The sequence below is a fragment of the Gossypium hirsutum genome, chromosome D10 (genome assembly GCF_007990345.1).
Source record: "Gossypium hirsutum isolate 1008001.06 chromosome D10, Gossypium_hirsutum_v2.1, whole genome shotgun sequence".
Classification (NCBI taxonomy): Eukaryota; Viridiplantae; Streptophyta; class Magnoliopsida; order Malvales; family Malvaceae; genus Gossypium; species Gossypium hirsutum.
The window spans coordinates 18,770,108-18,842,196 of record NC_053446.1 but is presented as its reverse complement, the minus strand read 5'-3'; the positions used below and the strand labels follow the sequence as shown (position 1 = coordinate 18,842,196).

At 32.3% G+C, this 72,089-nt stretch overlaps 2 protein-coding genes across 7 annotated transcripts; both read left to right on the top strand.

Annotated features, from left to right (window-relative positions):
* Positions 1-20,361: 20,361 nt before the first annotated feature.
* Positions 20,362-24,163, top strand: LOC107914523 (serine/threonine-protein phosphatase 5). Of its 6 annotated transcripts, none has more exons than XM_016843467.2 (6): positions 20,362-20,549; positions 20,858-21,004; positions 21,644-21,827; positions 21,910-21,989; positions 23,015-23,377; positions 23,941-24,163. In XM_016843467.2, exons 2-5 carry the CDS (start codon positions 20,961-20,963, stop codon positions 23,040-23,042), a joined length of 336 nt encoding a protein of 111 aa, XP_016698956.1. In that variant the 5' UTR covers positions 20,362-20,549; positions 20,858-20,960; the 3' UTR covers positions 23,043-23,377; positions 23,941-24,163. The 6 variants fall into 6 exon arrangements, 2 of the variants coding, with proteins under 2 accessions (XP_016698956.1, XP_040958097.1); XM_041102163.1 differs by having other exon boundaries at positions 20,364-20,549; positions 21,910-21,981; XR_001688898.2 differs by lacking the exon at positions 21,644-21,827 and adding an exon at positions 23,762-23,814 and having other exon boundaries at positions 20,368-20,549; positions 21,910-21,981.
* A 15,337-nt stretch (positions 24,164-39,500) lies between these two features.
* Positions 39,501-40,962, top strand: LOC107915897 (uncharacterized). The gene is made up of 2 exons (XM_016845087.2): positions 39,501-39,709; positions 40,382-40,962. Exons 1-2 carry the CDS (start codon positions 39,545-39,547, stop codon positions 40,880-40,882), a joined length of 666 nt encoding a protein of 221 aa, XP_016700576.1. The 5' UTR covers positions 39,501-39,544; the 3' UTR covers positions 40,883-40,962.
* Positions 40,963-72,089: the final 31,127 nt, after the last annotated feature.

Here is a 72,089-nt window from a genome sequence, read left to right as displayed (position 1 = left end):
CCTTCTAAAACCGAGATAGTCGAATATCTATTTCAAAATAAAAAAATAAGATTTTAGCGTTTGTTCTTGTTTACGATGATTTAAGGCATTGTGTCCTAACTTATGGGATATGATCCTTTATTCTCGATTAACTTGAAATAAGCCCATTTTTGCGAAAATTAATTTAGTTAAGTAATGTCTTAATAAAAGATCATATTTTAAAATCTCTTCAAATTTTTACTTTCGACACTAAAGACGTCAAGTAATCAATTAGGTAGCAATTTTGGGCATAACGAGGGTGCTAATCCTTCCTCGTGCATAACCGACTCCCGAACCCATTTTTTGGATTTTTGTAGACCAAAAAACATTATTTTAATAAATCAAACCTCTTACTAAAACGATCAAATTACAAGGTGACTCGATCATGCCTCTTAAAAGTGATTGGTGGCAACTCCATTTTTGTTTTCTTTTAAATAAAAAGTTGATTTCAAAAAAAAAGTCTCGACATATGGGATTTCTAGTATTCTTTAACATTTTGCTTCTTTACTTTAGTTTTTTTTTTAGGTTCAATTTTAGGTTTTTTAATTAATTATTATTTTATTGCATATGAGTACTTTGGGTTGGGTAATTTTAGACAATTGACTTTGGGTTTATATATTAAGTTGGGTTGAGCATTTAGATATTGGGTTGGGTATAGATAGGTTTAGGTTTATTTATTATAAAAAAATTAATCGATTTGAAAATCTAAAAGACTAAAATTGAAAAGCGATCGAATAAATTGATGAAACTAAATTAATTGATTAATCAAATAAATCGACTTAATTCAGTTAAATCTATTCAGTTTGTTTGGTTAATTCAGTTTAGCTGATTATTTACTCACTCCTAATCATATCCAAGTTGCTTTTGTAATAGACTAATATATCTACAATTGAATTCACATATTTTATATAATTTGAAGTTAAAATTGAACACTAAATTAACAAAAGGACCTAATTAATATAATACTAAAAATTTAATTAAAATATTTTAAAATTTTCAAACTAATTTAAAATCTAAAGGGGCATTTGAAATGAATCCAAAATCAAAATATAAAAAAAGGATATCGTGTTACCACAATATACACACATAGAACGTTAAAATATAGTCAATTCGTGTCTATTGGTCGGACGTTCATTTACTCAAAATAACAACATGAATTCAAATCATTATTATAAAAAAGAATGCAAACACAACTTATTTATGATCAGATAATTATGGTTCAAAATAAAAATCTCTTACAGATTCTATATTATTTGAATAGGTTGATGAAAATTTAATAAAGTTAAATTTAATTCATATTTGATGAAGTATAGAAAACCTTTATTGAAAAAAATTAAATTTTATTTTCAATTTTTTTTATAATTATATTATTTTTATTTCATATAAAAATTCCAATCAACAGTATTGTGCTTATAAATAATTATTTATCACAATGTTAAATTGATTTTAATCTTAAAATATAATTGAAATAATTAAAAACAAAATATTCAAATTATTATATTTAAACTCTGTCAAAAACTATCTAAAATATTACAAATAATATATTAATAAAAATAAATTTATAAAATAAACGATTTAACAAAATAGAATAAGACCAATTTGATTAGGTAACACCTCTGATAAAAAAAATATAACATTTTATTTCCAATAGTAGCAACTCATTTATCAATCGTTTTGGACGACCGATAGGACTTTGAGACATCATACGTGTACCATATTAGATTGTTTTAATAAATAGACGTAATAATTTATTTGACTTTTTAATTTAATTTTTCGCCTTCTTAGCCATTAAATTTTATATTTTTTTTGTTAAATCACCCTAAAATGGATAGAAAGTTAACTTTTTAACTTTTCGATACCACATACACGTTGTTTGTCATGTGGATGACACGTTAACATTTAATTAATTTTTAAAATTTTAAAAAATTCTACAAAATTATTTTTAAAAATCATTAAATTATTTTAAATTATAAAAATATTTTTTAAAATTTTTAAATTTTAAAAAATTAATTAAATTTGGCATGTCATTCACGTCTATGCCATGTCAGTAAAGTTAAAAAACTTTAACTTTGCTATCCATTTTGGGGTGATTTGACAAAAAATGCAAGTTCAATGGCAAAAAGAGGTAAAAAATTAAATGGAGGGCTAAAATGACATTTTTTGTGAAGTTGGAGGGCCAAATAAGTCATTATACCTTGGCATCCCTCCAACTTCACAAAAAATGTCATTTTATCCCTCAATTTAATTTTTCGCCTCTTTTAGCCCTTGAATTTGCATTGTTTGTCAAACCACCCTAAAATGGATGAAAAATTTAATGTTTGTTAGCTTCATTGATATGACATCCATATAGTGGTCTACATGAATGTTACGTTGGTAATTAATTAAATTTTTAAAAATGTAAAATATAATATTTTTAATATATTTTTAAAAATTTTAAAATAGTTATATATATTTTAAAATTTTTTAAATTAAAAAAATAATTCATTGTTGACGTGGCATCCATGTGTATGCCACATCAGCAAGTTAAAAAACGTCAACTTTTCCATCAATTTTGGGGTGATTTGACAAATAACGCAAGTTTAAGGGCTAAATGAAGCAAAAATTAAATAGAGGGCTAAAATGACTTTTTTTTTTCCTTTGTGAAGTTAGAGGGTAGAATAAGCCACTATGCCAATCCAAAAAAATAATGTAAGGCTAAGCGGTGAATTTCTATTTTCTTAGATGGGTTAATATGTAGTTTACCCTTTGAATTTGTCCAAAAGTACCCATTTGGTACCTGAACTTGTATATCGTCACACACATTGCCCCAATTTGTTAACATTAATTTTTTAAGGATTAACATGTAATTAGCCCCCTGAACTTATCCAAAAGTATCTAGTTGTACCTAAATTAGTCCAAAAAATTATACTTTTATAAATTAATTTATATATTTTTAAAAATTTTTAAAATTTTAAATTTATGTTTGCCACATATCATATTGAGAGGCTACCATGTATCGTTATAGAATTGACCATCAGTGCCACATCAGCACATACTAACAGTGTTAGTGTGGAGATACCAATCTAGGTAATGGAATACAAGTTTAGGAGCCAACTAAATACAAAAAATTGTTCAAGTACCAACTAATCACTTTTAAACATGTTTAAGGAACAAACTATATATTAATCATTCTTCTAAGAATCATCATAAACTTATTTTATAAAAAGAGAAAAGAACAACTATAGCAACGTGAGAAATTTAAAAAATATAAAGGGTGTTTTGGTTCTAAGGCTCTTATTTCATTGAAAATGACTTCCAGAAAATATTTCTAGAAAATGACTTACTTTTCTAGAAAAACTAATATTTTCTGGTGTTTGGATGAATCTGTGTAAAATATTTTTTTGTTTGGCAGATTTCTTAAAAATATTCCATAAAAGCTGTTTTCAATAAAACAAACATACATTTGAGATTTTATTATCTTTTCATTATTTAATTGAGTTTATTTTATATCTATAAATTTATATTTTACATTGTTCTTGCATATATTGCAATGATTTATTTATAAATAAATACATAAAATTAAATATATAATATTACTCAATTATTATGTTAGAATATTAACAGTCATAAATTGAAAGCAACCAAAGCGAATAGATTATTCCTGATTGTGTTATAAAAAACAATTAATAATATTATCCAAATGCATAATTAGTAGTACACCATGATGACTACAATATTGTCCAAGTGCATTACTAGTACTATATCACATAATTAGTACTACACCACATCAAAACATCGATATCTTTAACCTTGGGAAAATTTTTGAAGCCAAACTTTTCTATGCTTCATACTTTTAGCTAAAAATGCTTTGGCCTTGGATTCATGACTTGCAAGATAATCAAACACACTACAAAAGAAGTCATCATCAAATCCTTCCACCTCCATTGACATCACTTCTCCGTAAAGATGTGTTGTCTTATCCTCAGTAAATTGTTCCAATGCATGAGTAATCTTACCAAGTTGCTCACCCACAAATATCAATGACACTTTTTTGAGTATTTTTCCTTTTTTTACGTTTAGACGTGCTAGATGAAGATGTTTTTGTTCTTACCTCCTAAAAATTTTCACTGTTGCAATTTAAAGGCACTGAATCCTCGTTACCATCATCCAAGCCTATGTCAGCAAATGTTCTGGAAAAGCTCTATGTTGCCATATCTTTGCCAACAACCAAAGCCATTTCATTATTATGATTAATGCTTTTGTCCGACAATGGTTCATATTTCTTGTGTGCTTGTTGGATATTATACACAATTAAAATAACAAGTAAAAAGCAACTAAAATATATTTAACATATATATATCCATCATTGTTGCATCATATGTTGCTCTATCACATGTAATAATTTTCATGTTATCATCCCATCCAAAATCACTTTTGGCTCAAATTGTGCATATAATTTGCCATGTGTTTTTTTTTCCAATCATCAGATGATTTTTCACATGCTTAGCATCACATTGAACTTGGAATCTTTTAGAAATAACTGCAACAACTCACTTAATAGAAATTGATCTGCAAGTGTTAGAAGGCTTATTTCCGTTTTGGGCCTCCTCTGTAAGAATTTTGAGAAAAATATGTTTCATTGGTTTTGTCCACCTGAATTGCTTTATTGTCCCTTCTTTGTTATCCTTACCCATTCTAAATTAATAATTTACATTATCAATAATTTCAATATCCAACAAGCTAATTTCAATATCAATATCAATATCCAATCAACATTAAAAAAAACAACAATTTTAATATTAAAACATACATAACATAGAAACCTTTTTTTCTAAGCCCTAAACCTAACTAATGTTTCTAGCCATGTAATCAGTCCACGTGATTTGTGTAATTTCCTCTCTCTTAGTAGACCATTCTCTTGCTTTTTCTCTTTCTTCTCGCTCCGTAAGAGTTGGTATTATCAAATCAGACTCAGACTCATCATATAATCCTTGATTAAGTAAATCATTAGGATCAACTCTCATTATATGATTATGAATGATACAACAAGCCAACACTATATCTACTCGGGTTTGGAAATTCCAAAATGGTTCAGCATCTAACACACGAAACCATTTCTTCAAAATTCCAAAAACACGTTCAACAGTGATTTGGTCGCTAATCACTAAACTCTTTTAAATGATATTGGATACCACGATATGGAGAAATATTTCCATTTCGGATGCCATATTCAACATCAACTAGATAATATTTACCTACAATTTTACAAAACATAATTATTACTAATAAATTATGAGCTTAACTGAACAATTTTGTATAATTAATGTTAATTCTTACCTTCCGGAATTCTAAATCCTCTTGGGCATGTGAGTGCATCACTTAAAATATGAGAATCATGTGCACTACCTTCCCAACCAGCTAGAATATAGGAAAATTTCAAATCAAATGTAATGGTAGTCAATACATTTTGTGTCGTCCCCCCTTTACGACTACGAAATCTTCCTTGAATGCTAAGTGGAACGGATGCACGAACACAAGTTCCATCTAATGCTCCAATGCAATCTTTAAAATAAGGATAAAACCTTGGATTATTTCTGATTTCATTAGGAGTTGACTCATCAGTTAATCTAATGACTAGTTTATACAATTTCAAAATAGCTCTTAATACAACCCTAAAGTAACGATGAATTGCCTCAATTGATCTATAATATCTTGATCCAATCACTTGAAACCTTACATTATGACCAATTATATGTAAAAATACAATCACTTGCTCCCTAACATTCACCAACCTAGTTGATTGTAACAAATTGTTCCTAGTAAGAATGTTACACAAATTAAAAGAAACAATAGGTCTCATTCTTATCACATCAATACAATGCTAGTCACCTCTATATAAAATACTATCAATATAATTTTCTCTTTCATAATCTCGATTCACACGAAGGTGACACGCAATTTGCTCTCTAGTTTTAAATCTTTTAATCCAAAGAGCCCCAAAAGCTAAAGCTAAAACTAAAACCACAACACCAACAATTGCATTATGATCTTTATTACTGTCCATCTACAAAAAATAATGTCACACAAATATTTGATTATTACAAAAAGTAATTGTCTTTTGACATTTTATAATAAATAAAAATATGTCTAATTGTCTTATTTTACAAAACATGGAAGATGTGGCTTACTAGTTGAGTGGTAATAACTGTGATAATTGTATTATTGGGGGGTGTTTGAATGAGTATCTTTTAAGACAATATTATGATAATAAAAAATAATAATTGTTGGTTACTCATTTGCAAATAAAATATCCTATTCAATGGCTTGATTGAAATAATGAAATTGATGTGGCATTAGAACTATTTCATGCAATGCAAAACAGTGAATTAAAACCTTATATTGTTCACTATAATATCCTACTTGATGCCTTGATTGAAACCAAACATTTTGAATTTGTGACAAAACTATTTTCGCATGTCTTTGCTATTGGTTTAAAGCCTAATCATGTTAATGAAATTATTGTCAGTGAATGAAGAAGATCAACTAATTTATGAGATAAGGCAAGCTTTGTGAAGATTGTTAAACAATAAAGAGGAAGTTCTACAATAATTACAAACGTTTGCTAGGTATGCAACATCCCTTTCATGTTTCTATTACATTCATTCTTTTCAAAGCTGCGTTTTATTTTTATTTTACAAGAGCTTTTTGTAGGAGTTGTATCATTGAAATGCTTTGGCACTTAAGCTAATATACCTTCCCAAAACTTGATTTTTATTGTTATCTCTTGCTAAATTTAGATCATTCTACACACAATCAAAGTCATTTCCAGAAAATTTTCCTAACCCCTATAAATTGAATTGGAAATAATAATGGTAATAAGAACATGATTAAAAAGTCTTTAAACAAGTTGATGAAGAAAGCCATAAACAAAAGCAGAAGAAGGTCAATCATAACAAAGGTTTTTTTTCTAATATGGTAAAGATTATCTTTTATCAAAAGACCAAAAGTGATTAAAAAAATATGAAAAGAAAAAAAAAACAAGAAAGGCATTGTGCCTAAATCCCCCAGACCTCCATTATATCAAAACTTAGAAAAAAAATTCTCACTAAACCCAAAACAAATAAACCCATGGAAAATATATTTATGTTAGCTTTCATACTAGAAAGAAAAGTAAAATATTTGGCTTCCCAAAAACTCATGCCAAAAGAAAAATCAAGATGAAACAAACAACAAAAAGAAAATGACAGTGAAATAAGAAGAAACATTCAACAGTTTCATACCAGGATGCGGCAACGAAAAACATATTATAAAAAGAAGAAGAAAATAGATCAAATTTATGAAAAACATACCTAATTTCAGAAATGAAAGATGAAAAACTCATATTTGGAATAACTTTTCATATTGCAAACCAAGCAAGCTCAATTTTGGAGAGTGAAAAACTATGAAGTTTTTTTAGATTTTCATAAGAAAAAATCCCAAAAACTATGAGGTTGAGCACTAGCGGCACTTTTTGAAAAACGCCGCTAAAAATAAGAATTAGCGGCATTTTTTAAAAAGCGCCGCAAAAAGCCTAAGCCCAACGACACCGTTTTCTGAGTTTTTAGGGCATTTAGCGGCGTTTTTAAAAAAACGCCGCTAATGCTCGGGCCTTTAGCGGCGTTTTTGAGAAAGCGCTGCTAATGCTCGGGACTTTCACGGTTTTTTTAAAAAAGCGCTGCTAATGCTCGGGCCTTTAGCGGTGTTTTTGAAAAAGCGCCGCTAATGCTCGGACCTTTAGCGGCGTTTTTGAAAAAGCGCCGCTAATAATAATAAAATCTAAAACCATTTCAATTATCTCATTCTTTGATATATTCTCAAGTAATGTTTCAATTATATTTTTTTATTATAAGTTGAAAAAATTGATATTTCGTTGTATTTATTATATATTGGTCAAATTTACATTTAAATGATAACAAATAATATTGTTTAATACGAAATGTTTTTATTAACACTACACCAAAACAGGCTTTTAGCGGCGCTTTTTTAGGCCTTTAGCGGCGTTTTTTAGCGCCGCAAATACTTTTAGCGGCGCTTTGAAAAGCGCCGCAACAGAAGCCGCTAATGACAGCGCCGCTAAAGATCAGGGTCTTTAGCGGCATTTTTTCGAGAGTCGCCGCTGAAGATCAGGGTCTTTAGCGGCGTTTTTGCGACAAGTGTTGCTAAAGTTTAGGGTCTTTAGCGGCGCTTTTCCCACAAACGCCGCAAAAGACCCTGATCTATAGCGGCGCCTCGACCACAAACACCACAAAAGATCCTAATCTTTAGCGGCGCTTTCCCCACAAACGCCGCTAAAGACCATGATCTTTAGTGGCGCTTTTTTCCACAAACGCCGCTAAAGACCCTTATCTTTAGCGGCGCTTTTACCAAAAAACGCCACTAAAGGCCAACACCTTTAGTGGCGTTTTCTTTGAAAAACGCCACTAAATTTGGCAGATTTGTAAAATAAATTTTTTTATATTTTCAGCCCTCCTGTAAAAACAAATCAGAAGAAATCATATCTAAACCAGCCAAAAGTAATAAATCTATATATTAAACAAATATTATAATAAATAGTAATAAATAAAATAAAATTCGTATTATTCTTACAAAAATGTTAAAAGTTAAAATGATAATTAAAAGTCAAAATTGAAGTATATTTACACGATAGTCTAAGACGGCGACTATTGCGACTGTTAAAACATCTTCATCATACTCTGAAGCTACTGCTGGAGTTCATCGAACTTTTCACGCTGCTCTGCTTCCCTCGCTGCAGCCTCTACTTCCCTTGCTATAGCCTCTGCTTCCCTCGTTACAGCCTGTACTTCTCTCGCTGCCGCCTCTGCTTCTCTTGCTGCCGCATCTGTTTTAAGCTACTGCTGAAGTTCTTCATACTTTCGTTGAACCTCAGCTTCACTCGCTGCTGCATCTGCTTTAAGTTGTAGCTGGAGTTCTTCATATCTTTTTTGAACCTCAGCTTCTCTCGATGTTGCCTCCGCTTTAAGTTGTGTAATTTGCTCAGTTGTTGTCGCTTGCATCTGAGCCATCTGGTCTCTTAACCTCTGAACTTCAGCTTCAGCTCGACTCCTCGAAGGCATATATTGTTGCGAGCTAGATCCAAAATATTGGGATGGGTTAACAAAAGATCCTTGAAATCGAACCCGACCATACCTTTCAGGACCCAAAACTTCAGTGATAATCCGGTTATCAATGTCGTCAATATGAACAGAACTATCACTGGAAGCAATCGCTTCGTACTCCGCCTTTTTATCCTTTAATTTTTCCTAAAGAATAAATCACATAGTTAGGAACGCAATATATATTAAAAACCCAATGCAACATAACTTAAAAATATTTGCATTACAATAAATGAAATAAATCATTAGAAAATAAACACTATAAATAATTATTAGTTAATTGTATTAAGCAAACGTACCATAATTTCTGCTGCTTCAGGAGTCATAGGGTTTCCATTTCTTCCTATATGTAATGTCAAAAAGTTGAACGCGTCCAACTTTTTGACCGGACGATAGTTCCTACAATACAATAGTAAAAATATTAATTGATAGAAAGTAATAAATATCTGCCAATATTAAAAAATTCAAAATACCTCTGCATGAGCTACACACGCAAAACTTTTCGACCCAGCTGTGTGAGTGAATTTTTGTTGCTTCCTACTATTTTTTCCAACTCGTTCACGATCCTACATTATGAAATTATTAGTACATTAATTAGGAAATACTATACACTAAAATAATTACAAAATTTTATAAGTTACACATACCTCTTCTTTCTTCGAAGTCCAAAATCTAATGACCTCTTCCCACTAGTACTTCAGCATTCCCGGCGGGACATTTTGTAATCTCTCGTCGAGTGTTGTTTTTGTCTTAAAATAGTCTTTCTTTAAAGTGCTCTTATGGTCTCTCCATCTTTTTCCCAATGCCTTCTTTACATAACATCGGAGACCTCTAGAGCAAATCTCGCCTACAAAAAACACAACTTAAGAAAGTAAATGTAAACGAAACTTAAACCCAAGTATTATAAATGACATACACGTTTTGTTACCTTAATGTTATCGAGAGCTTGGTTCTTGTTACTCTCGGGCACTTTATGCCATGACTCGAAGTTAATTGGCAACATATTTGCATTCCGTGCTAGAATGCCCATGTATCCTGCTAAAAGGCGAGCTTCTAATCCAACAGGCTGACCAAAGCTATTACTGGATACTTGGACACGCTCGACTGGATTTAGCTCGTATAAATCGCTCAGTACCGTACGTCCGTGAACTCTCCGCGTCCCACCAGTTTCATCTGAAAAATAAAAGTATTGTAATATACGAAATTTAAAAAAAATAAACAAGAAGTCAACACACATGTAAATTAAATGTTAAATTACTTTGAACTTCTATAGGTTCCTCAGGTGTAACCGGAACAGTCGAACATCCAATAGCAGTCTGTTGTTCAGTGATGTTTGTTTCCGCCGAGTTTGGAGTACCTTGAACAATGCGGTGCGATCGCACTTTTTTCTAGGCATTTTATCTGCAATACAAATAAATTAGTTGAAAACATAGTATACAATTACAACAATAATATCACATATAAAATAGTTGAAATATCATCATTCGTAAATATAATTAGATAATTGTAAAAGCTTACTACATTATAATTCGTAAATATCTTCATCCGTATCCTGGCGGACCCATTGAAATTGCGTACTAGTACTAGGGATGTTTTCGTTTAAGTTCTGTTCTGGAAATGGCAAAGTTTGTGTTCTGTCGTCAATGTCATCTCTACTTCCACTGCCCATGTCAAACAAGTCTCTAGGGATGTTATGGAGTACAACGTACCAACCCTCATCAGTTGGATCTTTTGAGTAAAAAACTTGTTTGACTTGAGAAGAAAATACATACGGCTCGTCAATCAATTGTTGTCCTGTGTGAATCAATCGAGCGAAGTTTACTATTGTGAAACTAAATTGATCTTGCTTTATTCCACGTGCAGTATTAACATCGGCCCAATCACCTCGAAATAAGACAACTTTCCATTTGCCGTAGTAATCCAACTCAATTATGTCAGTAAGAAGTCCAAAATATTCCACATTTCCCTCCACAGGATTATTGTCCCTAGCACTAGCATAACTTGTAATTGAGGAATTAACAACTATTCCACAATTTTGCGTTCTCCTCAATCTCTCGCGATATTTTGTATGAAATCTGAATCCGTTTATGAGGAACGCACTACATCTTTTAACCACTCGATTTGGACCTTGGGAAAGCCATTTAACTTCGTCGGTGACGTTCTTCCCACTCCAAACCTATTGAATGGAAAGTAAACTGAGTAATTAAAAATGTTTTGAGTAAATATTATTATTTGTCGGTGAAAGCTCCAATTACATACCGTTTGGCTTAACCATTCATGAAAAGATTCTGTAAACAACTTATTGATATCTCGATGTTGTGTTCTTCGGGAGCGCGAACGAGATCTCAATATTTGTTTGTACTCGCTATGTTAAAAATATGTTCAGGTTGTTAGACTATAAACAATTTTTAAATGATGAATATTTATCAAATTTCTAGAACTTACTTGCGTAAAGGTTCCATTGATTCGTGGTGAAATAGAACATATCGATGTGCTTGTACCCACGACAAATCATCTAATTCTGCAATTTCAACTTTACCGATTGGTTCTCCAAAACTTTGGAACAAATAATTATCGGCAAAGTTATGATCCGTGAGTCCAGCATTTCTACTTGGTCTGTTCAACCTTGTTTCAACATCTTCCAAATATCTTGAACAAAAGGTCATACATTCCTCTGCCAAGTAGCCTTCAGCAATCGATCCTTCTGGATAACGCTTGTTGCGGCAATAAGACTTTAATTTGGATAGGAACCTAAACACAGTATACAATATTCTCAAAAGTTGTAACTAAAGGCATATAGGTGAATGAAGGAAATTTTTAAAAATTGTAATTAACACCTTTCTATGGGATACATCCATCGATAGAAAACGGGTCCGCCAAGAATTGCTTCATGCGGGAGATGGATTATCAAGTGAACCATAATAGTGAAAAAGGAAAGTGGGAAGATTTTCTCCATGTTGCATAAAGTTAAAGCGGCTCGATCCTGTACCTTCTAAAGTTCTTGAACATCCAAAACCTTGCCACAAATGGCTTTCATTATATTGGATAGTTCAATTATACAAAACGTCACCTTCTTCGAAATACAACATCGTAGAACAACTGGCAGTAAATCTTGCATCAAGATGTGATAGTCATGTGATTTTAGCGAATATAGTCTTCGATCTTTAACACTTAGTGAATATAGTCTTCGATCAACACTAACACATCGAAATATATTAGATGCATACGCATCTGGAACCTTTATATCCTTCAACACCATGCAGAACACTTCTTTCTCTGTCTTTGACATTGAGAAAATAGAAGGCGGCAACCGATATTTACCATTCGAAAGTGGATTCGGATGAAGATCAGGTCGAATTCCCATCTGAACTAAACCAAGTCGACTCTGAAGATTATCTTTTGATTTTCTGTCTACATTCAAAATTGTACAGACAATGTTCTCGCAGACATTTTTCTCAATATGCATAACATCAAGATTGTGTCGTAAAAGGTGGTGCTCCCAATAAGGCAACTCAAAAAAAATACTTCTTTTTTTCCACAAGTCTGCCTCATTAGGATCATCCTCTTCATCGGAGTTATCATCAGCTTCATCATTTGATCTTCTATTTCTTTGCGTGTTTGCCGGTTGATTCATCTTTCCATAACTGAAATTCATATCTTCCAACATTAACAAGATTTCAGATCCACTTGTCTGCAAAGGAGCTTCTCTGAACTCTTCAGTACCGTCAAATGCCGAACTCTGATATCTAAATCTATGATTTTTTGGTAACCACCGACGATGCCCCATGTAAGAGAACTTCTTCCCATTGTTTAACCATTGCGAACATGTTTGTGCAGCACAACAAGGGCACGCATAACGACCCTTGGTACTCCAACCGGATAAATTGGCATAAGCGGGGAAGTCATTAATGGTCCACATCAAAGCTGCACGTAAATTAAAGTTCTCCTTCCTCAGCACATCGTATGTCTTGACATCAGCCCATAATTGTTTTAACTCTTCAATAAGTGGCTGTAAATAAATGTCGATATCATTCCCGGGCCCTTTCTCTCCAAGGATAATCATAGATAAATAAGGGAAGATTGCTTCATGCAAATCCACGGAGGCAGATTGTAAAGAACAAGCACTACTGGCCAAGTACTGTATGCAGTACTCATGATCTTGTAAGGATTAAATCCATCAGATGCTAGGCCAAGCCTCACACTCTTGGGATCGCTTGCAAAGCTTGAAAATTTATTTTCAAATGATTTCCAAGCTAAAGAATCTGCCGGATGCCTTAATAGTCCATCATCGGTTCGTCCTTCATGGTGCCACGTCATTGACTCTGCTGTCTTCGACGACATGAAAAGCCTTTGAAGCCTTGGTATCAACGGAAAATACCGCAAAATCTTGACCGGCTTCTTTCTTGGCTGTGCATCATTTTCATCGTCGTTCACATCTTCTGTGTTTCTATTCATCCAACGGGATTCGCCGTATACATGACAGCACTGTTGGTTTCTCTGATCGCCCTAGTACAACATGCAATCATTCGGGCAACTATGGATTTTGTTGTACCCAAGACCTAAGTCTTTTATCATTTTCTTCATATCTTTGCATGACTGAGGGATTTTTGCAAACGGAAACATTTCTCTCAAAAACTCTAACAGCATTGTCAATGAGTTCCCGGTCCACCCTCCCAAACATTTTAACTAGAAAAGACGAATGTAGAAAGACATTTTTGAAAATTTTGATCCCTCATATAGTTCTTCGTTCATCTCATTAAGTAGCGCGTAGAACTTTGCCGCTTCTCCATTCGGCTCTTCATGATGTACACTTCTTCCGGGTTCGGTAAAAGCATTTTCACCGAGATTACAATCATCAGATGGCACAAAGTCGGGTGGGAATGACTGTAAACCATGACTGTGAATATTAAATGCTTCTCGCAATATCCCTTCCATGTCATCCCCTCTAACAGACTGATGGTAAGCAGTACTATCATAAGATACATCCATCCTTGAAGAGGAAGTACTAGGCGGGCATTCTCCATGAAAAAACCATTGTTTATAACCACGAACAAACCCATCAACAATTAGATGCTCGTATACAACTTCACGATAATGCCAGTTTATGTTGACACACTTCTTACACGGGCAAAGAATCATGTTCTCTTGGCTTGCATATTGAAATGCAAAATTTAGAAAAGTTTGTACTCCATTTCGATAACCGTCGCTTACCCTTGACAAATTCATCCAAGACCGGTCCATTTCTTATTTCTTGAAGCCTAATCTTGACAATAAATTGCACGGGTTTAGGATTTAGGAATAAGTATAGTTAAGCTATGTAAGTTATGTATTATGTAAGTTATTTATTACCCAAATTATGTAAGTTGTGTATTATGAAAATTATGCTATGTAAGTTATGTAAGTCATATAAGTTATGTAAGTTATTTATTATGAAATTAAGTAAGTTATGTAATTTACGAATAATTAAAAAAATGTAAGTTAGGTAAGTTGTAAGTTATGTAAGTTATGTATAATATTAATTAACTAACTTATGTAATTTAAGTATAATATTAATGTAAGTTATGTAAGTTATTTATTATGAAAATTAAGTAAGTTATGTAATTTACGAATAATTAAAAAAATGTAAGTTATGTAAGTTGTAAGTTATGTATAATATTAATTAACTAACTTATGTAATTTAAGTATAATATTAATGTAAGTTATGTATAATATTAATTAACAAAGTTATGTAATTTATGTATAATATTAATGTAATTAGTTATGTAATTTATGTATATTAATTAATTAAGTTATGTAATTTATGTATAATATTAATGTAAGTTATGTAATTTAAGAATAATTATAAAAATGTAAGTTATGTAAGTTGTAAGTTATGTAAGTTATGTATAATATTAATTAATTAAGTTATGTAATTTATGTATAATATTACTGTAAGCAATGTAATTTATGTGTAATAATTAATTAAGTTATGTAATTTATGTATAATACTAATGTAAGTTATGTATAATATTAATTAATTAAGTTATGTAATTTATGTATAATATTAATGCAAGTTATGTATAATATTAATTAATTAAGTTATGTAATTTATGTATAATATTAATGTAACTTATGTAATTTATGTATATTAATTAATTAAATGATATGTACAAGCTTATGGAAGCTAAGAAAAAGTAGAATTATCCTTTTCACTTTTGTGTCTCCTCTTCTCTCTTATTCTTACTATAGTTCTTTTAGTTTTATAATGTCTTGATATATAAAATTAGTCAAATTTTAATTTTGGTCCTTATACTATTCTTAAATTTGAGATTTTATATTTATATTTTAATTTTTGACATAATTTGGTATCTCAATGTTTATAATGCCATTAGTTAAATGAAATATCTTATTTTAATTAAAATGCTTATGAGAATTTTAAAATTTCTGGACTCTCCTAAACTAAACCAAATTTCTTGTTAAATTGTATCATTTAACAAGTCTCAAATTATAAATTAACCTTCAACCACATATGAATCCACAAACATCATATTAACAGAAGAATTTAACAAGTCCCGAAATTTTGCTTTCTCCTCTCAAAATCTTCTAACACCACATGCAAGATTAAATTGGAAACAGAACCATCGTATTCCAACGTGCAAAAATGGTTCAACTAAAGCTCAATTTGTCAAGGAAAAGCATTTATACCAACATGGTTCTATTGCAGTAAAACTCGATAAAACCATAAACTCCAGATACAACCCAACACCTAAACAACCATAGACCAAGTTGCAGGGATGCCATAATTTTCATAATTTATACCAACACTCATTATGGTGATAACTACAGAAAATAATTTAACAATAAATGCCTTTAGAAGTATAACCTGTACATTGCTAAAGCCGAAAACCCCGAATGATTTTTGAGAAAAAGAGGAAAACCTTACCGATTTCTTCGACGGCAGAGGAGTGCGATGGTAGAGGATTGCGACGGTCGACGAATGCGACGGTAGACGATCGACGGCAGAAGGGACGGTTATTTTCAAAGCAACAGATTTGGGGAAGGTTCGGGTCCTGGAGCGCAGCAAATTTGGGGAAGGTTTAGGGTTCTTGCCTTGGGGATATTTTGGGGAAAATTTAGAGGGAATGAAGATTTTGGGTATGGGAAAAATGAACTGGGGAATAAAATGGGAGGGGAATAAAATGACAGCGTCTTTTTTGAACCAGAATGAAACGTTGCGGCGTTTTTAACACAGCGCCACTAATACCGTAAAGGCAAAACGACACCGTTTTGTTTAAAAAACCCGAAACTTTGCGGCGTTTTCACCATAGCGCCACTAATGTCATTAATGTGCCAGGGAAAACGACACCGTTTGGTTTAAAAACCCCGAAAACTTTGCGGCGCTTTTACCATGGAGCCACTAATGCCCTTAATGTAAACGACACCGTTTCATTAAAAAAACCCGACAATTTGCGGCGTTTTCGGCGTAATGCCACTATTGCCGTTAATATGCCAGGTAAAACGACACCGTTTTGTTTACAAAAATGATAAAATTTTGCGGCGTTTCCATAATATCGCCGCTAATGCACATTTAGTGGCGTTTTTCCTAGCGCCGCTAAATCCATTAAATTCACAGCCAAATACTTCACTGTAATTTCGTCTATATTATTAGCAATTTTGCGGCATTTTTGTCCTAAACGCCGCTAATGTTAAATAAAATTCTTTATTCAAACGGCGCCGTTATGGGATATTTGAATACATAGTTTTTTTAAGTTATATTTATAAAATTAAAAAATTTTGTTTTTTAAGTAATATCTATAAAAAAATAGATAAAATTAAAAATTTTAGAGTTTTTATATTTCATTTTTATTTTTGTATTTTAAATTTAAATTTAATTTTATTTCTTAAGTAATATCTAAATTATTCATAGCAAGCTATTACTTTTTTTAACTTATTTATTATTTCTATTTAAGGTTATATTTAAATATATCAAATGGTTTAGATTCAATTTTTTTAAAATATAAAAGCATTAATTAATTAATTGTATAAAATTTCAAATCTCAAGTGAACCTTAACCTTAACCATTGAAATGATATAAATATTTAAGTCTATATATCTCTCTCAAGGCATAATTTAAACCCTAAATTATACATCTTTTACAATTAATGCATAAGAACATATATTTAAAATATAAATAAATAATAATAATCTAAACCCAAAACTCTAACCCGACCCTCTTAAAACCCTAAACCTCTTAAATCCCTAACTCTTAACCACAAACGTGCAACCCCTTATTAAACCACTAACACCTAAACCATAAATCCCGACCAACCCTTAATCCCTAATCCATAATCCCTAAATCCATATATATAGTACTCCCTAAACCTTAATTTAAATATGAACTCCTAAACCGGCCTTAAATTTTAAATTTATCCTATACCCTAAACTAATTAAAAACTCTAAACAATTTTATTATATATTATCTTTTACAACTACATAATAACGTATTTAAAATATAAATAAATAATAATCTAAACACAAAATCCTAACTCGACCCCTGGAACCTTAAACCCTAAATCCCTAACTCTTAACCCTAACATCTACCCCCTACACCCCTAACCCCTAACCCTTAAACCTTAAATCCCAACCCTTAATTAAACCATAATATACCTAATCCATAATACCTAAATCCACATATATATTCCCTACCTAAATTAAAACCTTAAAATATGAACTATTAAACCGACCTTAAATCTTAAATTTATCATATACCCTAAATTGAAAACCCTAAACTATATATAGTGATAATTAATTCAATATTTTAAAATTATTAATATCTCTTTTACGATTATATAAGAAATTTTTTAATATATAAATTAAAAAGCAATAGTAATCAAGTTTACATATAACTTTAAAATTATTTTAAATAATAGTCTTTCAATTTTTCCATGTCTTTTATTTCAAATTATTTCTATGTGTTATTTTTTTCTAAAGATTTTAAATATTCAATTAGGAATAGGTTCAATTTTAAAAAATTAATAAATAAACCAATTAAGGTAAAATGTTTTTAGCGGTGCTTAAGCAGAAACGCCGAAAAAACCCAGAACATTTGCGGCGCTTTAACAAAAACGCCGCTAAAACCTATATTATTTGCGGCGCTAATCTAAAAATGCCACTAAAGTCACCGAAGTGTCTCCAAACGATGTCGTCTGGGGTTTAGTTTTTGCGGCATTTTTATAGAAACGCCGCTAATACTCATATTATTAGCGGCGCTATTCAAAAAACGCCACTAATGTCACAGAAGTGTCTCCAGACGACGTCGTCTGGGTTTTAGTTTTTGCGGCGTTTTTATACAAAACGTCGCTAATACTCATATTATTAGCGGCGCTACTCGGAAAACGCCACTAATGTCACCAAAGTGTCTCCAAACGAAGTCATTTGGGTTTTAGTTTTTCCGGAGTTTTTGTAGAAACGCCGCTAATACTCATATTATTAGCGGCGCTATTAGAAAAATGCCACTAAAGTCACCGAAGTGTCTCCAAACGATGTCGTCTGGGGTTTAGTTTTTGCGGCATTTTTATAGAAACGCCGCTAATACTCATATTATTAGTGGCGCTATTCAAAAAACGCCACTAATGTCACCGAAGTGTCTCCAAACGACGTCGTCTGGGTTTTAGTTTTTGCGGCATTTTTACAGAAACGCCTCTAATACTCATATTATTAGCGGCGCTATTCGAAAAACGCCACTAATGTCACCGAAGTTTCTCCAAACGACGTCGTCTGGGTTTAGTTTTTGCGGCGTTTTTATAGAAACGCCGCTAATACTCAATCGGTTGCGGCGTTTTCAGTAAAGCGCCGCTAATGTACGATTTGTTCCGGTTTTTTTGTATAAACGCCACTAAAAGTGCCACTAAAAGCCTGTTTTGGTGTAGTGTAAAGAGAAGTCCTAACTCCTAACTCCTAACTTTTTATTATTATTTTTCAATCACAGTTTATTTAAACTACTTTACTAGAAAAATATATTAAATTATGAGTAAAATAAAATATCATAAAACTTAAATTGTTGTGTTGTAAATAAAAAATAGAATAAATTTTTTTAAGAATAATAAATTTTGATAGTTCGATTAAATAAATCAAAGAAAGTAATATAAAACACCAAATATCGTGATAAATAATATTATATATTGATAATTTTATTACCAAAAATAATTTTATATTTAGTTAATCAAACATGAACACAACAATGACCTAATAGTACCTACTCAAGAGTAAGAACTGAAAATGAATGAAAAAGGACAAATGAGGTTGTTACTTGGTCTAATACCCATTAGAAATTAATACTAGCTAGGTTTTTTAGGCTGAGAAAGGGGTTTATGGGTTTAGGGGTTAAACGTTAGGGGTTAAGAGTTAGAGATTTAAGGTTTAGGGATTTAGGGGTCGAGTTAGGATTTTGGGCGTTTAGATTAATTTTTTTAATTTATATTTTAAATATGTTCTTATATAATTGTAAAAGAGATAATAATAAATTTGTTTAGGGTTTTTGGTTTAGGGTATATGATTTATTTAAGATTTAAGGCCGGTTTAGGAGTTCATATTTTAAGGTTTAGGGAGTATGGGTTTAGAGATTATGGATTAGGGATTATGGTTTAAGGGTTGGGATTTAAGGTTTAGGGGTTAGGGGTTTAGGGGTTAAATGCGTTAGGGGTTAAAAGTTAAGGATTCAAGGGTCGGGTTAGGGTTTTGGGTTTAGATTAATTATTTTTTAATTTATATTTTAAATATGTTCTTATATAATTGTAAAAGAGATAATAATGAATTAAATATATTGAAATTATGAGTATAATTTAAATTATTTAAGAGATATATAATATATAGACTTTATATGTATTGAATGGTTAATCTAGGGTTTAAGGTTAATGTTTACTTGAGATTTGTTAAATGATAAAATTTTATACAATTAATTAATGCTTTTATAGTTAAAAAAATTAATCTAAACTATTTGATATATTTAATTATTAGTTTAAATAGAATTAATAAATAAGTTAAAAAAAGTAATAGATTGATATGGATATTTAGGTATAATTAATAAATCAATTTATAAAAAAATAAAAAAAATTTAGCATAGTAAAATAACGTTATTTTGTTCAAAATGAAATAATTTTTTATGGCATTTTCATTCAAAAAAAAACGTCACAAAAATTATTTCACTTTTACACGCTTTTATTCCAAAATTCCCCTGAAACCCCTAAATTTTCCCCCTAAAATTGGTATCCCCAAAACAGCCAAGTGTTTCTCTCTGCCACCACAGTCTTCATCATCATCTTCCCCTCTCTCCCTCTTTTTGCATACAGCTCAGAAGAGCTCATACTTTATCTGTTTCTCATGTGACTCTGAAGCCTCTTTCTTTCCTTCAACATTCCCAAGGTAAAGTTTTCTCAACTTCTTCTCAATCATTTATTTCCTTCTTTATCTGTTTTTAATTCTTCATGTGACTTTGCTTTTCTCAACTTCTTCTCAATCATTTATTTCCATTTCCTTCAACATACAACTTCTTTATCTGTTTTAATTTTTCACTTTCTCTTCTGCATTTCAGTTACGTTTTCTGTTCGTTTACTCAGAAAATGATACCACTTTTTTCTCTCTGTTATCATTTACTTCGAAGGATGTTTTATCATTCTATTATCATGTTCCCTCCTGGCCCAAAAGTAACAGGGTTTATGAAATATTTTCAGATTTTCTTCACCCCTGGGCAAGATAAATTCTTCATATGCGGTCAGATGGGCCATATAGCGGCAAATTGTGAAGGAAAGGCAAAGAGGAAGGAAGGAGAATTTGATGAGAAAGCTGATGGAAAAACTGTGGCCAGAAAGCCATATCAGGTTACTTTGCAATTGAATTTACAGTTGGAATTATTATAATGAATTCTTTGGAAAAATTAGAACTTGTTATTTGCTTCATCTTTGAAGTTCTTGAACATATGAACCCTTAGTATCTGGAATATGAGATGAGAATCCCCAATCCTCCTTTTGAAATTGACTTGGAACGCGTTTAATTCTCTGTTTTTTCTTTCATTTTTTAATGTTAAATTTTTTCTTTCACCCCCGTCGATTTTGGATCTCATAATTTATTTTTGGTTCTTGGGTTCAGTGAGCTATTTTGGGTGCTTTTCGGGAGATTTTCTTTCATTTTCCTTTCTCCTATTTCAGTGGATTTTAGGGAGGTCTTTTATTTCATCTTTAGTGCTGATATATTTTCTCTTTAGTCTGGAGTATGTCTTCTTGTCTGTTATACCTATTGAACACTTCTATTTTGAAGTAAAATTGTTATAAACAACATGGAGGTTTTATTAAGCAACGTGGGTTATTTCTTCCATTGGCTTGGAGGGCATGAAATTTGTTTGAGAGGGCATGAAATTTGTTTGAACTCTTTGAAGTGAATTCTGGTTGTGTTTAGTTTTTTTTTTTTAACAAGTATTTCTTCCATTGGCTTTTTTTTTAAAAGTGTTTGATTCTGCATAGAGAAAGTGCAGAATGTTTAAAGTGCAGAATGTTTATAGTCAAATGCATGTACGAGGATTATGATAGTGATTTTTGCAATATCGTTGTGTTCAATTGTGCTGAAGCTCACACCAAATTCGAAGAGTATGGTAGTGCCATACAGAATGCTACTAAGGCAATTGAAGTGGATCCTAAATATTCGAAGGCATGCTTTATCTACTAAAGTGATTCAACCTCTTATGCAGTATATATTTTTGTTCTTGTTCTGATGGTTCTCTAACTTACAGGGTTATTACAGACGAGGAGCAGCTTATCTTGCCATGGGGAAGTTTAAGGAAGCACTAAAGGATTTTCAACAGGTGCTTAGGTTGTAATATTTCAAAAAGATTTTTGTTTCATTGTCTTTGTTTAACTTCTTTCATTCAGAGGTTGCTATTGTCTGTAATTAATTCTCATGAATCTTTTTTACATGTTTTTTAATTCATTAATAATTGTAGCAGGTTTTTGCCCTTCTAATAAAGAATTTTAATTTTATTAGAAATTCTCTTTCTTTTTCTCTTCCTTTTGACACCTATGGCCTGTTGTAGAATGTTTTTTCTGTTTAAGACGAGATTAACAAGTTATTTCTCCTTCTAGTATTAGAGATTGTATGGGGTGGTGAGATGTGCTTGGTAACTCTAGATTTGAGATAACTTTACCAGTCTTATCATGTTCTCTATTTTATGAGCTGCATTGCAAGACAATCCCGTCACTATGAACCTGCGAAGAGGTAATCACTTAGGAATAGTTAAAAAAGACGCAAGTATTGAACTAGTGACTGGAACACATAGCTATATATGAATGAATTAGATTTTAAATTCGGTTTCATGCACATGATTTTTTTAATTATATATGAATGAATTAGAAATTTGGTTTGATGCACATAGCCAAACAGAGTATTGTTTCGTAACTCGTCTTTCCTTCTTTTCATGTTAGGCTTCCTTTCTGATTATTGTTATTCTATTTTTTAATGAAAAATAATCAAATAAGAAAGTTTCTTTTTTTTTCTTTAATACAAAATTAGCTTTTGTTGTCTTTTTAATATCCAGACTTGGCGTTAGGGTTTCTACTTTCGGTTCATATGATTCTATGGTACACTATTTTATATTAATCATATCTCCCTCCTTTGTTTTTCTCCATTACTAATTGGAAGGAATTCTATCAATTGATCGGTCATTTTGCATGTAATATTTTTTAGAAATTTATTCCTCAATTCTATTGTTAAAATTAAGCTTTTATAGTTTTACGTTTGATTAACGTGATTAAAATTATGGTTCTCATCGTGAATACTTCCTTCATCGTATTTTACTTTGATTACAGATTTCATGTAAATTTTTGTTACTTTATTTGCAGGTTAATAGCTTTCCACTATGAGGTTTAAAAAGTTTTATAAATGCTTGATGGATATTTTCCCGCAGGTATTTCTTTTTACTCATTTTTAATCCCATGCTGTAATTGATTTATGTATGTGTATAACATAAAGCGTGGTGATTTGGAAAAAGAAATGTAACAAACATGCAGTGCAAGTATATTTTCTTAAACCTACAGCACATGTTGATTCACGAATTCTAAAAGCTGTTGCTATCGAGAACTCTAAGGATGTGGACGCAGCTGCGGAGATTGTTCTGTCTGAGATTCTGCCTTACTTATCTAAATGAACCGTGGCTGGTAGTTCTTCCTCATGGAATCGGAGCCCTCCTGTGCAAGCAAATGAAGGTAGCTATTTTTATGATTTAGTTGTAGACTTGTTTTTTTCTGCATTGTGCTTTGGCAGTTTTGCAAGTTTGTGGAATAATTAGTTGTTATCTTTGTATGTTCTGTATTGTGTTTGGATGGTAACTGCCTTGCATATTGGAGCTTATGCATTGATCTATTCACCTGTTTAGTGTCATGCATATATTGTTCGCTGAACTTGCACAAGTAAAGCTAGTAGCACATCATACTGCACTTCATTTTTCATTAACATAATGCATAAAATTTTAGGGAGTTGAATATACTCAACTGATGAATGGTCTGAATTTATTTCGATGCCCTTATCTTCATTTTAGCCTCAATGTGAGTAATCATTGATGGAACTGAACTTCTTTTTAAAATGTGAAGGTCTACTGCTGCTGCCAATAAATTGGAGCAAGCTGGTTTCCAGAATATAGCTGGTGAACTAGCTTCTTCCATGTCTTTATTAATTCTTGGTTTTGTTGATTTCATTTTTAAATTAGTGGTGTTTTTCAAGATCTGGGTTAAATTATTAAGTTCTAAATTAGTGGTGTTTTCTTAAGCAGGGATGATGAAGATGATTCTGTTGCCAAGATGAAGGCAGCTGAGGAAGCCTTGGAAGCAAAACAGAAAGTAACAAATAGCTTGTCTGCTACCTGTTCTTTTTTTTTTTTATCATGTTTTATAATTTTGTGACAAGTTGTTCTTGGTACTCTGAAGATATTTATGCAAAATTACCCTATGATTCTATTGTATTTATACTGCATGGCTGCACCATGTATTTCTTAACTAGTTTGATGAATTTTATGTGTGGTGTTTAATTTTTCGTTATTGTCTGTGTAACTTGCAGCAAAAACTTACATTTGAGCTATCTTTCCATTATTTATTTTAGTTTTGATTCTAAATTTTTATTTTTACTTTAATATTTACGACAACTTGAGTTCTAACTTTTGGATTTTAATTGTGTTATTAATTTATTATTTTAAATTCTAAAACTAAATTCATTAATTTTTATACTTAGTTTTAAAGTTAAAATTTTCATAGAAAATTTAATTTAAATAATATTTTTTATTTATCCTTAAAAAATATATTTAAAGTTTAAACTTAAAAAATAAAATAAAATATAATATTTATCATAAAAATAAATATTATTCGATTAAAATAATTTTTTTTAAAGATTATGTTTTTAGCGGCGTTTTTGCTAGAAGCGCCGCTAAAGGTTTATTCTTTAACTGTGTTTGTGGGAAAAGCGCCGCTAAAAGTCGTGGTCTTTAGTGGCGTTTGTGGAAAAAGCACAGCTAAAGGTCTTGGTCTTTAGCGGCGTTTGTGAGAAAAGCGCCGCTAAAGGTAGTGGTCTTTAGCGGCGTTTGTGGAAAAAGCGCCGCTAAAGTTAGCGATGTGTTTTTTAGCGGCGTTTTTTCCGGCGCTAAGCGCCGCTAAAAGCCTGTTTTGGTGTAGTGTTTGATATTTTATAAGAAAAAAAAACATGTTTTCAGTAGATAAATGTTAGATATTTTAAAATATGTAAGCTGTCCATGTAATTGTAATTGGGTGAATTTCTGCCGAAAATTTGATTTCCTTTCAAGACACCCACTTTTATTCCTAAACTATATGCTTGGGTTATTTATCCAAGGCTCAACTAAGTTTTTCTTGTAATACTCCTAACCCACATCCGTCGCCGGAATAGGGTTTCGAAGCATTACCGATCAAATAGACATAATTTCAAAACATTTCATATTATATAATATTCAAGTCAAAACCAATCAAGCTCATACTTATTGTCCCTTATTTACAATCAATCCACAAAATGACTAATAATTAGACACCTTAGGTACATGTCAACACAAAAAGGTAAACATCACCACGTTTGAGTTCGGGACCGTTGTTGGATGTTGAACCGGCGATCAAAATTAAGTACCTAGTCTGCGCACGGAAAACAAAACCGTAGGCTGAGTAAAAACTCAGTGGTATTTCTATAATCTGAATATAAAAAAAATATAAAATCACAAACATACAATCTAAATATTACAACAACCATATCACATTTCATTTGTTTCACAATATCTCAATTCTCATATTTGCTATATAAATAGCTTTTCACAATATAATACACATCATTTAGACAATAATTTTGTTCACTCCATATCCAATTCATGAATACACAATTCATGTGTCTCAATCCAAATTTCAATTCACTATCCCATTTTCATTTCACATACAATATCATCTAACATCAATTATAATACAATTTCAATTAATTACCCCTATTAACACAGCTTGGACTCGGACGGATACACGGATCCAACCAAACACACCAGTTTGGCACTTAGTGCCTCATCGGATAATTCAAAGTAATAATTTGACACCCAGTGTCTCATCGGCTAAACCGAAGTAAATTTGCACCTAATGCCTCATCGAATATATCCAAAGTAATAATTTGACACCCAGTGTCTCATCGACTCGAAGTCGAAGAAATCTCTGAGCTCTTCCAATCCTATGGCATGCTATCTATATCCGACTCAGCCTGATACAGTTAATAGAGTTTAATTTCACATTTCAGATACAATCAATATCCAATACTAATTTTTCATATAATCACATAATTACACATAAATTCATTTCAATTCAAAAATCAATCCATTCAATATATATATCTACTAATTTAATTCATTCAATCAATTATCAAAATATCAATTCCTCACCTCAGCACTTACCATATACATTAAATAAAAATTACAACAATTAATAACTAGCTTCGGATTATAGAAATACAAACCAGAAATTTCGAGCTATTCCTCGTCGACTTTATCTTTTCCCTTTTTATTCAAGGGTTTCGGTACTACGTTAGCTACGGAATTAAAAAAATTAAAAATCATCAATACAACACAATTCAATTTCATATTGAATATTTCAATTTTTACTCAAATATTGTCAAATTTCAAATTTAGTCCCTAAACTGAGACTAACTTTTATTCTTCACATTTAATTCTTTATTTTCATGCAAATTTCACCTTAGACTAAAATTCAACTCCCTATTTTCACATAAATTCCTAAATTTTGAATTTTTCACAATTTAGTCCCTATTACACAAAATTTACTATTTGTTCTACAATTTAATCCTTTTTCATTTCTAATTTAAAAATCTATCAATTTAGTCCCTACTACTAAAATTATTCAACATTAACAACATCTAAAAACTCAATAATTTCTAAAATTTTGACATGGGCCGGGTAGTATTTAATACCAAAATTTCAAAAATATAAAAATTATAAGAAAAAAGGGACTAAATTGACTAACCAATTAAACTTGAAACTTTGAAATCCCTAACTTTGCCCTTTCTCCTTTTCTTTCCTTTTTCTTTCTTTTTTTACTTTCTGTTTCGTTTCTATCTTGTTTCTTTTACTATTTCTTTTTCTTTTATTTCTTTTTTTATATTATAATATAATATATAATATATACTTAAACATTAAGTTTTAATATTAAATAATATTGTAATATATATTTTTACTTTAAATTAATGGTATAATTGCTTCTTTAGTCCTTTTAATTTTTCTTTAATCTATAATTCAACTTTCACCCTTTATACAATTTAGTCCTTTTACCTAATTACTCTTAATTCATGCAAATTCACCTAACCAAAACCTAATTAACCACACAACTAACTTCGTAAATACTTCTAATAAATATTTATGAGTCTAATTTACGGAAATAGGGTCTCGAAAACATATTTTCCGACACCCATGACTATCAGGTTGTTACATTGCTGTTTGATTTTCTCTAATTATTTCTATTTGTGGCAAATGATTTATATATCTTGAGTGCAATTTTTATGCAATTTTAAATCCTATAAACTAATTGGTAAAATATTACATTTCAATAAAATAAAATAAAATAAAGTAATGCAATATATGTGATAGAAGCGCTCATGAACTAGATTGAATCTAAATTCCCCAAAAAAATTTAGGCTGGAGCTTGAGCCTAACATGGCATAGCCCAAATCTCGATTAAAGTGGGTTAGGTTTATCGTGTCGGGCCATAAACATTTTTAATCACTACACCAAAACAGGCTTTTAGCGGCATCTTTAGCGGCATTTTTTATTGAAACGCCGCTAAAGATCGATCATTAGCGGCGTTTTATGGAAAACGCCGCTGAAAATAAGAATTAGCGGCGTTTTATAGAAAGCGCCGCAAAAAACCTAAGCCGAATGACGTCGTTCATCGAGCTTTCGGGGATTTAGCGGCGTTTTTAATAAAGCGCCGCTAATGTTCAGGGCTTTAGCGGCATTTTTGAGAAAGCGCCGCAAAAAACCTAATCCCAACGACGCCGTTTTCTGAGCTTTCGAGTCATTAGTGGCGTTTTTAATAACACGCCGCTAATGCTTAGGGCTTTAGCGGTGTTTTTGAAAGAGAGCCGCAAGAAAACCAAAGCACAACGACACCGTTTCTGAGCTTTTCGGGGATTTAGCGGCGTTTCTAAAGATGCACCGCTAATGCAGGGATTTAGCGGCATTTTTGGAATAGCACCGCAAAAAAAACCTAAGCCCAACGACACCGTTTTCTATGCTTTCAGGATTTTGCGGCGTTTTTTTAAAAGTGCCGCTAATGCTCAGCGCTTTAGTGGCGTTTTTAAAAAAGCGCCGCAAGAAAACCTAAGCCCAATGACACCGCTTCTTAGCCTTTCGGGGATTTAGCGGCATTTTAGGTGTAGCGCCGCAAAAAAAAACTAAGCCCAACGATGCCGTTTTCTGTGCTTTTGGGGATTTAGCGGCGTTTTTAGGAAAGCGCCGCTAATGCTCAGGGATTTAAAATAATTTAAAATATTTCTTAAAAATGAAAAAATTAAAAAACTATTATTTAAAATATTTTTAAAGTTTTCTGGATACATTACTGATTTTTTTAGTTTATATATTAAATAATTTCTTATATAATCGTAAAAGAGGTAGTATTAATTTTAAAATATTGAATTAATTATCATTATAGTATATGGTTTAGAGTTTAAGGAGTAGGTCGGGTATGGATTTAGGGTTTGGTATTTAAGGTTTAGGGGTTAGGAGGATTTAGGGGTTAGGGGTTAGAGATTTGGGGTTTAGGGTTTTAACGGTAAGGTTAGAGTTTAAGTTTAGATTATTTAGTTTTATTAATTTTTATATCAAATATGTTCTTATATATTTCTAAAATAGATAATAATAAATTTAATATATTTAAATTATGAGTATATAGTTTATATTATTTAAGAGATATATAATAGATAGATGATCACTTTATGCATGTAGATTGATACATGTATCAAATACTTTTAAATATTACTTAAAATTTTAATATTTATTTACGTAAAATTTAAATAGTAAAATTATATAATAAAATTTTTTAGGGGTTATGCTTTAGGGGTTAGGGAGATTTAGGGGTTAGGGTTTATGCTTTAAGGGTTAAGGAGGATTTAAGGGTTATGGGTTAGGGATTTGGTATTTAGGGGTTATTAATTTTTATATTAAATACTTTTAAATATTACTTAAAATTTTAATAATTATTTATGTAAAATTTAAATTAAATATACAAGAGATAAATAAATAAATAATAAAATTTATCCAAATTTTAGCAAATATTTATTGCATTTTTATTTGTGGCGTTTTTCGAAAAACGCCGTAAATTATCTTTAAACTGGAAAACGGCATCGTTTCAGTTAATCATTTGTGGCGTTTTTTATGAAAACGCCAGAAAATTTACTTATATTTTAATAAAACGGCACCGTCTCTTTCTGTACTTGAAATTTTAGTGGCGTTTTTTACTAGAACGCCGCAAATATGGATACAATAGCCGCAAATACTTATAAATAAAGTGAATATTTAGTGGCGTTTCTATGAAAAATGCCGCAAATAATATTTGAAAAATTGAATAAAATGGAGCCGTTTCATTGACAAGTTTAGTTGGCCCTCAAAATTTGTAAGATTTGTGGTGTTTTCTTTAAGCGCCGCTTAATGAAATGAATTATATGCTGAACTGCCTAAGGGCTTCAATGATTTCTGCTGAAGGGTATATGTTATTTAAACATTAATATACACTAAATTATTATTTTTTACGTATAATTTTTTAGAGTAAATTATAAATATTACATACTTGTACATTATAAATATTCAGTGGTTGACCTGACACTTGCTTTTGTGATACCAAATTCAAAAAAATTACAAATACTTTTTTGTTTTTTACTTCTTAATATGTTATTAGGGTTCTAAGTGACACAAATGCTTAGTTTATTAACTCGTTGTGGCATATATGTTATGATGAAACAAATTAATTGTGTTATTTACATTCGTTTATTAACTTAAAAATAGAGCATAAATTTAAAATTGTAATACATTATTTGAATAATATCAATAATTTATAAATTCGAATGTTGATAAAATTTAAATTATACACTCTTTAAGATTTATAAACTTTATTAAATTTTAACAATTAAAAATAATGTATTAAATCTGTATCATATTTTTAAATAATATTATTGAAATAATATTAATAATGTCATAACAATGTATTGCTTAAAAATAATGTCATATGAATGTATCAAATTCATAAATCTATTAAAAATTTGAAAACTTATAAACTTATTAATATATATTTAAAAAGTTAATAATTAGTGGCGTTTTCCTGAAAAAACGCCACAAAATCTAAATATTAGTGACGTTTTGTCAATAAACGCTGCAGATAATATAATAAAAATTGAACGAAATAGCATCGTTTCATTGACGAATTAAATATTAGTGGTATTTTTTCTCAAAACGCCGTAAAAGTTGTAAAATTAGTGGCATTTCCTTGTAAGCGCCGTAAAAGTTGGAATAGAAAACGGGGTCGTTTTAAACATATATCAGTTTTGTCAATAAACGCTGCAGATAATATAATAAAAATTGAACGAAATAGCATCGTTTCATTGACGAATTAAATATTAGTGGTATTTTTTCTCAAAACGCCGTAAAAGTTGTAAAATTAGTGGCATTTCCTTGTAAGCGCCGTAAAAGTTGGAATAGAAAACGGGGTCGTTTTAAACATATATCAGTTTTGGACTAAATCCCCGCTCCCAGCACCAAATCCCCTATCTGTCGAAATCCCTAATTCTTTTTTCTATCTGCGATTTCTTACATGCGATTCTTCAATTGAAAAGCTTCAGTGTTCCGTTGTTCGGTTTCTTGCAAACTTATAAGGATTATTTAGCTTCATTGTTTCGGTTTCTTGCTAACTTACATAACCCACACAGAGAAGACGGAGAAGGTGGCTAGACATTCGGATTCTGTCGTCGGGGGAATCAGTATTTAAGGTTCGATTTCCCGATTCTGCGCATTTAAACATTGGGTTTTCTTGTCTTTGTTAACTTTTTTGTTTGTTATTTGTTGATGACCCTGAAATGTCTTGAAATCGTCTTCTCAGTGTATAGGGTTTTCGATCGTTTCATTTTTCTTCATCGTCGCAAAGGTACTGTAAAGCTTTCACTTCTTTTATACTGGGAATCCTTTCATTGGTTTCGAGTAAATGTTATGTTGTTGGTGACGACGGTTTGGAGTAAATGTTATGCTTTCATTTCTTTTTTGTTGGTGTCGATGAACTCATGTGCTTGTTTTTTTTAGATGAAATTTTGATGTGTAATTTAGGTTTTATTTTATTAATTGATAAAAAAAAGTTGTTACAAGTTTATGATGATTACATTTTCAGGTAATGAATTTGATTTTAATGGATTTTTATGAGACTATGTTTCTCAAGATTTTAATGATAGATTCCTTCAATTTAGGTTTTGAGGTTCGTAAGAGTAGTATAAAATCTCAAAAAAGAAATTCAAAAAATCATTCAAGAAATAAAAAAAGAAATCATGAATTTAGGTTTTGGATTTTAATTGGTTTTTGCAGCTAAGATGGTACCTTCTATTGGTTTTTGCTGCTAATGGTACCTTCTATTGATTTCTGCTGCTAAGATGGTACCTTCTATTGATTTCTGCTGCTAAATGGCTAAGAGCTCATCCATACCATTGACTTTCTCATCATAATCTGGTTTGCACATTATGCATAATCTAGTTTTCCATATCATTTAAGCATATGAGTGTCTTTAAATCACTATTTTTTAATTTAAGAATGTGAGTTAAAATATAATGTCGGGTTCTACTTTCATTTTCTGGTTTGTATCTTAAATTATAATGTTCTAACTATGACTCGTAATTGGATGTAAACTTATTCATAATCACATTTAGACTTTGCTTAAATCACAAATTGTACCTCATGTGTTCGGTTTTCTTTGTTGAAAATCAATTCTTTTACTTGGTAACAGTTCTTGTAGCTTAGAAAGGAATATGAACACAAAATTTTCCCTTTCTCTAGCATGTTTTTTCTGCAGCAGCTTCGTGCAAAAAACGCAATCATATAATTAATTGAAAAGAACTATGAGTTTTTGAATAACATAGGACTATGAGTTTTGATTTTTTATTTCACATATGAAAAGAACTAATGTTATTAAAATTTAGTAATTTTTATGTAAAATTTGAAGGTTTTTATTTCACCAAAAGATTGCTATAAATAATTAATTTATTAAAGAGCATACCTTATAATTAATTTTTGTTATCATGTTATCATAAAAGACAAAATAAAATATAAAAAATATGTTTTCTATTAAAATAAAATGTTATTAGAGGATTATCATACCGTATGTTAAACTCATTTTTATATTGGCTATTGTGACCTAAGAGAACAGGTGAGATGCTAGATTGAAGCAAATATATTAGGCATTGAAATATTCTTAATAACAATATTAATATTATATTAAAATTATTATTAAATATTATTAATAATTATATTAGTAATGTTATTAAATTATATATTATTTTATTAAATTGTATTTAACAATAATTATGTTAAAATATAATTAAATTATTTATTTTTATTTTTATTTTTATTAAAATATATTTAACAATAATCTTATTAAAATTTAATAACAATAACCTGACACTTGTACATTACAAAACTTACATAACCTACATAACTTACATAATACAAAACTTACATAACTTACATAATACAAAACTCACATAACTTAAATATCTTACACAACTTATATAACCTACATAATACATTTAACTTACATAACTTACATAATACACAATAACTTACAACTTACATAACATACATTACTTTGATAACTTACATAACTTACATAATACACAACTTACATAGCTTACTTAATACATAACTTACATAACTTATACACGTACATAACTTACATAATTTACTTAATACATAAATATATATCATATGATATACTCACATAACTCATTTATACTTACCACTGAACAACTTACCCTTGCAATTTCTGGTGAAAATCAGACTTCAAGAAATAAGAAATGGACCGGTCTTGGATGAATTTGTTAAGGGTAAGCGACGATTATCGAAATGGAGTACAGACTTTTCTAAATTTTGCATTTCAATATGCAAGCCAAGAGAACATGATTCTTTGCCCGTGTAAGAAGTGTGTCAACATAAACTGGCATTATCGTGAAGTTGTATACGAGCATCTAATTGTTGATGGGTTTGTTCGGGGTTATAAACAATGGTCTTTTCATGGAGAATGCCCGCCTAGTACTTCCTCTTCAAGGATGGATGTATCTTATGATAGTACTGCTTACCATCAGTCTGTTAGAGGGGATGACATGGAAGGGATGTTGCGGGAGGCATTTAATATTCACAGTCATAGTTTACAGTTGTTCCCAGCCGACTTTGTGGCATCTAATGATTGTAATCTAGATGGAAATGCTTTTATCGAACCCGGAAGAAGTGTACATCATGAAGAGCCGAATGGAGAAGCTGCAAAGTTCTACGCGCTACTTAATGACATGAACGAAGAACTGTATGAGGGATCAAAATTCTCAAAATTGTCTTTCTGTATTCGTCTTTTTTAGTTAAAATGTTTGGGAGGGTGGACCGGGAACTCTTTGACATTGCTGTTAGAGTTTTTGAGAGAAATGTTTCCGTTTGCAAAAATCCCTCAATCATGCAAAGATATGAAGAAAATGATAAAAGATTTAGGTCTTGGGTACACCAAAATTCATAGTTTCCCGAATGACTGCATGTTGTATTGGGGCGATCGGAGAAACCAACAGTGCTGTCATATATGCGGCCAATCACGTTGGATAAATAGAAACACAGAAGATGGGAACGACGATGAAAATGTTGCACAACCAAGACAGAAGCCGGTCAAGATTTTGCGGTATTTTCTGCTGATACCAAAGCTTCAAAGGCTTTTCATGTCGTCAAAGACAGCAGAGTCTATGGCGTGGCACCATGATAGACGAACCGATGATGGGAAGATGAGGCATCCGGCAGATTCTTTAGCTTGGAAATCATTTGGCAATAAATTTCCAAGCTTTGCAAGCGATCCTAGGAGTGTGAGGCTTGGGCTAGCATCTGATGGATTTAATCCTTTCAAGATTATGAGCACTGTGTACAGTACTTGGCCAGTAGTGCTTGTTCCTTACAATCTGCCTCCGTGGATTTGCACGAAGCAATCTTCCCTTATGTTATCTATGATTATCCCTAGAGAGAAAGGGCCCGGGAATGATATTGGCATTTATTTACAGCCACTTATTGAAGAGTTAAAACAATTATGGGCTGGTGTCGAGACATACGATGTGCTGAGAAAGGAGAACTTTAATTTACGTGCAGCTTTTATGTGGACCATTAATGACTTCCCCGCTTATGTCAATTTATCCGGTTGGAGTACCAAAGGGTCGTTATGCATGTCCTTGTTGTGCTGCACAAACATGTTCGCAATGGTTGTACAATGGGAAGAAGTTCTCTTACATGGGGCATCGTCGGTGGTTATTGGAAAATCATAGATTTAGATTTCAGAGTTCTGTATTTGACGGTACTGAAGAGTTCAGAGAAGCTCCTTCGCAGACCAGTGGTTCTGAAATCTTGTTCATGTTGGAAGATATGAATTTCATTTATGGGAAGATGAACCAACCGCCAAGCACGCAAAGAAATAGAAGATCAAATGATGAAGCTGATGATGACTCTGATGAAGAGGATGATCCTAATGAGGCAGAATTGTGGAAAAAAAGAAGTATTTTTTTTGAGTTGCCTTATTGGGAGCATCACCTTTTACGACACAATCTTGATGTTATGCACATTGAGAAAAATGTCTGAGAGAACATTGTGGGTACAATTTTGAATGTCGGCGGAAAATCAAAAGACAATCTTCAGAGTCGACTTGATTTAGTCCAAATGGGAATTCGGCCTGATCTTCATCCAAATCCACTTCCGAATGGGAAATATCGGTTGCCGCCTTCTATTTTTTTCAATGTCCAAGACGGAGAAAGAACTGTTTTGCATGGTGTTGAAGGATATAAAGGTTCCAGATGCGTATGCATCAAATATATCTCGATGTGTTAGTGTTAAAGATCGAAAATTATATTCGCTAAAATCACATGACTATCACATCTTGATGCAAGATTTACTGCCAGTTGCTCTACGGTGTTGTATGTCCAAGAAGGTGACGTCTTGTATAATTGAACTATCCAATATAATGAAAGCCATTTGTGGCAAAGTTTTGGATGTTCAAGAACTTCAGAAGGTACAGGATCGAGCCATTTTGACTTTATGCAACATGGAGAAAATCTTCCCACCTTCCTTCTTCACCATTATGGTTCACTTGATAATCCATCTCCCGCACGAAGCAATTCTTGGCGGACCCGTTTTCTATAGATGGATGTATCTCATAGAAAGGTGTTAATTAAAATTTTTAAAATTTTCCTTCATTCACCTCTATGCCTTTAGTTACAAATTTTGATAATGTTGTATATTGTGTTTAGGTTCCTATCCAAATTAAAGTCTTACTGCCGCAACAAGCGATATCCAGAAGGATCGATTGCTGAAGGCTACTTGGTAGAGGAATGTATGACCTTCTACTTAAGATATTTGGAAGATGTTGAAACAAGGTTGAACAGACCAAATAGGAATGCTGGACTCACAGACCATAACTTAGCCGATACTTATTTGTTCCAAAGTTTTGGAAAACCAATCGACAAAGTTGAAATTGCATAATTAGATCATTTGTCGTGGGTACAAGCACATCGATATGTTCTGTTTCACCACGAATCATTGGAACCTTTACAAAAGTAAGTTCTATAAATTTGATAAATATTTATCAAACTAAAAATTGTTTATCTTCTAACAAAGTGAACATTTTTTTAACATAGCGAGTACAAACAAATATTGAGATGTCGTTCGCGCTCCCGAAGAACACAACATCGAGATATCAATAAGTTGTTTACAGAATCTTTTTATGAATGGTTAAGCCAAACGTTATGCAGTTGGAGCTTCCGCTTACAAATAATAATGTTTTCTCATAACATTTTTAATTACTTAGTTTACTTTCCATTCGATAGGTTTAGAGTGGGAAGAACGTAAACAACGAAGTTAAATGGCTCTCCCAAGGTCCAAATCGAGTGGTTAAAAGATATAGTGCGTTCCTCATCAACGGATTCAGATTTCATACAAAATATCGCGAGAGGTTGAGGAGAACGCAAAATTGTGGAATAGTTGTTAATTCTGCAATTACAAGTTATGCTAGTGCTAGGGACAATAATCCTATCGATGGAAATGTGGAATATTTCGGACATCTTACTGACATAATTGAGTTGGATTACTACGGCAAATGGAAAGTTGTCTTATTTTGAGGTGATTGGGCCGATGTTAATTCAACTCGTGGAATTAAGCAAGATCAATTTGGTTTTACAATGGTGAACTTTGACCGATTGATTCACACAGGACAACAACTGATAAATGAGCCGTATGTATTCTCATCTCAAGTCAAACAAGTTTTTTACTCAAAAGATCCAACTGATGAGGGTCGGTAAGTTGTACTCCGTAGCATCCTTAGAGACTTGTTTGACATGGGCAGTGGAAGTAGAGATAACGTCGACGACAGATCAGAAACTTTGCCCTTTCCAGAACAAAACTTAAACGATAATATCCCTAGTACTAGTGCACAATTTCAATGGGTTCGTCAGGATACAGATGAAGATATTTACGAATAATGATGTAGTAAGATTTTACGATTGTTTAATTATATGTAATATCATAATTTAAATCTTGGTCTTATTATATATTTCAACTGTTTTATATGTGCTGTTATTGTTGTAATTAGTTATTAAGTTTTCAACTATTTTATGTGTATTGCAGATAGAATGCCTAGAAGAAAAATTCTAAGGGGAAGCATTGTTCAAAATGATCCAAACTCGACAGAAACAAATAGTACTGAACAACAGATAGCAATTGGATCTTCGAATGTTCCGATTACACCTGAGGATCCTACAGAAGTTCAAAGTAATTTTACATTTAATTTACATGCGTGTTCACTTATAATTGATTTATTTTTCAAATTCTTATATTATAATATACCATTTGTAGCTGAAAATGGTGGGACGCGCAGAGGTCGAGGACGTACGCTACTTAGAGAGTTATACGAGTTAGATCCAGTCGAGCGTGTCAAAGTTGGACGAAACAGTTTTGGTCAGCCTGTTGGATCAGAAGCTCGACTTTTAGCATGATACATGGGCATTTTAGCACAAAATGCGAATATGTTGCCTATCAACTACGAGTCATGGCATCAAATGCTCGATAGCAACAAAAACCAAGCCCTCGATAATATTAAGGTAAAAAAATGTTAATGTCATCTGTAATGCTTGGGAAATAGTTTCATTTATATTTACTTTATTAACTTGTGTTTTTTGTAGGCGAGGTTTACTTTAGAGGTCTCGGATGCTTATGTAATGAAGGCATTGGGAAAAATATGGAGAGACAATAAAAGTACTTTGAAGAAAAATTATTATAAGAAAAAAACAACCCTCGATGAGAAATTGCAAAATGTCCCGCCGGGTATGTTGAGGTACCAATGGGAAGATGCGGTTAGATTTTGGCATTCGAAGAAAGGCGAGGTATGTCGTACTTCCAAACTATTGTAATTATTTTGGTTTATAGTATTTACTATTTACATACTAAAAATTTCATAACGTAGGATCGTGAACAAGTTGGAAAAAGAAGCAGGCAGAAACAAAAATTCACTCACACAGCCGGGTCGAGAAGTTTTGCATGTGTAGCTGAGGCGGAGGTATTTTTAATTTTTTAATATTGTCAAATATGTATAACTTTCCATTAAATAATATTTTTACTACTATATTGTAAGCAATGTCGTCCAGTCAAAAAGTTGGACGCCTTTAACTTTTTGAAATTACACATAGGAAGAAAGATGGATCTCCCATGACTCCTGAAGCTGGTGAAATAATGGTATGTTTACTTAATACAATTTGACTTGTTTTAGTTATTTATAGTGTTTATTTTCTAATGGTTTAATTCATTGCTTGTAATGCGACTATTGTTATGTTGCATATGTTTTTTAATATATATTGCGTTCCTAACTATGTGATTTATTTATGAGGAAAAACTAAATGACAAAAAGGCGGAGTACGAAGCGATTGCTTCTAGTGATAGTTCTGTTCATCTTGAAGACATTGATAACCGGATTATTACTGAAGTTTTGGGTCCTGAAAGGTATGGTCGGGTTCGATTTCAAGGATCTTTTGTTAGCCCAACCCAATATTTTGGATCCAGCTCGCAGCAATACATGGCTTCGGAGAGTCAGGCTCAAGCTAAAGTTCAGAGGTTAAAAGACCAGATGGCTCAGATGCAAGCGACCACAGTTGAGGTTCAAAGGAAATATGAAGAACTCCAGCTGCAACTTAAAGCAGAGGCGACAGCGAGGGAAGCAGAGGCTGCAGCGAGAGAAGCAGAGCAGAGCAAAAAGTACGACGAACTCCAACAACAGCTTCAGACTATGATGAAGATGTTTCAGTCACAACTTCCACCGTCATAGTGTATTGCATAAATATTTTTATTATTTTAACCTTTAACATTTTTGCAAAAATAATATGAATTCACTTTTATTTATTGATATTAATATTATTTTATTCGTTTGATTTGAAATATTATATAAATTTATTGCTTTTGGCTGGTTTAGATCTGGTTGCTCTTGATTTGTTACTACAGGAGAGCTGAAAAAATGAAAAATTTAATATAAAAAATCCCAAAAATAGTGGCGTTTTTGCATAAAAGCGCCGCTAAAGAACATCAGTTAGAAAAAAAACGCCGCTAAAGATAATGTTCTTTAGCGGCGCTTAGAAAAAACACCGCTAAAGATAATATTCTTTAGCGGCGCTTAGAAAAAACGCCGCTAAAGACCATGTTCTTTAGCGGCGCTTAGAAAAAAACGCCGCTAAAGACCATGTTCTTTAGAGGCGCTTAAACAAAAACGCCGCTAAAAATCATGTTCTTTAGCGGCGCTTAGAAAAAACACCGCTAAAGACCATGTTCTTTAGCGGCGTTTTTTTCTAAGCTCCGCTAAAGAACATAGTCTTTAGCGGCGTTTTTGTTTGTAAACACTGCAAACGTTTGCGACGTTTTCGTTAGCGGCCTTTTTTGCGGCGCTTGTGGAAGCGCCGCAAATACCTTTAGTGGCGTTAAAAAGCGCCGCTAAAGTCCTAAAAAACGCCGCCAAAAACCTGTTTTGGTGTAGTAAATACATAATAATGTGATAAATAATCTCACAGCCTTATAATCTTATTAATCAAAAATAATCTTACAACACCCGGATTTTGCTTAATTAAGAAAATATATTAGGAAAGACGCAAGGAGATAAAATTAAAGTATCAAAGTCAAAGTTTTGTAATAAAATAATTCAAATTTTGAAATAAAATTTTAAGTTGGAGGAAATATGGCGAAAGAGAGCAAGCAAAGCCACTGGTGCACTGCTCCTGAGTGGAGTCCTATTCTCTTTTATTTATAATAAAATATTACTTGGTCGGAGAAAAAACGAAAAGTTGTGATTGTAGGTAATTTTCTTTAGGTTGCTATTAGTGGACTTGCCACTAAAAGCCTATCCCCTTCGAAAAGCCTTCCTTTCCCATGCATGTACATTGACATGTACTCCACGACATATATTTATATGTATGCATAGAATTTGATTACCTTTGCCACCTAAATGCCTCCACTATGTCCATCCGTGGAAATCACTATCTACCTCTCACCATAAATACTCTTTCCTTCCGCTACAACAACTATAGCAATTTCCCTATATTGTATTCCAACAATGGGATTCATCCTCTGTTTGGACACACTGTTGATCCCCTTTAGTCTCTTCCTCACTTTGGGTTACCATGTCTATCTTTGGAAATCCTTCAAGCAAAAACCCTCTTCCACCCAAATTGGACTCGAAAAGTTACGCAGAAACTCTTGGTTTCAAGAAATCAAACAGGTAAGCAAGCACCTCATCATCGCCATCTCTATGTTTTTACTGTTGCATGCCACTGTTTTTGTTTTTAACATAATAATAAATTTAGTCATTCATATTTATATTTTTTTATCAATTTGACCATTAACCTTTTTAAAAAGTAAATTTTGATCATCAACCTTCTAAAAAGATTCAAATTGTTATTTTTAACAAAAATACTGACTACAATGTTAAATTTTTAAACATGGCAGCGTACATGACAATCCATGTATATTTCATGCTAATTTTTTTTAAAATTTTTATGGACTTTATAAATATGTATATTCGAATTTTTTATTTATTTTGAATGTATTTATACTTTTTAAATCATTTGTTGGCCTAATAAATAAAACAAATAATATCATACCAACATGGAATACAAGTGGACTGCCACACGGGTAGCCACATCAGTATCGTTAAAAAAAATTAATATTTTAGTTAGTATTTCATTATAAAAAACAATTTGACTTGAAATGTTAATGACTAAATTTAACTAAAAAAAAGAATAATGACCAAATTGATAAAATATATAAATTTTGAGGGCTAAACTTATAATTGGGTAAGAGTAAGCAGGGATTTGTCTAAGAAATTAACTCGGAAGAGGTGGTTTACCACTTCACCTGTGATTCTATATGAATGAAAAAACGTGTATTGCAGGGTGATGATAAGAAGGGTATGTTGGCAGTCCAAAGTTTGAGAAACACTCTAATGGCCACCATACTCACAGCCACAATAGCCATTCTAGTGAACTTAGCGTTGGCAGCTTTGACCAGCAATACATACAATGCCAGCCATCTTTTGAAAGCTGAAATCTTCGGGTCACATTCCAAATGGGTGTATTCTCTAAAGTACGGTTCAGTATCAGTGTTCCTATTGGTTAGCTTCTTTTGCTGCTCCGTGGCCATCGGGTTTCTAATCGATGCTAATTTCTTGATAAATGCTTCTTCCCTCGATGAAGATGATGATCAGTTCTCGTCCGATCATTCCTACACGCAAACCATATTCGAACGAGGGTTCGGGCTGGCTCTCGTCGGAAACCGGATGCTCTGCGTCTCGTTTCCTATGTTGTTGTGGATGCTTGGCCCGTTGCCGGTGGCACTATCATCGGGAGCATTGTTATGGGGATTGTATGGACTTGACTTTGCATCTGCTAGATAATTTCATTAAGCTGATGGAAACAACGAAAATGTAATATTTTCTTATGATCATTAATTAGTGCTTGAAAATTTTCGTCTAAATATAGTGGATCCAAAACCTATTATTTGAGCTAAATTCCTCTTCTTAACATACACGACTCCATAGGTGATATATGTTCTTAACAGTTGTTATATTTATTTTAATTAATTCTCTGTATATAATATATTTTTCATTGGCACAGGTTGCCCTACCTTTGATTGGATTAGTTGATAGCCAAAGGTTGGTCGATCGACGAAACTTTTCTTATTTCCTTTGATATTCAAGTTTGGGTCGGTTTTATGTATGTATTGTTAATATTCAGTTTCGCTTCAAAAATAGATTTTAAATTTTGCTTAATAAATAATTAGTTTTATATATATATAAAAAAATAAAATAAATTACATCTATTAAAAAATTTATAATATGCGAGAACAGTGCTTCTCCATCCATGCATGCTTTCTTTAAGTGCGTGTTTAAATTAATGCCACTTATATTATATTCCATACTCTCATACTTTACCTTCACTACATTTTAGTATTCTCCTTCATCATTAAATACTACGAAATTTGAGATTCAGGGCCCCTTTGATCACAACTCACCTTAGCCATAAATTCTTCTGGAAGAATTAATTATGTATACATATTCATCAATAAAATAATTCTCTTTTGTTCTTCCATTTCTCTTATTTTTTACTTTTTATTTTATAATATATTATCAACATGATTCTCTTCCTTCTTCATAAGTTACTTTAGACAAAACAATATAATTTTTATAAATTATTCAAAATAATAACTAATAAGCATAATTAAAATATATCAATAATTTTGATAATTCAAATATTATAATAAAATAATCTCTAATTATTAAGCATTTGTATAATAATAACTTTTTGGCATATCTAAATTAACATTCCTGCATTTCAATTTTCAATTTTCTTATTTTCTTAATCAATATATTGACAATAATAATTCATAGATAATATATATTCTATTGGTTGCAAATGTATTTTTTTAAAACATAGAAAAAAAGAAATGTCTTTTAACATAACTAAAATATTCTATGAAAAAAATTCTTTATAACTGTGATAAATTTAAAATCTTTATATAAAAGTGTGACAAATCTTTATAAATAATAAAATATATTTTTAAAACTGAAAAATTAATAAATAATATAATGAAAAAAAGGTATATTCATCAGCTTGCTTTTTATAGAGATTATAGTGATACAGAATACAGAATATTATTTTATTATAGATTTTAGAAAATAGATAGATAAGTGGGACTTTGCATAAGTTATTATGTAGTTAAAGGGCTAAATTGATATTTAGCCAAAACCTAAAACTAGCGCGTTTCACTAACATCTCTCCCTCTTGCTTGCCAAGCAAGCACCAAATCTTATAGTTTTAAGGTTTCTATAGCTTCCCGATTAATCTCGCCGGCTCTTCTCAATCGTTGCTCTTATTTTGTTTTTTCTTCAACCATCTCTTCCGCCAGACAGGCCTCCTCGCCACCCATTTGTTCCAGGTCGGTCCTCTCTTCCGACAAATTAAACAAGGGATTTTTTGAAACCCTCAACTTTTATTTCTACTTTAGTCTTGAGGGAGATTTTGAGTTATCTGCATTACTCTGCTATATTTGATTTTCTGTTTTTGAGAAAGCGCCGCAAAAATACCTAAGACCAACGACGCCGTTTTCTGAGCTGTCGGGGATTTAGTGGCGTTTCTAAGTAAGCGCCGCTAATGCTCAAGGCTTTAGCGGCGTTTTTGGGAAAGCGCCGCAAAAATACCTAAGACCAACGACGCCGTTTTCTGAGCTGTCGGGGATTTAGTGGCATTTCCAGGTAAGCGCCTCTAATGCTCAGGGCTTTAGCGGCGTTTTTGGGAAAGCGCCGCAAAAATACCTAAGACCAACGACGTCGTTTTCTGAGCTGTCGGGGATTTAGCGGCGTTTCTAGGTAAGCGCCGCTAATGCTCAAGGATTTAAAATAATTTAAAATAATTGTTAAAAATGGAAAAATTAAAATACTATTATTTAAAAGGATACATTACTGATTTTTTTAGTTTATATATTAAATAATTTCTTATATAATCGTAAAGGAGATAGTATTAATTTTAAATATTGAATTAATTATAGTATATGGTTTAGAGTTTAAAGTGTAGGCCGGGGTATGGATTTAGGGTTTGGGATTTAATGTTTAGGGGTTAGGGGGGTTTAGCGGTTAAGGGTTATGCTTTAAGGGTTAGGGGATTTAGGGGTAAGGGGTTAGAGGGTTATGGATTTGGAGTTTAGGGTTTCAACGGTTAGGTTAGAGTTTAAGTTTAGATTAATTAGTTTTATTAATTTTTATATTAAATATGTTCTTATATATTTCTAAAATAGATAATAATAAATTTAATATATTGAAATTATGAGTATATAGTTTAAATTTATTTATTTATCAATAAAATAAAATATTATAAATTTCAAACTTTATACAAAAAAATAAATATTATAAAGATAATATTACAAAAAGTTTTTACTATTAATTATTGTTTAATCAATTATAACTATTTTATGATTATTAAAGATTTAGGGATTATTTTGGATGGCCGTGCTATTTTAAGGATTAGGGGGTATGGATTTAAGGTTTGGGATATAAAGGTTAGGGGTCTAGCGGTTACAAGTTACGAGTTAAGGGTTAGTGGTTTAGGATTTAGGGTTTCAAGGGTCGAATAAGGGTTTTAGGTTAGTTTAGATTAATTTCTTTAAATAATATTTTAAAAAATCAATTTAAAGTACCAATTGATATATTTAAATATTATTTTAAATAGAATTCATAAATAAATTAAAAAAATATATTGATATATATTATATGGATGGATATATTTAGGACCAAATACATAAGAAATGAAATAAAAAAAACAAAAAAATGACAAAAAATATAAAATTTACAAAACAGCACCGTTTTCTAATGAATAGTTAATCTTTTAGTGGCGTTTTAGCTGTTAAACGCTGCAAATGTGGGAAGCAGTAGTGGCGTTTGTTCAAGAAACGCCGCAAAAGTGTCTTTAAAATTTGAGTAAACGACGCCGTCTGTCTACACGATTTTTAACTTATAAAAAGTTTAGAATTAATTACTTGAAACGTCACCGTTTGGCTTGTTGTACGTTAAGTAGTAGTGGCGTTTTCATGATAGCGGCGTTTTTTCAGTAAACGCCGCAAAAGGGTCTTAAAACAATGTCTAAACGGCACCGTTTCTGTATTCGAATTTTAACTTAGCGTTTTCTCTATATTAATTCAACGGCGCCGTTTCTGTTAATTTCTAGTGGCATTTTCGCAGGAAACGCCGCAAAAGTGACTTAAAATATTAGCTAAACGACGGCGTTTAGCTTAAGCAAATTATTTTTTAGTGGCGTTTTTTATAGAAAATGCCAGAAATATGCATTAAAGCTTTATTAAACGGCGCCGTTTCAGATTAGAACTTCAATTTTTAATGGCGTTTTTTGGAAACGCCGCAAATATACAAGCAATAGTGGCGTTTTTCTAAGAAACGCCACAATGGTGTCTTAAAATTTTCGCTAAACGACGCCGTTTCTGTTCATTGTGTTTTAACTTATCATTTTCTCTATAAGGCAGAACACAAACAGAAACAGAAGCAGAGGACAAAACGAAAGGGATAAAAACAAAAGAGAAAATACAAAGGAAAAAAGGGAGAGGAGAACTCATAAATCATCAGAAACGAAGCAACAGTTGAGTCAATCTTGATAGGATACTATCAAAGTTGCGGAATTTGTGGTTAAAAGGTAAGCTTTTTTTCTTTCAAAACACTGTATCTTGATTTAGGGTTTGGGTTCAGTGTAATTTGGGAATTTGGGGTTTAGAGTCCAAGTTCAATCACCAAGCTTGTACCAGTTTGTTTGGGAATTTGGGGAATTTGGGAATTTTTGCGTGTCTAGGGTTTGGGAAGAAGTACCGATCTTCTGTGTTTGCTTTCTAGTTTGTTCTTCTCATTGTTGAAGAGTTAAAAATAACACTTGTTCTTATGTTCAAGTTTTGTTCCCCAGAGTAGCACTGCATTTGCCCAACTGTTAAAGAAAGGAGAACTCAAAATTGTGGATTAACCATTTGTTACTGCCTTATTGATCAGCTCGTATTTAGGTAAGTATTTTAATCAAAATGTCCTTACTTTTATTCCTTCTGATTTCAGAGTTGAATTTATTTAGTTATTACTAAAAAGGGGTAAACAACTGAACTAAAACTACAAAAGTTTACTCTTCGACAATCTCTAATTTTAGTTGACTTCACTGTGAATTTCCTCAAATAAGCATCACAGTTTTTGCTTTAAGTGTTATTTAAAATTTTAACTTGGTAAAAACATTTGAATGGCTTGGAAATTTTTGTGCATTTTAAAATCTCTTTTAAGAAAAACTTATTGGGTGGGGCTGGACAAAGCCTAATTTATTCATATACTGTTGAGGCTTTGGAGTAATTTAGTATAAAACTGCATCTACAGGTAAATGCTTTAGTTGCTCTTCCTTTTTTATATATTTTTAAAATTTTCTCCATGTTGCAGTAAAAATTGTTGAAAGTAATTTTCTTAGAACGTAATTGATTTTCCAGCACTCTGTAATTAGCTCTGTAGTTGGTAAACAATGTTAAACTATGTTACACGATTTCTTCATTCTCCGATTGTTCCTAAAGTATCCATCTGACAGCTATATCTGGATTCCGGACACATATTCAAACATTGATATAGAACACATGGAGAACAAAAAGTTCCTTTCACATCGAGTTCCTACATGTCTGTTCTGCTTTGTTCAATGAGTTTGTTATTTCTCTGCTATTTGTTTCTTACACACGAGATTTGGATATTGTATATACATTGTAAAAATGGGCTGCCTGATTTAATAGAATGTTAAATACATGACTTACTAAAATTACAGTATATATTACATTACTTACATTACTTACTAAAATATATTACATTACTTAAATATATTACTTACTAAAGTTTATAACTTACATTACTTAAATATATTACATTACTTAAATAAAAATTAGCTTTTATTGTTTTATTTAATTATAAATATATTATTAATTTATTTAACGTAAGGCACAAAAATAAATTTTTTTTATTTTTTATCATTTCTTTTTATATTCAAACTTAATTAAATTATTTTTATTTTGCAAAAAATACTTCTATTAAAATTTTAATGATATTGATAACATTTCATATAATGTATACTTTATTACTGTTGTAGATATTTATTTTTTATGAATATTTTTAAATTTGTTGAAATTTTAAAAATTTTTGTTATTTTTTCTGATTTTTATGCAATAAATATGAATTATTACGTGAGTTGTCACTTTAATGTCATTAAATTTTTAAGAGTTTATCTAACCGTTTTATCTAAAAAAATTATAATTTAATTAAATGTTAAAAGTTGACAGTGAAAATGATCGAAAAAATCAAATTAGTGTTGAAATGATAAAAAGTAGTAAATATTAAAGGGGGAGTGATCCACTTACATCCTCGATTAATATTTTAACTATTTTGCCATTGAACTTTTAAGTCAGTGTAATAAATAAAACTTGCATAATACATAATACACAACTTAATTAATATTATACATAACATACATAATACATAATACATAACTTAATTAATATTATACATAACATACATAATACATAATACATAATACATAATACATAATACATAACTTACATAATACACAACTTACATAATACACAACTTAATTAATATTATACATAACTTAATTACAAGTTATACATAACATACATAATACATAATACACAACTTACTTAATATTATACATAAAATACATAATACATAATACATAATACATAACTTACATAAATTACATAATACATAACTTACATAATACACAACTTAATTAATATTATACATAACTTACATAATACATAACTTACATAACTTACATAATTTACCTAATACATAAATATATATCATATCATAACTTGCATAACTCATTTATAGTTATAACTGAACAACTTACCCGTGCAATTTATTGTTAACGTCAGACTTCAAGAATTAAGAAATGGACCGGTCTTGGATGAATTTGTCAAGGGTTAGCAACGTTTATCGAAATGGAGTACAGAATTTTCTAAATTTTGCATTTCAATATGCAAGCCAAGAGAACATGATTCTTTGCCCATGTAAGAAGTGTGTCAACATAAACTGGCATTATCGTGAGGTTGTATACGAGCATCTAATTGTTGATTGGTTTGTTCGTGGTTATAAACAATGGTTATTTCATGGAGAATGCCCGCCTAGTACTTCCTCTTCAAGGATGTTTGTATCTTATGATAGTACTGCTTACCATCAGACTGTTAGAGGGGATGACATGGAAGGGATGTTGCGGGAAGCATTTAATATTCACAATCATGGTTTACAGTCGTTCCCAACCGACTTTGTGGCATCTGATGATTGTAATCTCGGTGGAAATGCTTTTACCGAACCCGGAACAAGTGTACATCATGAAGAGCCGAATGGAGAAGCGGCGAAGTTCTACGCGCTACTTAATGACATGAACGAAGAACTGTACGAGGGATCAAAATTCTCAAAATTATTTTTCTGTATTCGTCTTTTTCAGTTAAAATGCTTGGGAGGGTGGACCGGGAACTTTTTGACAATGCTGTCAGAGTTTTTGAGAGAGATGTTTCCGTTTGCAAAAATCCCTCAATCATGCAAGGATATGAAGAAAATGATAAAAGATTTAGGTCTTGAGTACACCAAAATCCATAGTTGCCCGAATGACTGCATGTTGTATTAGGGCGATCGGAGAAACCAACAATGATGTCATATGTGCGGCCAATCACGTTGGATAAATAGAAACACAGAAGATGGGAACGACGATGAAAATGATGCACAGCTAAGAAAGAAGCTGGTCAAGATTTTGTAGTATTTTTCGCTGATACCAAGGCTTCAAAGGCTTTTCATGTCATCGAAGACAGCAGAGTCTATGACGTGGCACCATGATGGACGAACCGATGATGGATTATTAAGGCATCCGGCAGATTCTTTAGCTTGGAAATCATTTGACAATAAATTTCCAAGCTTTGCAAGTGATCCTAGGAGTGTGAGGCTTGGCTTAGCACCTGATGGATTTAATCCTTACAAGATCATGAATACTGCGTACAGTACTTGGCCAGTAGTGCTTGTTCCTTACAATCTGCCTCCGTGGATTTGAATGAAGCAATCTTCCCTTATCTTATCTATGATTATCCCTAGAGAGAAAGGGCCCGGGAATGATATCGACATTTATTTACAGCCACTTATTGAAGAGTTAAAACAATTATGGGCTGGTGTCGAGACATACGATGTGCTGAGAAAGGAGAAATTTAATTTACATGCAGCTTTGATATGGACCATTAATGACTTCCCCACTTATGCCAATTTATCCGGTTAGAGTACCAAGGGTCATTATGTGTGTCCTTGTTGTGCTGCACAAACATGTTTGCAATGGTTGTACAATGGGAAGAAGTTCTCTTACATGGGGCATCGTCGGTGGTTATCGAAAAATCATAGATTTAGATTTCAGAGTTTTGCATTTGACGGTACTGAAGAGTTCAGAGAAGCTCCTTCGCAGACCAGTGGCTCTGAAATCTCGTTCATGTTGGAAGATATGAATTTCATTTATGGGAAGATGAACCAACCACCAAACACACAAAGAAATAGAAGATCAAATGATGAAGGTGATGATGACTCCGATGAAGAGGATGATCCTAATGAGGCGGACTTGTGGAAAAAAAGAAGTATTTTTTTGAGTTGTCTTATTGGGAGCACCACCTATTACGACACAATCTTAATGTTATGCATATTGAGAAAAATGTCTGCGAGAACATTGTCGGTACAATTTTGAATGTAGATGGAAAATCAAAAGACAATCTTCAGAGTCGACTTGATTTAGTTCAGATGGGAATTCGACCTGATCTTCATCCGAATCCACTTCCGAATGGGAAATATCGGTTGTCGCCTTTTATTTTCTCAACATCCAAGACGGAGAAAGAACTGTTTTGCACGGTGTTGAAGGATATAAAGGTTCCAGATGCGTATGCATCAAATATATCTTGATGTGTTAGTGTTAAAGATCGAAGATTATATTTGCTAAAATTACATGACTATCACATCTTGATGCAAGATTTACTCCTAGTTGCTCTACGATGTTGTATGTCCAAGAATGTGACGTCTTGTATAATTGAACTATCCAATATAATGAAAGCCATTTGTGGCAAAGTGTTGGATGTTCAAGAACTTCAGAAGGTACAGGATCGAGCCACTCTGACTTTGTGCAACATGGAGAAAATCTTCTCACCTTCCTTCTTCACCATTATGGCTCACTTGATAATCCATCTCCCGCACGAAGCAATTCTTGGCGGACCCGTTTTCTATCGATGGATGTATCCCATAGAAAGGTGTTAATTTAAATTTTTAAAATTTTCCAATATTCACCTCTATGCCTTTAGTTACAACTTTTGATAATGTTGTCTATTGTGCTTAGGTTCCTATTCAAATTAAAGTCTTACTGTTGCAACAAGCGATATCCAGAAGGATCGATTGCTGAAGGCTACTTGCAAAGGAATGTATGACCTTCTGCTCAAGATATTTGGAAGATGTTGAAACAAGGTTGAACAGACCAAATAGGAATGCTGGACTCACGGACCATAACTTATCCGATACTTATTTGTTCCAAAGTTTTGGAAAACCAATCAGGAAAGTTGAAATTGCAGAATTAGATCATTTATCGTGGGTACAAGCACATCGATATGTTCTGTTTTACCACGAATCAATAGAACCTTTGCGGAAGTAAGTTCTACAAATTTGATAAATATTTATCAAACTAAAAATTGTTTATCTTCTAACAAAGTGAACATTTTTTAAACATAGTGAGTACAAACAAATATTGAGATCTCGTTCACGCTCCCGAAGAACACAACATCGAGATATCAATAAGTTGTTTACAGAATCTTTTTATGAATGGTTAAGCCAAATGGTATGCAGTTGGAGCTTCTGCTTACAAATAATAATGTTTTCTCATATCATTTTTAATTACTCAGTTTACTTTCCATTCAATAGGTTTCGAGTGGGAAGAACGTAAACGACGAAGTTAAATGGCTCTCCCAAGGTCCAAATCTAGTGGTTAAAAGATATAGTGCGTTCCTCATCAACGGATTCAGATTTCATACAAAATATCGCGAGAGGTTGAGGAGAACGCAAAATTGTGGAATAGTTTTTAATTCTGCAATTACAAGTTATGCTAGTGCTAGGGACAATAATCCTGTCGAGGGAAATGTGGAATATTTCGGACATCTTACTGACATAATTGAGTTGGATTACTACGGAAAATGGAAAGTTGTCTTATTTCGAGGTGATTGGGCCAATGTTAATACAGCTCGTGGAATTAAACAAGATCAATTTGGTTTTACAATGGTGAACTTTGACCGATTGATTCACACAGGACAACAACTGATAGATGAGCCGTATGTATTCTCATCTCAAGTCAAACAAGTTTTTTACTCAAAAAATCCAATTGATGAGGGTTGGTACGTTGTACTCCGTAACCTCCCTAGAGACTTGTTTGACATGGGCAGTGGAAGTAGAGATAACATCGACGACAGATTAGAAACTTTGCCCTTTTCAGAACAAAACTTAAACGATAATATCCCTAGTACTAGTGCACAATTTCAATGGGTTCGTCAGGATATGGATGAAGATATTTACGAATAATGATGTAGTAAGATTTTACGATTGTTTAATTATATGTAATATCATAATTTAAATCTTGGTCTTATTTTATATTTGAACTATTTTATATGTGCTGTTATTGTTGTAATTAGTTATTAAGTTTTCAACTATTTTATGTGTATTGCAGATAAAATGCCTAGAAGAAAAATTCTAAGGGGAAGCATTGTTCAAAATGATCCAAACTCGACAGAAACAAATAGTACTGAACAACAGACAGCAATTGGATCTTCGAATGTTCCGATTACACCTGAGGATCCTATAGAAGTTCAAAGTAATTTTACATTTAATTTACATGCGTGTTCACTTATAATTGATTTATTTTTCAAATTCTTATATTATAACATACCATTTGTAGCTGAAAATGGTGGGACGCGCAGAGGTTGAGAACGTACGCTACTTAGAGAGTTATACGAGTTAGATCCAGTCGAACGTTTCAAAGTTGGACGAAACAGTTTTGGTCAGCCTGTTGGATCAGAAGCTCAACTTTTAGCAGGATACATGGGCATTTTAGCACAAAATGCGAATATGTTGCCTATCAACTACGAGTCATGGCATCAAATGCCCGATAGCAACAAAAACCAAGCCCTCGATAATATTAAGGTAACAAAATGTTAATTTCATTTGTAATGCTTGGGAAATAGTTTCATTTATATTTACTTTATTAACTTGTGTTTTTTGTAGGCGAGGTTTGCTTTAGAGGTCTCAGATGCTTATGTAAAGAATGCATTGGGAAAAAGATGGAGAGACAATAAAAGTACTTTGAAGAAAAATTATTATAAGACAAAAACAACCCTCGATAAGAAATTGCAAAATGTCTCGCCGGGTATGTTGAGGTACCAATGGGAAGATGCGGTTAGATTTTGGCATTCGAAGAAAGGCGAGGTATGACGTACTTCCAAACTATTGTAATTATTTTGGTTTATAGTATTTACTATTTACGTACTAAAAATTTCATAACGTAGGATCGTGAACAAGTTGGAAAAAGCAGCAGGCAGAAACAAAAATTCACTCACACAGCCGGGTCGAGAAGTTTTGCATGTGTAGTTGAGGCAGAGGTATTTTTAATTTTTTAATATTGTCAAATATGTATAACTTTCCATTAAATAATATTTTTACTACTATATTGTAGGAACTATCGTCCAGTCAAAAAGTTAGACGCCTTCAACTTTTTGAAATTACACATAGGAAGAAAGATGGATCTCCCATGACTCCTGAAGCTGGTGAAATAATGGTACGTTTACTTAATACGATTTGACTTGTTTTACATATAAAATAGTGTTTATTTTATAATGGTTTAATTCATTGCTTGTAATGCGACTATTGTTATGTTGCATATGTTTTTTAATATATATTGCGTTCCTAACTATGTGATTTATTTATTAGGAAAAACTAATGGATAAAAAGGCGGAGTACGAAGCGATTGCTTCTAGTGATAGTTCTGTACATCTTGAAGACATTGATAACCGGATTATTACTGAAGTTTTGGGTCCTGAAAGGTATGGTCGGGTTCGATTTCAAGGATCTTTTGTTAGCCCAACCCAATATTTTGGATCCAGCTCGCAACAATACATGGCTTCGGGGAGTCAGGCTCAAGCTGAAGTTCAGAGGTTAAAGGACCAAATGGCTTAGATGCAAGCGACCACAATTGAAGTTCAAAGGAAATATGAAGAACTCCAGCTACAACTTAAAGCAGAGGCGACAGCGAGGGAAGCAGAGGCTGCAACGAGAGAAGCAGAGCAGAGTATAAAATACGACGAACTCCAGCAGCAGCTTCAGACTATGATGAAGATGTTTCAGTCACAACTTCCGCCGTCGTAGTGTATTGCATAAATATTTTTATCATTTTAACATTTAACATTTTGCAAAAATAATATGAATTCACTTTTATTTATTGATATTAATATTATTTTATTCCTTTAATTTGAAATATTATATAAATTTATTACTTTTGGCTGGTTTAGATCGGTTGCTACAGGAGGGCTGAAAAAATGAAAATTTTAATACAAAAAAAATCCCAAAAATAGTGGCGTTTTTGTATAAAAACGCCGCTAAAGACTATGTTCTTTAGCGGCGCTTAGAAAGAAACGCCGCTAAAGACCATGTTCTTTAGCGGTGCTTAGAAAAAATACCGTTAAAGACCATGTTCTTTAGCGGCTCTTAGTAAGAAACGCCGCTAAAGACCATGTTCTTTAGCGGCGCTTAGAAAAAAACGCCGCTAAAGACCATCTTCTTTAGCGGCGTTTTTTTCTAAGCACCGCTAAAGATCATGGTCTTTAGCGGTGTTTTTGTTTGTAAACGCTGCAAACGTTTGCGACGTTTTCGTTAGTGGCCTTTTTTGCGGCGCTTTTGGAAGTGCCACAAATACCTTTAGTGGCGTTAAAAAGCGCCGCTAAAGGCCTAAAAAAACTCCCCTAAAGACCTGTTTTGGTGTAGTGGATAATGTTTTTTTGTCGTGCTTTGACTGTTGATCCCCCTAAGAAGAGTGCTGACTTTTACCCTAAAAAGTCACCCATTTCGACTCTAAAGGCTCGACAGATTACCGTCCACAAGTACTGGATGTCAGGCCACTTTTACAGAGGTGATAAGTGCTGGTATTCGCATTATTGGTCTCGTGGGGATGGATTCGCCATGTTGGCAAAGCTTGAGGGCCACAAGAAGCTATTCTTTCTTCGGTCATTTGATTTTGGGGTTTTTTTAAACATCTTTAGGTAACAAAGCAAATTGCATACCTTAGCTAATCTCTATATGCTTTCATCTAAACAGGCCATTAAAGGATTGCCCTTCCTTCAGGGCATGACAAGCTTTATTCTGAAAGCTCCGATGGAACTGCACGAATATGAGACGGCCACACTGGAAAGTGTCTTCATTTTATTGATCTCGGAGATGAAGCTGGGTCTTTGATTACTGAGGGTTCCTGGTGTTCATTGGTTTGAAAAATGTAGTCAAGGTTAGATCCCACATTATGGTTAATTGTCCACAATTCATCTTTAAGTGTGATACATTTTATCCTATTTTGTTTTGGCATTAAACTAAATTGAGGCCTGTTTTGGGGTCTTGCAAGCATTAAATATTCACTCGGTACTTGAATTAAATCTAAAAGGGCCAGTTGGACTAGTCTCTGCCATGATTGTGGCTGGTGATATGCTTATTGCTGGGGCACAGGTGATCAGTCTTATTTCAATCAATCTATGTTTATAAGATCCCTATTTTGGAGACAATGTAGTTACTCAATTCCTTTGCTTGTTGTAGAATTGCGGTATTATTGCATGGAGAGCAAGTTGTGAGACTGATTCTTTTCAACTAGCTGCATTCATGGAAGGCCACAATGGAGCTGTCTCATGCTTGGCTGTGGCCTGTGGGAGACAAAATGTTATTTTCTGGGTCCCTGGATAAAACAAGCAGGGTAAATAGAAACTAAATGGGAAATAAGAAAAGAATATTATTTCTTCGATCTTTACAATTGTAATACAGCACCTATACGTAGGTAATAGTAGCCCAACAATTTAGGAGTAATTTAATCATTTCCTAATCTACACAAGTTAATTATTCTATAATTACAATAATCTTAGAGCTAGCATATCTTAAATTAATCTACTTTCCTTTTTAACACTCATTCTCAAACTGGTTTAAAAATATCTTCCATTGCCAGCTTGCTAATTAAGTGATCAAATTGCTTCTTGTGTAGTCCCTTTGTAAGTATGTCTGCAATCTATTCAGTTGTTGGTACAATGACATACAAATCAGTCCCTTTTCAAGTTTTTCTTTGATAAAATGCTTATCAGTTTCTACATATTTCATTCGATCATGAAGAGTAAGGTTGTGAGCAATTGCAATTGTAACCTTGTTATCGTAGTAGACTTTTATGGCCAAAGAGCATGAAATTCTTAAGTCTTTCATTAGCCTTTTAATCCACAAAACTTCACAAATACCATGGGCAACTGCTTTAAATTCAGCTTTGGCACTACTTCTAGCTACCACATTTTCCTTTTTACTTCTCCATGTAGACTTTCAATCAATAGTGCTTTCAGTCCAATCTGCATCAGTGTAGACATCGACCAACAAATGTTCACGTCTTTTAAACAACCCCTTACCAGGAGTCACCTTTAGATATCTTAGAATTATGTATATAGCTTCAAAATGATCTTATCCTGGTGAATGCATTAACAGACTTACTTTACTTACAGCAAATGTAATATTTGGACGTGTATGGGATAAGTAAAATAACCTCCCAACGAGTCTTTGAAACTTGTCAACATTCACCATATTTTCACCTTCAGCATGCTCTAATTTCAAGTTGGGCTCAAATGGGGTTTCAATTGCTTTACATCCAAGCAAACATGTGTCCTTGAGCAAGTCTAGAATATATTTGTGTTGAGAAACAAAAATACCTTCTTTAGATCGAGAGAACTTTATCCCAAGAAAATATTTGAATGCTTCTAGGTCTTTTATCTCAAATTGTTTAGCCAATCCTTTTTTTAACTTTTCTAATTCAATATGATCATCACCTGTCAAGATTTTGTCATCCACATACACAACCAAAATAACTAGTTTTCCTATATTTGAATGCTCGTAAAACATGGTATGATATGCTTGACTTTAACAATAACCAAAGGCTTTTACCGTCCTTCCAAACCGTTCAAACCAGTCTCTAGGTGACTATTTGAGCCCATATAAAGACTTCCTTAACCTACCGACCTTATTTTCTCTTGACCCTTTATCAAAACCTAGAGGTAAACTCATGTAGACTTCTTCTTCTAAATCCCAATTTAGAAAAGCATTTTTAATATCCAACTGATGCAAAGGTCAATTTTTATTCACAGCTAAGGACAATAAAACTCGAATTGAATTGAGTTTCGCAACAAGAGCAAAATTTTCTTGATAATCAATGCCAAAGGTTTGGGTAAACCCTTTAGCAACGAGTCTTGCCTTATACCTTTCTATATTTCCATCAGCATTGCATTTCACGTTGAATACCCATTTACATCCCATAATTTTTTTATCTTTGCGTAAATTTACTATCTCCCAAGTATCGTTCTTCTTCAAAGCATTCATTTCCTCCATAACTGCTAACTTCCCATTCGGATCATCTAAAGCTTCCTGAATAGTTCTTAAAACAAACACGTTAGAAAATTTACTAACAAATGCTCTATGACGAGTTGAAATCCTATGGTAGGATAAATAATTACTAATAGGATGTTGGGAACATGTTCGAATTCCTTTCTAAGGGCTATAGGGATGTCAAGATCAGAAGGTTTGTTGGAAAGAGATGAATTAGAATTAGAGACAACAACAAAAAAAAGATGAAGTCAAAATAGGATCGAGATTACTAGAATCAGGTGTAGAACTTCCCCCAAGGATTTTGAATGGTTTTGTGGTAGAGTGATCGACAACTCCTTACCCTTTTTCTGAGTATTTTTTCTTGAATAAACCAAGAGCTCAAGTTCAGGACTGAGTTTGTCCTTTGTAGTATTTCTCCCCTTGTTCGTGACTCATGTGATAGATTAGGATGTTCCTTGTGCCTAACATCTTGAGTTACTTTTGTTAGAGCTGATGATAAATCATTAAAAACAATATTTGGCAAGAGTGTAAAATTTTCCCAAAAAATTTTCACTTCTCTTTCTTGCTACCCCTGAAAAAATTTTGTAGGAAAATAAAGCTAGTTTTCAAAAAATGTGACATCCATGCTTATTGAATTGTAAAACTTATAAGCTTTCTTGTTCGAAGCATGCCCAATGAAAACACATTTTTCTACTATTGGATCAAGTTTAGAGCGAAACTTGTTAGGCATGTGAACAAAAACAATGCACTAAAGAATTTTTAATGGCAAATCTAAATAGATTCTACACTCTAGAAAAAATCTTTTAAAATGATCTACGAGTGTGACATATTTCAGAGCACGAGTAGGCAGCCTACTGATAAGATATGATGCAGTCAAAATAGCTTCTCCATACAAATATTTTAGAACTTGCATAGAAAACATAATGGCACAAGCCACTTCAAGTAAATGCTCATTTTTTCTTTTTACAATTCCATTCTGTTAAGGAGTATCACGACAAGTAGACTGATATAAAATTTCTTTTTCTTTTCAAAAATTTCCCAAAAAATCATTGAAATATTCAGTTCCATTATCAGAACGAAGAATGCTAATTTTAGATTGAAATTGGTTTTCAACCATTTTATAAAATTCTTGAAACAATTTTTTTTACTTTTAATTTTTCATGCATCAAGTAGACCCAACATAGACGAGTATGATCATCAATAAAAGTTATAAACCATTTTTTTCCAAACATGGTGGTAACTTTGGAAGGTCCCCATACATTACTGTGAATTAGGTAAAACAGTTTTGATGCACGATATGGTTTTGTAAGATAAGTTGCACGAAGACTTTTAGATAAAACACAATTCTCACATTGAAAAGAAGAACAATTCAAATTTTTAAACAGATCTGGAAACAAGTATTTTAGATAGGAAAAACTAGGATGTCCTAATCTATGAGGCCAAAACATAATTTGGTCACGAACATAACTTGAACTAATACCACTCAAGCCTTGAGTTGTTTTATTCAAGAACAATAATCATCAAAATAATATAGGTCGTCAATCATCTTAACACTGCCAATCATCCTCCCAGAGTTTCGATCCCGAACCTCACAATGAAAATCAAAGAAAACAACATAACAATTAGAATTTTTAGTTAATTTTTTGACTGATAATAGGTTGCAGGAAAAATTAGGAACATTCAAAACAGATTCAAGGTGTATATCCTTTGAAATTTTTATTTTTCCTTTTCTTGCAATGGACGAAAAATTAATGTCTGCAACTCTAACTTTTTCTTTCATAGAACAAGGTGAATAGGTATCAAACAAGTGTGATAGAGAGGTCATGTGATCAGAAGCTCCTGAATCAATGATCCATGGTAAAGAATTTGGACTACAAGATAAGCATTAAAGTTGCTACCTGTTTGAACGAGAGAACCACTAGGAATACCAGATGAGGAATTGGATTTTAGCAGTTTTAGAAGTTGACCTAGTTGCTCTTTATTGAATGAACCTATCTCAGCTTCACTTGTAGAGGAAAAATCACTATTAGGCTTATCGCGAGATGTTTTACTCTTCCAATTTGCTGGTTTGCCATGAATTTTCCAGCAGGTTTATCGAGTATGGCGTAGTTTTTTTGTAGAAATCACACCACACTTGAAACTTTTTTCCTTTTTGCCTCAACTAGGATTTATTGGCATTAGAAGTCATTAAGGCTGAGCTCTCAAGTGGTACAATAGTCTCCCTTTTTCAAAGCATCACGTTTCTACGACTTTCTTTTCTTTTAACTTCTGGAAATACTTTACCAATGGTGTAACACCCCAAGTTTCATAGATTTTGGTTGTTAAGCATGTTAAATAATTTGATAAGGTGTGTTGGTTAAGTGTCTTGGATGTATGTTTTAGGTTTTAAGTTTGATTCCCTTATTTTGAATTCTTTCTTTTAATTTTGGCATTATTTTTGCAAGTTGTTGATAAGAATGAGCTTGTTAATTCGGTGGTAAGGTATTTGTTAGTTTACTCTTTAGTCTTGTGTTTGAATCTTGCGTTACACAAGTTTGGAATATTTTTGCTTTGATTTTGTCTAAGTAGTAGTGTTCAAATTAAATTCTTAAAAATCTGGTGACACTACAGCAAAACAGATTTTTAGCGGCGTTTTTTGGGCCTTTAGCGGCGCTTTTTTCCGCCACTAAAGATATTGAAAGCGCCGCAAAAAAGGCTACTAACGAAAACGTCGCTAACGTTTGTAGCGTTTACAACTAAAAACGCCGCTAAAGAACATTATCTTTAGCGGCGTTTTTCCTTAAGCGCCGCTAAAGATCATGTTCTTTAGCGGCATTTTTCCTTAAGTGCCACTAAAGAACATGTTCTTTAGCGGCGTTTTTTTTAAGCGCCTCTAAAGAACATGTTCTTTAGCGGTGTTTTTTATATGAGCACCGCTTTTTTACAAAAACGCCACTATTTTGGGATTTTTATATTAAAAATTTCATTTCTTCTTCCCTCCTGTAGCAAAAAATCAAAAACAACCAAATCTAAATCAGCCAAAAGCAATAAATTTATATAATATTTCAAATTAAACGAATAAAATAATATTAATATCAATAAATAAAAGTGAATTCATATTATTTTTGCAAAAATGTTAAAAGTTAAAATGATAAAAAAAATTAATGCAATACACTATGACGGCGGAAGATGCGACTGAAACATCTTCATCATACTCTGAAGCTGCTGCTGGAGTTCGTCGTACTTTTTGCTCTGCTCTGCTTCTCTCACTGTAGCCTCTACTTTAAGTTTTAACTGCAATTCTTCATATTTCTTTTGAACCTCTGCTTCTCTCGCTGCAGCCTCTGCTTCCCTCGTTGCCGCATCTGCTTTAAGTTATAGCTGGAGTTCTTCATATTTCCTTTGAACCTCAGCTGTGGTCGCTTGCATCTGAGTCATCTAGTCTTTTAACCTCTGAACTTCAGCTTGAGCCTGACTCCCCAAGCCATGTATTGCTGCGAACTGGATCCAAAATATTGGGTTGGGCTAACAAAAGATCCTTGAAATCGAACCCGACCATACCTTTTAGGACCCAAAACTTCAGTAATAATCCGGTTATCAATGTCTTCAAGATGAACAGAACTATCACTAGAAGCAATCGCTTCGTACTCCGCCTTTTTATCATTTAGTTTTTCCTAATAAATAAATCGCATAGTTAGGAACGCAATATATATTAAAAAACATATGCAACATAACAATAGTCGCATTACAAGCAATGAATTAAACCATTAGAAAAAAAACACTATAAATAACTAAAACAAGTCAATTCGTATTAAGTAAACGTACCATTATTTCACCGACTTCAGGAGTCATGGGAAATCCATCTTTCTTCCTATGTGTAATTTCAAAAAGTTGAAGGCGTCCAACTTTTTGACCGGACGACAGTTCCTACTATATAGTAGTAAAAATATTCTTTAATGGAAAGTTATACATATTTGACAATATTAAAAAATTAAAAATACATCCGCCTCAGCTACACATGCAAAACTTCTCGACCCGGCTGTGTGAGTGAATTTTTGTTTCTGCCTGCTGCTTTTTCCAACTTGTTCACGATCCTACGTTATGAAATTTTTAGTATGTAAATTGTAAATACTATAAACCAAAATAATTACAATAGTTTGGAAGTACGTCATACCTCGCCTTTCTTTGAATGCCAAAATCTAACCGCATCTTCCCATTGGTACCTCAAAATACCTGGCGGGACATTTTGCAATTTTTCATCGAGGGTTCTTTTTGTCCTATAATAATTTTTCTTCAAAGTACTTTTATTGTCTCTCCACCTTTTTCCCAATGCATTCTTTACATAAGCATCCGAGACCTCTAAAGCAAACCTTGCCTACAAAAAACACAATTTAATAAAGTAAATATAAATGAAACTATTTCCCAAGCATTACAGATGACATTAACATTTTGTTACCTTAATATTATCGAGGGCTTGGTTTTTCTTGCTATCGGGCATTTGATGCCATGACTCGTAGTTGATAGGCAACATATTCACATTTCGTACTAAAATGCCCATGTATCCTGCTAAAAGTCGAGCTTCTGATCCAACAGGCTGACCAAAACTGTTTCGTCCAACTTTGACACACTCGACTGGATCTAACTCGTATAACTCTCTAAGTAGCGTACATACTCGACCTCTGCGCGTCCCACCATTTTTAGCTACAAATGGTATATTATAATATAAGAATTTGAAAAATGAATCAATTATAAGTCAACATGCATGTAAATTAAATGTAAAATTACTTTGAACTTCTGTAGGATCCTCAGGTGTAATCGGAACATTCGAAGATCCAATTGCTGTCTGTTGTTCAGTACTATTTGTTTCTGTCGAGTTTGGATCATTTTGAACAATGCTTCCCCTTAGAATTTTTCTTCTAGGCATTTTATCTGCAATACACATAAAATAGTTGAAAACTTAATAACTAATTACAACAATAACAGCACATATAAAATAGTTCAAATATATAATAAGACCAAGATTTAAATTATGATATTACATATAATTAAACAATCGTAAAATCTTACTACATCATTATTCATAGATATCATCATCCGTATCCTGACGAACCCATTGAAATTGTGCACTAGTACTAGGGATATTATCGTTTAAGTTTTGTTCTGGAAAGGGCAAAGTTTCTGATCTGTCGTTGATGTTATCTCTACTTCCACTGCCCACGTCAAACAAGTCTCTAGAGATCTTACGGAGTACAACGTACCAACCCTCATCAGCTGGATCTTTTGAGTAAAAAACTTGTTTGACTTGAGATGAGAATACATACGGCTCATCTATCAATTGTTGTCCTGTGTGAAACAATCGGTCAAAGTTCACCATTGCAAAACCAAATTGATCTTGCTTAATTCCACGAGCTGTATTAACATCGACCCAATCACCTCGAAATAAGACAACTTTCCATTTTCCGTGGTAATCCAACTCAATTATGTCAGTAAGATGTCCGAAATATTCCACATTTCCCTCGACAGGATTATTGTCCCTAGCACTAGCATAACTTGTAAATGCAGAATTAACAACTATTCCACAATTTTGCGTTCTCCTCAACCTCTCGCGATATTTTGTATGAAATCTGAATCCGTTGATGAGGAACGCACTATATCTTTTAACCACTCGATTTGGACCTTGGGAGAGCCATTTAACTTCGTCGTTTGCGTTCTTCCCACTCCAAACCTATTGAATGGAAAGTAAACTGGGTAATTAAAAATGTTATGAGAAAACATTATTATTTGTAAGCGGAAGCTCCAACTGCATTCCATTTGGCTTAACCATTCATAAAAAGATTCTGTAAACAACTTATTGATATCTCAATGTTGTGTTCTTCGGGAGCGCGAACGAGATCTCAATATTTGTTTGTACTCACTATGTTAAAAAAGAATTCACTTTGTTAGAAGATAAACAATTTTTAATTTGATAAATATTTATCAAATTTGTAGAACTTACTTCCGTAAAGGTTCCATTGATTCGTGGTGAAACAGAACATATCGATGTGCTTGTACCCACGACAAATGATCTAATTCTGCAATTTCAACTTTGCCGATTGGTTCTCCAAAACTTTGGAACAAATAAGTATCGGCCAAGTTATGATCCGTGAGTCCAACGTTCCTATTTGGTCTGTTCAACATTGTTTCGACATCTTCCAAATATCTTAAGCAGAAGGTAATACATTCCTCTACCAAGTAGCCTTCAGCAATCGATCCTTCTGGATATCGCTTGTTGCGGCAGTAAGACTTTAATTTGGATAGGAACCTAAACACTATATACAACATTATCAAAAGTTTATTACTAAAGCCATAGAGGTGAATGAAGAAAAATTTTAAAAATTCCAATTAACACCTTTCTATGGGATACATCCATCGATAGAAAACGGGTCCGCCAAGAATTGGCCAAGTTATGATCCGTGAGTCCAACGTTCCTATTTGGTCTGTTCAACCTTGTTTCGACATCTTCCAAATATCTTGAGAAGAAGGTCATACATTCCTCTGCCAAGTAGCCTTCAGCAATCGATCTTCTGGATATCGCTTGTTGCGGCAGTAAGACTTTAATTTGGATAGGAACCTAAACACGATATACAACATTATCAAAAGTTTATTACTAAAGCCGTAGTGGTGAATGAAGAAAAATTTTAAAAATTTCAATTAACACCTTTCTATGGGATACATCCATCGATAGAAAACGGGTCCGCCAAGAATTGCTTCGTACGGGAGATGGATTATCAAGTGAACCATAATGGTAAAGAAGGAAGGTGGAAAGATTTTCTCCATTTTGCATAAAGTCAAAACGGCTCGATCCTGTACCTTCTGAAGTTCTTAAACATCCAAAACTTTGCCACAAATGGCTTTCATTATATTGGATAGTTCAATTATACAAGACGTCACCTTCTTGGACATACAACATCGTAGAGCAACTGGCAGTAAATCTTGCATCAAGATGTGATAGTCATGTGATTTTAGCGAATATAATCTTCGATCTTTAACACTAACACATCGAGATATATTTGATGCATACGCATCTGGAACCTTTATATCCTTCAGCACTATGCAAAACAGTTCTTTCTTCGTCTTGGACATTGAGAAAATAGAAGGCGGCAACCGATATTTCCCATTCGGAAGTGGATTGGGATGAAGATCAGGCCAAATTCCCATTTGAACTAAATCAAGTCGACTCTGAAGATTGTCTTTTGATTTTCTGTCGACATTCAAAATTGTACCCACAATGTTCTCGCAGACATTTTTCTCAATATGCATAACATCAAGATTGTGTCGTAAAAGGTGATGCTCTCAATAAGGCAACTCAAAAAAATACTTCTTTTTTTCCACAAGTCCGCCTTATTAGGATCGTCCTCTTCGTCGGAGTCATCATCAGCTTCATCATTTGATCTTCTGTTTCTTTGCGTGTTTGGCGGTTGGTTCATCTTCCCATAAATGAAATTCATATCTTCCAACATGAACAAGATTTCAGAGCCACTGGTCTGGGAAAGAGCTTCTCTGAACTCTTCAGTGCCGTCAAATATAGAACTCTAAAATCTAAATCTATGATTTTCCGGTAACCACCGACGATGCCCCATGTAAGAGAACTTCTTCCCATTGTACAACCATTGCGAACATGTTTGTGCAGCACAACAAGGACACGCATAACGACCCTTGGTACTCCAACCGGATAAATTGGCATAAGCGGGAAAGTCATTAATTGTCAACATCAAAGCTGTACGTAAATTAAAGTTCTCCTTCCTCACGACATCGTATGTCTCGACACCAGCCCATAATTGTTTTAACTCTTCAATAAGTGGCTGTAAATAAATGTCGATATCATTCCCGGGCCCTTTCCATCCAGGGATAATCATAGATAAGATAAGGGAAGATTGCTTCATGCAAATCCACGGAGGCAGATTGTAAAGAACAAGCACTACTGGCCAAGTACTGTACGCAGCGCTCATGATCTTGAAAGGATTAAATCTATCAGATGCTAGCCCAAGCCTCACACTCCTAGGATCGCTTGCAAAGCCTGGAAATTTATTGTCAAATGATTTCCAAGCTAAAGAATCTGTCGGATGCCTTAGTAATCCATCATCGGTTCGTCCATCATGGTGCCACGTCATTGACTCCGCTGTCTTCGACGACATGAAAAGCCTTTGAAGCCTTGGTATCAAGGGAAAATACCGTAAAATCTTGACTGGCTTCTTTCTTGACTGTGCATCATTTTCCTCGTCGTTTCCATCTTCTGTGTTTCTACTAATCCAACGGGATTGGCCGCATACATGACAGCACTGTTGGTTTTTTCGATCGCCCCAATACAACATGCAGTCATTTGGGCAACTATGGATTTTGTTGTACCCAATGCCTAAATCTTTTATCATTTTCTTCATATCTTTGCATGACTGAGGGATTTTTGCAAACGGAAACATTTCTCTCAAAAACTCTAACAGCATTGTCAACGAGTTTCCGGTCCACCCTCCCAAACATTTTAACTGAAAAAGACAAACAGAGAATGAAATTTTTGAAAATTTTAATCTCTCATACAGTTCTTCGTTCATGTCATTAAGTAGCACGTAGAACTTCGCCGCTTCTTCATTCGACTCTTCATGAGATACACTACTTCCCGGTTCGGTAAAAGCATTTCTCCCAATATTACAATCATCAGAAGCCACAAAGTCCGCTGGGAACGACTGGACACCATGATTGTGCATATTAAATGCATCTCGCAACATACCTTCCATGTCATCCCCTCTATCAGACTGATGGTAAGCAGTACCATAATAAGATACATCCATCGTTGAAGAGGAAGTACTAGGCGGGCATTCTCCATGAAATAACCATTGTTTATAACCCCGAACAAACCCATCAACAATTAGATGCTCGTATACAACCTCACGATAATGTCAGTTTATGTTGACACACTTCTTACAGGGGCAAAGAATCATGTTCCCTTGGCTTGCATATTGAACTGCAAAATTTGGAAAATACTGTACTCCATTTCGATAACCGTTGCTAACCCTTGACAAATTCATCCAAGACCGGTTCATTTCTTAATTCTTGAAGTTTGACGTTGACAATAATTTGCACGGGTAAGTTAAAACGCCAGTTATAACCATAAATGAATTACGAAAATTTGTGATATGATATATTTTTATGTATTATGTAAGTTATGTATTATGTATTATGTAAGTACTGTAAGTAATGTAAGTAATGTATTATGTAAGTTGTGTATAATATTAATTATGTCAGTTGTGTATAATGTAAGTTAAGAAGGTTATGTATAATGTAAGTTATGTAGGTTATGTAAGTTATTTAATTTATGTAAGTTATGTAAGTTATGTAAGTTATTTAATTTATGTAAGTTATGTAAGTTATTTAATTTATGTAAGTTATGTAAGTTATGTAAGTTATTTAAGTTATTTAATTTATGTAAGTTATTTAATTTATGTAAGTTATGTAAGTTATTTAATTTATGTAAGTTATGTAAGTTATTCAATTTATGTAAGTTATTTAATTTATGTAAGTTATGTAAGTTATTTAGTTTATGTAAGTTATTCAATTCATGTAAGTTATGTAAGTTATTTAATTTATGTAAGTTATGTAAGTTATGTAAGTTATGTAAGTTATTTAATTTATGTAATTTATGTAAGTTATGTAAGTTATGTAAGTTAATTAATTTATGTAAGTTTCTATATATGTTTATATATTGTATGTTAGTTATTATGTTATTATATAAGTTATGCAAGATATATAAGTTATTTAAGTTATTTTGTTATTATATAAAGTATTACGAACCCAATTATTATGTTATTATATGTAAGTTATGTAAGTTATTATGTAAGTTATGCAAGCTTATATACAAGTTATGTATTATAACATAAAGTATTATGTAATTTATTATGTTATTATATATAAGTTATGTAAGTTATTATGTAAGTTATGCAAGCTTAAATATAAGTTATGTATTATATAAGTTTTGTAGGTTATATAAGTGGTGTATTATGTAACTTATGTAGAAAACTTATAAAATTAATACTAATAAATTTTATTACTAACAAATTTAGAACACCTATTTAGAAAACGAAGTAAATTTAATACTAATAAATTTTAATACAAATAAATTTAGAAAACTTATTTAGAAAACTTATAAATTTAGAAAACTTATATAGATATTAAAACAATATTTACAACTATTTAGAAAACTTACAAATTTAATAGTAATAAGTTTTAAATATAGGTTATATACCCATACCATATATGGGGTGATATATTAAAAATATTGGTTTTAATAGATATTAAACTATCATTTACAAATCTTTTTTAATTTTAAAATGTTATTATTACAAAAAATGAAATATAAGTTATATATCCATATTAATATATGCAATATATAAAAAGAATATAAATTTAAATATTTACGATATAGTATTGCAAACTGAAATATATTTTAATATTTACGATATAGTATTGCAAACCGAAATATATTGCGTTTTTGGCACGATTGATTGCTAGGAAACCATCTTTTGTGTTCATTTTCTAAGCATTGCAAACTATTACCAATTAAGTAAAATATTTCATTTCAAATAAATAAAACCTAACACATGCTCATGATCTTGTGATTTAAGCAACCTGTAAACGGACTGATTATGAATCAGATTACAAACCATAAATCGAAAGTTTAGAAACCGAATTCATAGTTTACAAACCACAAAATGAAAGTGGAACCCAACATTATATTTCAATAGACAGTATTAAATTAAAAAATAGTAATAACTTGCAACTCAGAAAAACATATGAAAATAGACAAACTCCAGTTAAGTAGTAAAATCATACAAAAAATCAAAGACAATAAGAAACAAACAAAGAGTATATATATCGAACTTAGAAATCATACTAAAAAATAACATGGCTTAATAAAATTCAACTTAAAAATCCATTTCATTACCTGGAAATGTAATCGGCTGCACCACATTTAACAGAACAGTTTTATAAACTAATAAATTAAACCTTAAAGTAGACATAAAAGTTCCATACTTTAAAATCAGTACCAAATGAGTTCAACAAATAAACAGTAACAAAGCATGTGTTCTGTACCTTCAGAACGATGAAGAAAACTAAAATGAAAGCAATGAAATGGATTGACCAAAAACTGGAGAAAAAAAAACAAAACTTAAAATCAGTTCCTAACAAATTAAACCATTCACAAAAACAGTAATGAACAATAGAAGCAGTAATTTACCTTCACGAGGATGAACAAAACAGTCGAACACACCGAAAACCCTAAACACAGAGAATATTTTTTTTTAATCCTAGTATCACCAACCAATAAGAAAGCAAAATCAAAATTAAAAATACGACAAAACCCAATGTATAAATACGAAGAATCGGACATTCGAACCGAACTTAAAAATCATACTAAAAAACAACATTGCTTAATAAAATTCAACTTAAAAATCCATTTCATTACTTGGAAATGTAATCGGCTGCACCACATTTAACAGAACAGTTTTATAACCTAATAAATTAAACCCTACACTAGACATCAAAGTTCCATACTTTAAAAACAGTACCAAATGAGTTCAACAAATAAACAGTAACAAAGCATGTGTTCTGTACCTTCAGAACGATGAAGAAAACTGAAATACGAGCAATGAAATGGATTGACCAAAAACTGGAGAAAAAAACATAAGTTAAAATCAGTTCCTAACAAATTAAACCATTCACAAAAACAGTAATGAACAATAGAAGCAGTAATTTACCTTCACGAGGATGAACAAAACGGTCGAACACACCGAAAACCATAAACACAGATAACACACCGAAAACCCTAAACCAATAAGAAATAAAAATCAAAATTTAAAATACGACAAAACCCAATGTATAAATACGAAGAATCGGACATTCGAAGCTTAAGATGTTCGTCGACGTTCTCCCTTTTCTTTGCCGCAAATAATGTTCAATGTTTTCAACAAATATAATGTCGTATGAAGCCTTTTTAATGGTTTATTTTGAAATAAAGCGAAACGCCCAAACAGAAAGATGAAAGAGATGAAGAAAACGGAGGAGGGGAAATCGGAGATGCTGCGCTGAACTTAGGGTTAGGGATTTGACTGAAAGATAGGATTTAGGGCTGGGTGCGGGGATGTACCCCAAAACCGATATCCCATCAAAACGACACCGTTTAATTTTAATATATTTGTGGCACTTAAACTAAAACGCCACTAATCTTACAGCTTTTTGCGATGCTTTCAGAAAAAACGCCACCGAACCCTAAACTCGTCAATGAAACGGCGTCGTTTTCTTCAATTTTTAAATTACAATTTCTGGCGTTTTGGTTCCAAACGCCACTAAATATTCACATTATTTATAAGTATTTTGATTTTTAATAGATTTTTAAAATCATAAATGTTATGACATTCTTTTAAATTTAATACATTATTTTGAATTATACATAACACATAAATTTATAAATATTCAGTTTTTATAATATTTAATATGTCTTTATTTATAAGTATTTTTATTTTTAATAGATTTTTAAATTGTATAGTTATGGCATTATTTTAAATTGATGCATTATTATGAAATTATTAATTTTATTTCAATTAAAATAGTTTAAAAACATGACACAGATTTAACATATTATTTTTTATTGTACAAATGTTAATAATTTTTTTAATTTTATGTAAGCATGTATTATTTAAGTACTAACAACATTCAAATTTATTAATTATTGACACTATCAACATTGTGTAACGAACCCTAAAACCCCAAACCGTATACAATTTTTTATAAATATTAATCCTTAAACCCTAATATATTATTTGTTTTTTGCGGCATTTTTGCTACAAACGCAGCTACTACCACTAGAAACAAACAAAAGCGGCGTCGTTTTATCGAACTTTCACCAAAGAAGAACAGCAGACGACGTCGTATTGTAGAAACCTTTACGGCACTAAAGAAATATACTGAAAAGGAAAACGAAGCCGTTTTGATATATTCTTCACGGCGTTTTACGTCTAAGCGCCGCGAACGCCTATCTATTGCGGCGTTTTAGTTTGAAACACCACTAATTATTCAGTTTTTTGTAATATTGTATATGGACTTATTTATAAGTATTTTTATTTTAATAGATTTTTAAATACTATAAACATTCAAATTTATTAATTATTCACACTATTCCAATAATGTCTTACAATTTCAACTTTATGCTCTCTTTTTAGCAAATATGGATAACGCTCGTATAAAATATTAAGGTGTTTCAACATATATAATGACATATATATATGTGATATCGTGCCATGCATATATATATGTTTTTATACCCCTGTCAGTTCTAAACCTAATAATGACATAATAAGAAGTAAAAAACATAAGTACCTTAATTTTTTTGACTTTTGTATCAAAATAGTAATTAAACACTAAAACCCTAAACCCTAAACACTATAAACCCTAAATCCAAAACGCAAAAAAACCATACATCGTAACCCTTAAATCATTAACGCAAACAGTAAACCATAAACATCAAGCCCTAAAACAGTAAATTTCATTATCTCATCCTAAGCCATAAACCCTATAACATGATATTAACACTAAAATGTAAACTATAAACCTTAAACCCCAATCCCCGAGCTCTAAACCTAAACTCTAAACCCATGTCATCAAAATTGTAACCCTAAAATAATAAACATTGTGTAACAAACCCTAAAACCCCAAACCGTATACAATTATTTATAAATATTAAACCCTAAACCCTAATATATTTTTCTTTTTTTGTGGCGTTTTTACCGAAAACGCCGCTACTACCACTAGAAACAACCAAAAGCGGCGTCGTTTTATCGAACTTTCCACCAAAGAAGAATAGCAGACGATGTCGTATTGTACAAAAGTTTGCGGCGTTTTATCAGAAAACGCCACTAAAGAAATATACTGAAAGGAAAACGAAGTCGTTTTGATATATTCTTTGCGGCGTTTTACGTTTAAGCGCCGCTATATCCTATCTATTGCGGCGTTTGAGTTTAAAACGCCACTAATTATTCAGTTTTTATAATATTTTATATGTATTTATTTATAAGTATTTTTATTTTTAATAGATTTTTAAATACTATCAACATTCAAATTTATTAAGTATTCACACTATTCCAATAATGTCTTACAATTATAAATTTATGCTCTATTTTTAGCAAACAAATGAATGCTCGTATATAATATTAAACTGTTTCATCATATATAACATATATATATATTAAACTCGTATAAACCATAAATCCGAAATTCTAAAACCTTACATCGTAACCCTTAAATCATTAACGCTAAATCGTAAAACATAAACATCAATCCTTAACACAGTAAATTTCATTATCTTATAAGCCGTAAACTCTAACCCGATAATAACGCTAAAATGTAAACTCTAAACCTTAAACCTCAATCTCCAAGGCCTAAACCTAAACTCTAAGCCCAGAACACAAAATTGTAATATTAAAATAATAAATATTGTGCCACAAACCCTAAAACCCCTAACAGTATACGATAAAACTTAAATATTAATCCCTAAAACCTAAAATTTTATTTCATTTTTTGCGGCGTTTTGACCAAAAACGCCGCTACTACCAATAGAGACAATCAAAAGCGGCGTCGTTTTAATGAACATTCCACCAAAGAAGAAAAGCAGACGATGCCGTATTGCCGAAATCTTTGCGGCGTTTACTTAAAAGCGCCACTAAATCAATATCCTGAAATAAAACGAAGCCGTTTTACTTAGTCTAGTTCCGGCGTTTCTTAATATGCGCCGCTATATCTGAACCGTTTCCGGCGTTTTTTAACATTTCGCCACTAAAGCATAAAAAGGAAACAACAAAACGGTACCGTTTTGCTCAAAATTTTTCCTCAAATTAGATATCTTTACCGGCGTTTCTCCAATAACGCCACTATATCCCAATATTTGCAGCGTCTTTTACAATGCGCCATTAAAGAAATAAAATGAAGCAGTAAAATGGTAGCGTTTTGTCCAAATTTTTTCCTCAAATTAGTTATCTTTACCGGCGTTTCCCTGAAAACGCTGCTAATTCAATCTTTTCCGGCGTTTTTTACAATGCGCCACTAAAGAAATAAAATGAAACAACAAAACGGTACTGTTTTGCTCAAATTTTTTCCTCAAATTCGTTATCTTTACCGGCGTTTCTAAGAAAAAGCCACTATATTCCAATTGTTTGTGGCATTTTTGTGGAAGCGCCACTAAAGTTATAAAGTAACCAAAAAACGGAGCCGTTTTGCAAACAAGTTTTGTGGCGTTGAGGTAAAAAAGCCGCTATTGCAGGTCAATTATGGCGTTCCTATTTCTTGCGCCACTAATAATCATTTATTGCGGTGTTTGTCTCTGGACGCCGCTAAAACTCTATTTTTTGCGGCGTTTTTTGTTTAAACGCCGCTAAGACCGCGTCTAAAGACCTGTTTTGGTGTAGTGTGAGTTAAATTTTGGATTAAAGTAAATTTGAATTTATCTTATTTTATTTTAATTTTTCAAAATCACTAAAATCACTCACCTAATTTTACCGTCTATCACCCACTCCCTTTTTACGTTCTTGTTTTCTTTTTATTCTTTTCTTTTCTTTGTTATTTCTTCCTTTTGTTTTCTTTTTCTTTTCTTTCGTTTTGCTTTTTGCTTCATTGTCATCTTGTGTTTTAGTAGTAATTGTTGTGTGGAGTTCGATTGTTGGAGCATAATCCGAGCAAAGTATAAGTATCATCATATTAATTTTCTGATATTAGGATTTTTAGCCGTTCTTCGTTCAAGGTAGGGATTGTATTAGTGTTTGTTTTCATTCTTGGTTGTGACAAACATTTATGTGCTTTGGTTAGGCGAAGGGTATATGATACGCTATATGATATGATTCTAATATGTGAAACAATATGATTTCAATATGCTATATGACATGGGAAATTCTGAACTGGTTATTTGTGTAAGTAAATTTTGTTATGGGCCAATTCACACACTAGGCTTCTAGCTCACATATCTGTTTTGTCCTATTTCAAGTGATCCACAAGTTTAGGATTGGAAGGCGACTCTAGAGCTCAATTTACTCTATTGATTTAGTATGTTTCGGATTTATCTTTATGGACTTTTCGGGCTTTTAGGCATTTAATTTTTGTCTGGGACTTTAAAACTCATTTTGGTATTTGTTTTGGAAAATTATTATTTTAAACGATCTTTTAACCTTAACAACATGGTTAACAACAAAATTAAGGTTTTAAATGTTCAAATTGCTATAACGTTTTGCTGCTACTAAGTTTTGACTAAATCATTTTAACGTATTATTACACAAAACAATTAAGTAAAAAGGATTTGTTTAGTAAATTCATT

Bases quoted from the DNA above. Each gene is read 5' to 3' on its own strand.
- LOC107915897 (XM_016845087.2), top strand. From the start codon at position 39,545: ATGGGATTCATCCTCTGTTTGGACACACTGTTGATCCCCTTTAGTCTC. The intron at 39,710-40,381 runs GTAAGCAAGCAC...CGTGTATTGCAG, and splicing joins GGTTTCAAGAAATCAAACAG to GGTGATGATAAGAAGGGTAT.
- LOC107914523 (XM_016843467.2), top strand. From the start codon at position 20,961: ATGAGAAAGCTGATGGAAAAACTGTGGCCAGAAAGCCATATCAG. The intron at 21,828-21,909 runs GCATGCTTTATC...TCTAACTTACAG, and splicing joins TGGATCCTAAATATTCGAAG to GGTTATTACAGACGAGGAGC. The intron at 21,990-23,014 runs GTTGTAATATTT...CTTTATTTGCAG, and splicing joins GATTTTCAACAGGTGCTTAG to GTTAATAGCTTTCCACTATG.